The sequence below is a fragment of the Perognathus longimembris genome, chromosome 1 (genome assembly GCF_023159225.1).
Source record: "Perognathus longimembris pacificus isolate PPM17 chromosome 1, ASM2315922v1, whole genome shotgun sequence".
Taxonomy (NCBI): Eukaryota; Metazoa; Chordata; class Mammalia; order Rodentia; family Heteromyidae; genus Perognathus; species Perognathus longimembris.
The window spans coordinates 85,147,856-85,215,458 of NC_063161.1; the positions used below are offsets into that span (position 1 = coordinate 85,147,856).

Sequence of the window (67,603 nt, forward strand, 5' to 3'; positions counted from 1 at the left end):
AGGAGGGAAGGAGGGAAGGAGGGAGGGAGACAAGGAGGGAGACAGGGAGGGAGACAGGGAGGGAGGGAGACAATGTAACTGGAATGGAGTCATAGCTCAGTGTTAGAGCACTTGCCTAGTATGTGAGGAAGGAAGGAAGGAAGGAAGGAAGGAAGGAAGGAAGGAAGGAAGGAAGGAAGGAAGGAAGGAAGGAAGGAAGGAAGGAAGGAAGGAAGGCAAATGAGTTTCTCTGTGAAACAGGAAATGATAGATTCTACCTGTAAAGGCAGTTGTCTCAATGTAGACAAACTGCGCTGTGTGGTGGAAGAATTGGGATGCTGACAGCACTAGCTGGATATGCCTGGGGTGTGTCCCGGGAAAGCGTGACTCTTTCTCTCCTCTTCCTCTCTCTCAACAGTTTTTCCCAAATTGTGGGTTTTAACCAATGACCCAAATACATGCACTAGCTGTGAGACTTCCAGGAACCAAAGCATGACCATAATTTTTAAGTTTTTGAGAAACTAAACAAAAAATTAAGAAAGAAATTTGAATATGACTGCCAGCATCATAGGGTGGTCTTATTTAGTGTAAATGCAACCTAAGAGTTACTCTGATTTTTTTGTGTGCCAATACTAGAGTTTGAACTCAACCTTCAACCTCTTGCTTGCTTGACTTTCACATTCAAGATTGGCGCTCTAGCACTTGACTATACCACCATTTCTGGTTAATCTGAAGAAAAGAGTCTCAGGTACTTTTCTGCCCAGGCTGGCTTACAACCTGGATCCTCAGATCTCAGCCTCCTGAGTAGCTAGGATTATAGGAGTGAACAAATAGCACCTGGCCCTATCTTGATTTTTAAGTAACTAAATGGTGATCCTCAATGAGGCCCAGCCCAGATGTAGATAATGGTATTTAGCAGTATAGACACAATGTATGAGCATTTATTCACCACGGATGACCAACAATATTGGGCATTGGCCATCCTAAAGATTGTTTTTCAAGCATAAATAACAATGATATGCCTTGAAATTATATCCTGACAATGACACCTTCTTTTCACCAAAATAAATTGCAAACTTGAAAAAACTGATTTAAAAAACCACTTAAGGGGCTGGGGATATGGCCTAGTGGCAAGAGAGCTTGCCTCGTATACATGAGGCCCTGGGTTCGATTCCCCAGCACCACATATACAGAAAATGGCCAGAAGTGGCGCTGTGGCTCAAGTGGCAAGAAGAAGCCAGGGACAACGCTCAGGCCCTGAGTCCAAGGCCCAGGACTGGCCAAAAAAAAAACACTTAAAAGAAAATATTGGCTAGTAGTCATAACCTAAAGATGGAAATTATTTGCCATCTAAGAATGATAGAAATAACTGAAATCACAGCAGTTTCAGTGCCTAATCAAACAAAAATGTGCAATAATAGCAACAAGAAAAACTAGTAACAGTATAAAACAAAGTTGAAAGGCCCACAACTAAGAAAAACAACAGACAAGACATAAGACAAAAAGTGAGAAAATTTAATGTACACAAAGAATCTGAAGGAGAGCCTGCTGTGGGTCACACCTGTGATCCTAATATTGGGAAGGCTGAGGCAGGAGGATAGTGAGTTCAAAATCAGCCTGGACTACACAGTGAAACTAACTCAGAAAGAAAAAGAAATCAGTGGAAGGAGAGAAAGGGGAGGGATGGGATGGGTGAGACTTATCTATTTTGGGTAGGAATAACAATTGGCACCCATTTTTCCAGGTTGATCTTTTGACATTAGATCTCAAAGTGCTAAAATTTGCATTGGAATTCTAAATTTAACCTAAAAATGATTGTGGATAATCATAAAACCATAACATTCATTAAAGGGTGATTATAAGAGAGAAACAGTATTGGATAAGTCAGCCAGTGGATATATATCTAATAAAATATGTGGTGATTTCAAATTATATTGGAAAAGTGTCTGTGGAGTATTAAGTTTTAAGACTTTAAAACAACATGATTCTCTAGGTGTAAGTATTATTGTAAGGTTCACCCCGGGGAGGGCTCCATGCAGATATCCCCCACCTGTTTAAGTCTGCGCCAAGTACCTGAGTTACCTAGGTAACTGGCACACCTGGAGGCAGTTATCTCCCCCTTCTCTGAGGTCAAATCCAATCCACCTGGCCATACCTCCTGCTTTTCCCTATATAATCAGGCTCAACACAAGTTCCCTTTCTCTTTCCTTTTCGCTCTTACTCTCTCTTGCTCTCTTTCTCTCTTTCCTTTTCTAACTTTTCCTCTTCTTCCTTTCCCTCTGTCTTCCCATACCTCCAGCTTGAATGGGCTGGTAGTTTGCTCTCCCCCCAATAAACTCTTTTCTGTCAGAACCACGTGGCAAGTTTCCTTTCTGGTGAACTTTACAATTATACATCAATTAATATATATGTGTATATGAACATTTCTTAACTTAATGGGATCCCAATAAATCCATGTGGTAAGCTGAACATATCCTAAATTGAAAATGTCCTCAGTTCACCAATGTATCAACTGTGGTAACTTAGCCACCACCACAGTGTATGTCGGTTTGTTTTTTTTCCCCTTGGTACCTAAAGGGCCTGACTGCAAGTGGCAGCTCACCCAGGAAAATGTCAAAATTCAAAGTACAGCTTCTATGGTATGTACTCCTTTATCACAATCCCCAATTTTTTTTTAAAGAACTAAAAACAGTAAGACAAACCAAACTGAATCAAGGGTGTGTGAATGTGTGTGTGTGTGTGTGTGTGTGTGTGTGTGTGTGTACATATAGAATAAAATACCTACGCAAGAGTATCTGTGATGTGATTACAGATGACATTTCTTTTGTTCATTTTGCTTATCTGTGGTTTCAGGATTTTCTTTGGATGACATATCTTTTTATAACGATGATTTTTAACACTGTTTCAAATAGATTTTTTAAATAATCTTAGAGAAAAACAAACAGCCTTAAGTTTTTCCCACCAAAATAAATGGCCTTCATTTACTACTTGCAAATATCATGCTGCCTCAAGCCCCAGTTACCTGCATCCAACTCCGTGATAATTTCCTTCACATCATGAAAAAAATTATCTAAAACCCCAAGTGAGCTCATTCAATTAACTCCCTACCTCTTCTTCACTCAATATTCAATTAACATTGAATCACTTTAAGTTTTGCTATTTTAACACCTGCTCTGGATAATCCGGATAATGGTGGTGGTGGTGGTGATGATGGTTGTTTTCAAATAACCAACTCTTTGAATTTTTTTATTTATATCCTTTTTTTATTTTGTTTGTATCATATTGTTATTGTAGAGGTGAAATACAGAGGGGTTACAGTTACATTAGTCAAGTAATAAGTACAATTCTTTTTGTACCATGTCTCCTTTTCCCTTACTCCCAGGTTTTCCCTCCCATCCCTACCCACAAGATGTACAGTTCATTTTCCACATAGTGTCTAGTGAATACCACTGTTGTATTTGTTCATTTTCCATATAGTGTCTAGTGAATACCACTGTTGTATTTATTCATTTTCCATATAGTGTCTAGAGAATACCACTGTTGTATTTGTTTGCCCTTTGTTCTACCTTTTCTTTGTCCCCCCTTACCCTCCCAAATACAAACACTAAGACAAAAGGAAAAGAAAAAAAAACAGCAACTAAAAAATTTCTCTTCTTTTTCCTGGAGTTCATTTCCAAAAATATTATATTATCATATGGATATAGCTATGGAGATTTTGTCAATCACTTCTATGAATAACCTCCTTTGTCCTCAGTGAGTGGATGTCTAGAGACCTATATAATTTATCATGCCTCATACATATGTGTATAAATCTCATTTATAATTTATATATATAATTTATTTCTATCATATAATTTATATATATATCATTCAATGTGTTTGCTTATAGATTTATAGGTATATTCTAGCTACCACAAATGAGGGAAACTATGCAACCCATGGTTCTTTAGATCTGACCCACTTGATATATTTTTTTCTAAGTCTTTCCATCTCCTTACAGATAGTTCAATATCATTCTTTCTGATGGATGAGTAGAATTCTACTGTGTATATATACTGTATACCACATTGAGATTCCACCTCTCCCCTGTTCGAACGGCCATTATCAAGAAAACTAACAATAACAGATTCTGGTGAGGTTGTGGCCAAAAAGGAATGCTACTGCACTGTTAGTGAGAGTGTAAACTTGTTTGATCACATTCCTTAAGAGACTAAACATAGAGCTCCCATATGAATCAGCAATCCCACTCCTGTAGAACACAAACAAACAATGCCACACTATAGCTATCCACACAACCATTTTTCTTTGAATTTCTGAGCACTCATACCTGTCTAAATACAATAGGATGTTTATAAACAAATAACATTGTTGGTTCTCACAGAGATGCTTCGCTCGTCTTCTAGGATCCATTTGATCAAGTCTAGTAGATGTATACAGACAAACAGATGTATGGAGGCTTCCAATTTTGTTGTACCAAGATGGTGTGGCATAGGAAGCCGGGCAGGGCATGCTATGACATGAAGACACAGTCTGGTAAAAACAAATGTGCTGTGTCTAGTTAAAAAAAAATGTGCATGGCTTAGCACCAGTGGCTCATGCCTGTAATCCTAGCTACATAGGAGCCTGAGATCTAAGGACCCTGGTTCAAAGCCAGCCCAGTCCAAAAAAAAAAAAAAGACCATGAGGCTCTTATCAACCAGTAAAAAGCCAGAAGTAGAGGTGTGGTTCAGTGGTAGTGTACCAACCTTGAGCAAAAAAGCTGAGAGTGTAAGGCCTTGAGTTCAAGCCCAGGATTGAAAGAAAAAAATAAATCTTACACATAATTCTGACCCCAGTCTGCCTTAAGATCCCTAGGTGGCTACAGATACACAATTTAATTGTCCTGAGCTCCAGTTATAGAATTTTCAAAATCATGGGCATCATTTCTTTCTTTCTTTTTTTCTTAGAGGTTGAACCAGGAATCTTTATTACAAAGCCAGGGACTGTGAGAGGACTCATGTCCCAAAGAACTTGCAGCCTCAAGGCAGTTAGTACAACGTTTATAAAGGCAAAACTCACCTGATTGGTATAGGAACTAATGCTATCAAAAGTGTATTTGTCAGGGTCTGGGGATATGGCCTAGTGGCAAGAGAGCTTGCCTCGTATACATGAGGCCCTGGGTTCGATTCCCCAGCACCACATATACAGAAAATGGCCAGAAGTGGCGCTGTGGCTCAAGTGGCAGAGTGCTAGCCTTGAGCAAAAGGAAACCAGGGACAGTGCTCAGGCCCTGAGTCCAAGGCCCAGGACTGGCCAAAAAAACAAAAACAAACAAAAGTCTATTTGTCACAGGGTAAAAAAAGAAAAACAACTACAAAAGCAATACTTGCAAAACTGTTTGGTCTAAGTGAACTGAACACCTCATGGGGGGAAAGGGAAAGGGGGAGGAGGGAGGGGGGTATGAGGGACGAGGTAACAAACAGTACAAGTAATGTATCCAATGCCTAACATATGTAACTGTAACCTATCTGTACATCAGTTTGATAATAAAAATTTGGAAAAAAAAAAGTGTATTTGTTGTAGGGAGTACAGCTGACTCCATCTTGGCTAGGGAAACATGGTAGGAAATGTTGGGGGGAGTAGAGCTGACTCCATCTTGATTATTAAGTCAACCTGACCCCAAAATTCTGCTTCTGTAAATGGCTTGTTTGTTGCTTGCTCAACCCCCTGTATCAACCCCCTACATCTGTGTTACACTTTTACCTTTATAAACCCCAACTTGAGGACGGCTCAGGGTCACAGTGTCAGCGCAAGTCTGCACTGTGTCCCTGGCCAGTCAGCCCACTTTTCACCGTCACAGTTTCAGCTTCTGAGTCTGTGCTGCATCCCTGACTAGTCAGTTTGCTTTTTGCTTCCCCAATAAATCCATCTTTCTGCTTGAGACTGTCTCTGAGTGGGATGTGGAATCTCCTCCCTCAAACCCTGTAACAGTATTTATAGAAGCAAAGCAAGCTATGGGGAATAATCTAGGGCTGAAGGCAAAAATTCCCTGGAGCAAGACTTTCCCAGAGCTAAACAACACATGACATATCTGCACTTAAAAAGAATGACCTATAACACCCTTACAGTTTTTAGAACTGAGTGAAAAGTCGCCATCACCTATTAAGACACCAAGATGGTGGTGAGGGCAAGATGGCATTACTTAGACCCCAGAATCCATATTTCATTCCCCACTGGTTTTATGTACATGAAATCAAATCACTGATTCTTCAGTGAAAAGAATTGGGCCCTTAAGACCAAGAGCTTAACCTAGTTAATAGGATTTTGAACAAAACTTAAAAAACAATTGAGAAGACACAGACTTCTGGTTAGAAACAATAGAAGCAGAATTAAGAGCCCCAGGGCTGCAGATATCAGAATTATTAGCCATGGGAGCCAATTAAACAATTTTTGGAACCGGCTCTGGGAATTTGGAAACTTTTGCTTTCTTGTGTCTATGTTTTTGTCTCACCATAGAGATTCTCCTATATTAGACATGGTTCATTCACATAAAAACAACATGTTTCTCCTAAGGCTGCACAGAGTCCCCTGTTGTAGAAACAGAAGGTCCAATCCCCTTCTGATTTTGCCTGGCCTGATCCCAACTGCAGTCTGAGGAGTCTCCAGCAGTTAACGTTGGCTCAGTATGACCAATACTCATATAATAAGGAGGCTTCGAACTTAAACATAGCCAGCAGTCCTTCTCAGATCACGCTGGGTAAGGTTTAGAAATCTATGTACCACTGGAAGAGTGTCAAGCAAAGAAGGCTCTGGGGAAGGAGTTGACAGAAAGGGTAAAGGGTCAGTGTGATGCCACAGTCTTTATCAGAAGTGGCCTGTGCCTTCCATCCTGAGTCTGCGGGTCTTCCTGTCTACTTTCACCATGATGGGAATGTCAGGACGATAATGTGGGGTCCCTTCCAGGTGGGAGTGAGGTCATTTTTTTCAGATGGGAATCTCCAGGTTGGAAGGGATGGGCAAGATCCACGCTGTGCAGTGCAAGTGTCTCCCAGACCTGTTCATGCACCTGAGTTGCCTGTCTTGCATGGCAGGCTTATGGCCATCATTTCTAAACTGGTATCTAAATCAATGGTAGCTTATACCGTTCAATCCCAATAACATAATTTAAATAATAATCCCTTAATATAAGCCATAGCCCAGCTTTTACCAAAAATACATTTATTTTCATAGGTGTGTAGACTCAAAGTATTTCTATATTTCACTATATACTCCAATATTCATTACATCTAAAGAATAGTGAAAAGTTGGGTGTCAATAGCTCACACCTGTAATCCCAGCTCCTCAGGAAACTGATATCTAAAGAATCTCAGTTTGAAGCCAGAACCCTGTCAGAAAAATCCACAAGATTCCATTTCCAAAACCAGCAAAACACAAGGCTAGAGATGTGGTTTAAGTGGGAAAATGCCAGCTAAACAAGCAAGCCAAGGAAGCTCAAGGCCTTGGGTGCAAAACCTAGTACCAGAAATAAAAGAAAATATCCTGTACACAGGTATTCTTAGAAGTTTCACTTGTCAATAACCCCAAACAGGAGCCAGCTGTAATTTTTACAGTGGATGACTGATTGAACAAACCATAAAATACTACTCAGATATAAAAAGAAACAATTACTGACACACATCACTTGGATCACAAAAGATTGTGCTGACTAGGGAAAGTAAAACCATCTCAAAGGATGGAGATACAGTTCAGTGTTAGACCACTGCTTAGCATGTACAAGGCCATGAGTTCAAATCCCATAATGACACACATGAAGAAGTGTCAAGAGGTTGTATAATATGATTCTGTTTACACAGAATTATAATAGTGCGTGAGGAAGTTGTTGTGGCTGTAAAAGAATAGTACTAGGGGGCTGGGATGTACCTCAGTGGCAAAGCACTTGCCTGGCAAGTGCAACATCCTGGGTTCGATCCTCAGTACCAAAAAAGGAAAGACAAAAAAAAAATGTAGTTTTAAAAAAAATAAAGAAGAGTACTAGGGTTCCTTGCAATCCAACTGCCATTTACCCCACTGTGGTGATATGCACACAGATCTACACAGGTGATAGAACTAAACATATATATGCAAGTAAGTGTGTAAAAATCTGGTTTAAAAAATCCAAATACAGTTGTTAGATTGTATCAGGATCAATTTCCTGATGTAACATTGTGCTGTAACTGCGCAAGATTTTGAGAAAAATAAAGAGAGGGAGGAGAGGGGGAGAAAATGAGAAGAAGGAAGGGAGGAAGGGGCAGAAAGGGATTGGAAGGAGAGAGGGGCAGAAAGAGATGAGGAGATGCTAAAGCACACAAATGGACAGTTGAAGAACTAAAGAATCAACTTCAGTGTTGATTTTTTTTCTCTAAAATTACCTGACCAAATAGAAATGCAAATTTTCTCTCCTATAGTCCACACTTCCTGAAATTTCAAATTATGCCTAACTTTAGGTGGTCTATTTTGTGGTGGTTGGCATGGTGATGTTTAAAGAGGGGAGAATTGTAAAGAGCTATTCAAGGGATCCTATTTTCTCCAAGAAGCTTGAATAGTGTTTCCTTAGTGCGGCATAAACCACAGTCCCCTAGCCCTCAGGCTTCACCAACCTCAAGGGTGACTGGCAGACTGAAATGCTAGGGAGATGCCTGCTTGGGAGACCAAAAAAGCCTGTGGATAATGCTGCATATTCCTAGCCCCAGAACAAGGTCAACCTGTGGTATATTGGACATTACCATTCTAAGGAGCCAATAGGATTGAATTCCCATGGACTTCAGTCATGATTTGCTCATTATCATGCCTTTTATTGGCTTTTCCTTCTTTCCTGTCACCTTTGGTCCCACTCCACATCCAAGTAAACTAACTGGACCCAATTGCATGACTCAGGGTCTGCTCTGTTGCTCTGTGTGTGTGTGTGTGTGTGTGTGTGTGTGTGTGTGTGTGTGTGTGTGTGTGTGTACCAATCCTGGGGCTTGAACTCAGGGTCTGAGTGCTGTCCATGAGCTTCTTTTGCTCAAGGCTAGTGCCCTACCACTTGAGCCACAGTACCACTTCCAGCTTTTGCTGAGTAGTTCAGTAGAGTCTCACAGACTTTCCTGTCCAGTTTGACTTTGAACCCCAATCCTCAGATCTCAGCCTTCTGAGTAGCTAGGATTTCAGGCATGAGTTACCCACACCTGACAGAGTCTGCTTTTTGAAGGATCCGAATTAAAACTGCAAGTTCTATAGGGTACTGGTGGCTTCTGCCTGAAATCCTAGCTACCTGGGAGGGTGGTGATTCAAGGGCAGCCTGGACAGAAATAAGTTCATGAACCCCCTTCTCAACAAAGACCTGAGCCTGGTGGCCCATGCCTATTATCCTAGCTGCCACAGAGAGCCTAAAACAGGCAGCCTGTGGCCCTGGAAAGTGCTTACATAGGAAGTGAAACCCTACCATTAAAATAACTAGTGCAAAAAAGGACTGGAAACCCTGAGTTCAAACCCCAGTAAAACACAGGGTTAGGGGTGGGGGGGAAGCAGGATGTGAGAGAGGTAGAGGAAGAGAAAGAAAGAAAGAAAGAAAGAAAGAAAGAAAGAAAGAAAGAAAGAAAGAAAGAAAGAAAGAAAGAAAGAAAGAAAGAAAGAAAGAAAAAGAGAGAGAGAGAGAGAGGGAGGGAGGGAGGGAGGGAGGGAGGGAGGGAGGGAGGGAAAGGAAGGAAGGAAGGAAGGAAGGAAATGAAAGAAAGGAGGGAGGGAAGGAGAGGGAGAGAGAAAGAAAGAAAGAAAGAAAGAAAGAAAGAAAGAAAGAAAGAAAGAGAGAGAGAAAGAGAAAGAAAGAAAGAAAGAAAGAAAGAAAGAAAGAAAGAAAGAGAAGGAAGGGAGGGAGAGAGGGAGGGAGGGTGGGAAAGGAAAGAAGGAAGGAAGGAAGGAAGGAAAAAAGAAAGGAAAGAAATGAAAGAAAGGAGGGAGGGAGAGGGAGAGAGAAAGAAAAAAGAAAGAGAGAGAGAAAGAAAGAAAGAAAGAAAGAAAGAAAGAAAGAAAGAAAGAAAGAAAGAGAAGGAAGAGAGGGAGAGAGGGAGGGAGGGAGGGAAGGTGGGAAAGGAAGGAAGGAAGGAAGGAAGGAAGGAAGGAAATGAAAGAAAGGAGGGAGGGAGAAGGAGAGAGAAAGAAAAAAGAAAGAAAGAAAGAGAGAGAGAGAAAGAAAGAAAGAAAGAAAGAAAGAAAGAAAGAAAGAAAGAAGGGAGGGAGGGAGGGAAGGAAAGAATAATGAAAGGAGGGAGGGAGGGAGAGAGAGGAAAGAAAGAAAGAAGGAAAGAAAGAGGAAGGGAGGGAGGGAGGGAGGGGACGGAGGGAAGGGAGGGAGGGAGGGGAGAGGAAGGAAGGGAAGGGAAGGGAAAAGAAAAAAGAAAAGAAAAGAAAAGAAGGGATTTCACAAACCAATAACAAGCTCAAAGCAATTGCTTCACACCTCATGGAGATTTAACAAAATCCAATTTGCTTATTTTAGGCTGGTGTTTGATAACTCCTCTATGACCACGAAGCTGTTTGTTTAGCAGCTGGCTCTCCAGGCCTTTTCCAGCAGGCCTCATTCATGGGAACAACACTCCACTCAATGCTCGCTCCCTAGAAAAGAGATGTGAGGCTATGCATGCACCATGTTTCAGGCATCTGTGCAGTAGGTGTGCAGCAGGGGTCCTGTGAGACTGGAAGGGAATCTCACTGTGATCTCACCATGCGTCACATGATTCTCCTGTTCATGAGATTTGGGTGTCAACAAACCTACTGTACTTGTCCCCCACAGAAAAGTATTGCATAAGAAATTATTTGTACATAATGCATGGCAATGACAATAAACAGTTGTTAATGATATATATATATATATATATCATATTCTGTGCTTTTGACCATCATTTGAAAGTGTACACTGTCTCCTTATTTTCTTGAAGTGTAGTATAAAACGTTTCATTGCATTAGATGGCAATGGTGGCAGCATCATGCATTTCGTGTTCGTGACATCTTTGGGTTATATCTAAAAGCCATGCCAAGTGGTTGACTTCAACCACATGAGTTTGTGTATGTACAGTCCAGGATGTCCAATCAGGAAAATCACCTAACAACATATCCCAGAATATACCCTCGTCATTCAATGACACGTGACTGATTTTGTGTTCTAGTTTCAAAAATGCTGTTTCACAATGCTGTGCCCATTGAATGTGTGAAAGCATTGGCTTATTTCTAAGACACCAGGTAAGTGACTCAGAAAGTCAATCTAAAGTAAATTCTTTTCAGAACCATGAAGAAACAGACAGGGATCCTGAAAACTTCAAAGTGCCATCTACCTAGACTATTAACCAGTCTGAGTCCCATATATTAATACTTTGAGGTATTCACTCTTCCTGGATTTCCCTAGTGCCAATATTGCCCTCCACTGCCACAATTTTCAATAGTCCTGCTCTAAATGTGTATGTCTAAATAAATAAGTGAAGATAAAAAGGTATTTTTATAAGCATGAGAGGTGGAGTAGCTAAAAGGAACATACTCCAAATGTCTGAATATTTAGATCCCAGCTCTGCCTGTACCTGAGAAGTGGGAGTGAAAGGCAATTTTTATCAAGTTCCTCAGGCTTCCTGAATGTTTGTTTACTTATCAGCAAAATGAAGACTCTGAGTTAAATGATAAAACAAAGGCAAACTCTGTTCTAGCTTGACAAGTCTGTGATATATATCCACACCTACCTCCACTTTCCAGCTTTTTTTTATGATTGGTGTTCCTTTTTTTCTTTTCTTTATTGTCAAAGAGAAGCACAGAGGGTTACAGCTCTATATGTAAGGCAGTGAGTACATTTCTTACCCAACTTGTTACCTCCTCCCTCACTTTTCCCCTGCCTCTCCCCTCCCCCTTCCCCTCCCCCCATGAGTTGTACAGTTGTTTACACCAAATGGTTTTGTAAGTGATGATTTGGAATGGTTTACCTTTTTTCCTTTGTCTCTTGATTTTGGTATTCCCTTTCCCTTCCCTAGTTCTAATACACACATATACAGTATCCAGGGTCATAAGATCAGATACAGTGATAGCATGAGTAAAACCACAGGAAGGGAATATGAAAGGGGAAAAAGGGTACTGTTTCACATGGCATATTGAAAATAATAACAACACCTGTTATAATAACAGGTAACAATAACACCTGTTTCTACAACGTGGAGTTTATTTCACTTAGCATCACCTTATGTATTCATACAGGTATAGTTATTGAGTTATTGTGATCTTCTGCTATGACTGACCTAAGCATGACTAACTATTCCCTATGAGGGAAACCATAGTGTCCATGTTTCTTTGGGTCTGGCTCACTTAGTATGATTTTTTTTCCAAGTCCTTACATTCCCTTAAGAATGGGGCCATGTTGTTCTTTCTGATAGAGGCATAGAATTCCACTGTGTATATGTACCACATATTCCTGATCCACTCATCTACTGAGGGGCATCTGGGTTGGTTCCATATTTTAGCAATGACAAATTGTGCTGTGATGAACATAGTGTGCTGGTGGCTTTAGTGTGGTCTTGCTTGCAGTCTTTTGGGTAGATGCCCAAATGTGGGGCTGCTGGGTCATAGGGGAGCTCTATGTTTAGCCTTATTAGGAACCTCCATACTGCTTTCCAGAGTGGTTGAACAAGTTTGCATTCCCACCAACAATGTAGTGGGGTTCCCTTTTGGCCACATCTCCTCCAGCATTTGTTATTATTAGTTTTCCTGATAATGGACATTCTTGTTGGGGTGAGGTAGAATCTCAAAGTTGTTTTGATTTGCATTTCTTTTATGGCCAGTGATGTAGAACACGTCTTCATGTGTCCCTTGGCCATTCTCATTTCCTCTTCAGAGAAATTTCTTTATAGGTCTTTAGCCCACTTGTTTAGGGGGCTGTTGGTTCTTTGAGGTTTTGTTTTTGAGGAATTTAATTTATTTAGTTCTGCATATATTTTAGATATGAGTCCTTTGTCCATTGTATGGCCAGTAAAGTTCTCCCAATCTGTGGGCTTTCTATTTATCTTGAAAGCTATGTCCTTTGCCTTACAGAAGCTCTGCAGTTTGATACAGTTCCAGTTGTCCAGCCTTTCTTTGATTTGTTGCATTTCTGGGCCTTTGTTGAGGAAGTTCCATCCTGTGCCAAGGAGCCCAAGTGTTTCTCCTACTCCTTCTTGTAGTGTTTTCAGGGTATCTGTTTTGATTTTGAGGTCTTTGATCCATTTGGAATTGATTTTGGTTCAGGGTGATAAATAGGGGTCTAGTTTTAGTTTGTTACAGGTGTTGAACCAGTTTTGCCAGCACCATTTGTTGAAGAAGCTGTCTTTGTTCCATCTTATTGTTTTAGCTCCTTTATCAAAGATTAAGTAGCCATAGGTCTGCAGGTTCATCTCTGGGTCTGCACTTCTGTTCTATTGGTCCTCAGGCCTGTTCTTGTGCCAATACCAAGCTGTTTTTATTACTATAGCTTTGTAGTACAGCTTGAAGTTTGGTATTGAAATTCCTCCTGCACTGTTCTTTCTACTGAGGATTGTTTTTGCTATTCAAGGTCTTTTATTGTTCCATATGAATTTCTGAATTGCTTCCTCTATTTCATTAAAGAATGATATTGGGATATTGATGGGTATTGCATTGAATTTGTAGCTAGCGTTTGGCAATATTGCCATTTTCACAATGTTAATCCTCACAATCCAGGAGCATAGGAGGTTTTTCCGTTTCCTAAGTTCTGCCTAAACTTCCTTTTTCAGGTTTTTAGAGTTCTCATGATATAGTTCTTTCACTTCTTTGGTTAAGGTTATTCATAGGTATTTTATGTTTTTTGAGGCTACTGCAAAAGGAGTTGCTTTCCTGACTTCGGCCTCGCTCTTGGGGTTGTTGGGCTATATAAAAGCCACTGATTTTTGAGGATTTATTTTATATCCTTCTACTTTGCCAAAGTTTTGGATCAGCTCAAGTTACTTGAGAGTAGAGTCTATGGGATTTTTAAAGACAGGATCATGTCATCTGCAAAGAGAGAGAGAGTTTAACTTCATCTTTTCCAATTTGGATCCTCTTTATGGCTACCTCTTACTTTATTGCTCTGCCTAGGAATTCTAGTACTATGTTGAAGAGGAGTGGAGAGAGCAGACAACCTAGTCTTGCTCCTGATTTTAGAGGAAATGGCTTTAACTTTTCACCATTAAATATAATTCTCACTGTGGGTTTGTCATAAACAGCCTTTATTATACTCAGGAATGTTCCCTGGAATCCTAGTTTCTCCAAAGCTTTTATCATAAATGGGTGCTGGATTTTATCCAATGCTTTCTCTGCATCTAGCAAAATAATCATGTAATTCTTGACCTTGTTCCGGTTGCCAGTTAATTATAGATAGAAGTCTTAGGGACTCTTCTACCTGAGCTTGCTTCGAATTGGGATTCTCAGATCTCAGCCTCCTGATTAGCTTGGATCTATTATTTTAGTAACATTTTTGTTTACGGGAAATGGTATATTGACCGCTGTACTGATTGTGTTGACATAACTTGGGCATCTTCTATGTAGCGTGTGTGACTCAAGATATACCAAAATGTCACCATGCTTGGCAGGACTGTCCCAGCCTCTGCCACTGCACTAATTCTCTCCACTTTTACCTTCATCTTGGCTTCATTTGCTCCAGTAGCCAGTGTCCAGGACACCAAATTTAGATGCATTCCTGTTTCTATCCCCTATTAAATTCATGGTATCAGACAGCAGGGGGCGCTATCACCAGGAATTTCCCATCCACCAAGATGATGCAAGATCCTGAATTGCTCCAAAAGGGACAATCAAAGTACTCCAAGAAGAGGGGACCCAACATGAGGCAGACAAAAGGCAACCCATGTCACCCCTGTCTGCCTTCCTAACCCTCTGGCACACAGGGCATAGATGGGATTTCTGTATTTGTACTTTGGAGAAAGAGAAGAAATTGAACTGCATAGAGCTCTCCTGCCTGAGGCAGAGAATTGGGCAAAGGAGTTGTACCTGTACTTACAGGAGGAGAAACTCCTTCCCTTTGAACATCTTTGGTTTGGTAGCTAAAACAAAGCCAAAATCACAGAGTCACTCCTCTAGGGGACCCAGAGTAAATTTTGCTAATTCCAATGTCATCATAATGGTCCATTGTCTGCTTCCAGGGAATGTTACTGCCCGTCTTTTTTTTTTTTTTTAATAAATCCATCACATATGAAGAAGCATCATCTCTAACCAAATATGCTCACAACTTTCCAGTACAACTGTATGACTCTTCCCGATGAAAATCCCATTACTTCCTGTGTCCCAGGAGACACTTTGGGAAGTATCCTCATGTTCTCCTTGAACTAGCAAGTGCTAGCACTTCCCTCTTCACTCTCTCAGTGCCTGATTGTATTTATTGGCCTGCACTCAGCAAGGGACAAGCCCATTGTGTTTAGTGATCGGTAGGTCCTATTGGTCTCTCAACTCAACCTAATAGAAAGATGTTTATGACTTCATTTTTCATAATTTTCTTGCAGGAAACCTAGCCTTCAAGAAGCTACTCAAGAATGTGGGAGTGAAGATTAGGGGTTCCTTACCTGGTTCTATCTGACTCTCTGCGTACTGCCATAGCACATTTTCAAAGAAGTCAGCACAGCTCAGCTTATAGCTATGATCCTAGGTACTCAGGAGGCTGAAGTTTGAGGATCATGACCCAAAGCCAGCCCAGACAGAAAAGTCTATGAGACTCTTATCTCCAATTAATCACTAGAGTCTGAAGTAAAGCTGTGGCTCAAGTGGTACAACAGTAGGCTTGACCACAAAAGTTCAGGAACAGCACCTAGGCCCTGAGTTCAAATCCCAGGATAGAAACAAAGTTTTTTTTTTAAAGAAATAAAAAGAAATCATCTTTGAAAATGTTTTGTGCACTATTCAGGACAAAGTGCTCCTCAGAGCCTGCGTCACCAGCCACATGCTAGCTTCCTGATGTTTTATAGATGAACACCATTGGCTGGGTTGGCCCAAGCAGGCCGCAGATTTGGCCATACTCTTATTAGCCAAAAGCTAATGACTCTAGGCAGTTCTGGACAAGTCCTCTTACCTATTTAAGTGTTAGCAGTCTTTCTGCTTCTACCATGCCTTGCTCCATCTCTTCTCTTACTAGTTACTTTAATTAAAAGACCAATTAATATTAACTCAACTCCAAAGCAATTAAACCCACCATTCATGTGGGAATACAAAGGACCTGTAATTGTCAAAATAAATTTGAAGGGGAGCAAGTTGAAAAAGTAACACTACTTGATTTCTACACATTTTAGAGCCATAGACTTCAAGATAGTATGTTATTGGGCATATGTGTGTATACATATATATATATATAGAGAGAGAGAGAGGGTGGGAGAGATTAAGGGAATAGAATAGAAGGACAAGTGATTTTTCAGGCAAGTCACAAAGTAGGAAGTTCTTTCAATATTTTGTGCTATAACTAATGAGCTACTACAGCTTACACCTAGAATCCTAGCTAGTCAGTAGGCAGATATTCAGAAATTAAAATTTGAAGCCAGTCCAGGCAGAAAAGTTTGAAAGATTCCATCTCCCAAATAACCAGCAAAAGAGGAGAACAGAAGTCATGGCTCACATGGTAGAGTGCTAGCCTAGCAAGCAAGCTGAGCAAGAACTCAAGGCCCTAAGTTTAAAACACAACACTACAAAGAAAGAAAGCTATTGAGTATAACAAAACAAAATACAAACCTTAACTTAATAGTAATAAAAACAGCTTGGTATTGGCACCGGAACAGACCTGAAGACCAATGGAACAGAACTGAAGACCCAGAAATGAACCCACAGAACTATGCCTACTTAATCTTTGATAAAGGAGCTAAAAAAAAATTGGATGGAAGAAAGACAGCCTCTTTAACAAATGGTGCTGGCAAAACTGGTTCAACATATGCAACAAACTAAAACTAGATCCTTATATATCACCCAGCACCAAAATCAATTCCAAATGGATCAAAGACCTCAAAATCAAAACAGATACCCTGAAAACACTACAAGAAGGAGTAGGATAAATACTTGGGCTCCTTGGCACAGGACAGAACTTCCTTAACAAAGACCCAGAAATGCGACAAATCAAAGAAAGGATGGACAAATGGGACTGCATCAAATTTCAGAGCTTCTGCAGGGCAAAGGACATAGCTCACAAGATAAACAGAAAGCCCACAGATTGGGAAAAGATCTTTACTGGCCATACAACAGACAAAGGCCTCATATCTAAAATATATGCAGAACTAAAAAAATTACATTCCTCCAAATTAAAATTGCAAAGAATCAATAGCCCCATCAAAAAGTGGGCTAAAGACTTAAAAAGAGACTTCTCTGATGAGGAAATGAGAATGGCCAAGAGACATATGAAAAAGTGCTCTACATCACTGGCCATAAAAGAAATGCAAATCAAAACAACATTAAGATTCCATCTCACCCCAGTAAGAATGTCCTATATCAAGAAAACTAACAATGACAAATGTTGGAGGGGATGTGGCCAAAAGGGAACCCTACTTCATTGTTGGTGGGAATGTAAACTGGTTCAGCCACTCTGGCAAGCAGTATGGAGAGTCCTCAGAAGGCTAAACATAGAGCTCCCCTATGACCCAGAAGCCCCACTTTTGGGCATCTACCCAAAAGACCACAAACAAGAACACACTAAAGCCACCAGCACAACTATGTTCATCGCAGCACAATTTGTCATAGTTAGAATTTGGAACCAACCCAGATGCCCCTCAGTAGACAAATGGATCAGGAAAATGTGGTACATATACACAGTGGAATTCTATGCCTCTATCAGAAAGAATGACATTGCCCCATTTGTAAGGAAATGGAAGGACTTGGAAAAAATTATACTAAGTGAAGTGAGCCAGACCCAAAGAAACATGGACTCTATGGTCTCCCTTATAGGGAATAATTAGCACAGGTTTAGGCTAGTCACAGCAGAGGATCACAAGAGCCCAATAATTATACCCTTATGAACACAAAAGATGATGCTAAGTGAAATGAACTCCATGTTATGGAAACAACTGTTATATCACTGTTGTAATTACTTTCAACATGGCATGTGAAATCGTAGCTTCTATTATTGATGATCTTCTTTTTTTTTTTAAGATTTTATTTATTTTTATTTATTTATTTACCAGTTCTGGTGCTTGGACTCAGGGCCTGAGCACTGTCCCTGCCACTTGAGCCACAGCGCCTCTTCTGGCCTTTTCTATGTACCTGGTGCTGAGGAATCGAACCCAGGGCGTCATGTATACGAGGCAAGTGCTCTTGCCACTAGGCCATATTCCTAGTCCCTGATGATCTTCTTGTATCACCTTCCCGTGGTCATACCTTCACTATCTCTGTATCTTATTTGAGTACATTGGAAACCGTGTATACAGGTATTAGAACTAGGAAACTGTAAGGGAATACCAAAATCAAGAGACAGAGGATAAAAAAGACAAACAATTACAAAAGCAATACTTGCAAAACTGTTTAGTGTAAATCTACTGAACAACTCATGCGGGGAAAGGAAAAGGGGGAGGGGGTGGGGGGAATGAGAGAGGAGGTAACAAACAGTACAAGAAATGTATCCAATGCCTAAAGTATGAAACTGTACCGCTCTGTGTATCAGTTTGACAATAAAAAAAAGAAGAAAAAAAAACCCTTAACTTAAAATGGGTCATAGATCTGTATTTAAAACTATAAACCATCTAAGAGAAAATCTTTTCTGAGCTTGATTTAAGGAAAAATTTTGTAGGTAAGATTTCTAAAACCAAAGAAAAAGATGATAAGTTAGATATCATGATAATTTAAAAACATTCTTTGGAAAACACTGTTATGAGAATGAAAACATTGGGAGAAAATATTTGTGTATCACAGTATGTGAAATTCCTGACTATAGAAAGAAGTCTCCAAAGTCAATAATTATCTTAAAAATAGAAACTTTACGCACTGAGTGAAAAGTTGAACATATGGTTCATCAAAGAAGATAAACAAAAAGATGCCAACATCAATAGTTTAGGAATATTCAAGTCAAAAACCATAGTTAAACACTATTACATACTTATTATGATATAGCTAAGAGTCAAAAAGTTATAACTGGCCGTATTCCGCCGGTGAAGGCCAAGGCCTCGGGGCGGGCATGAGACGCACTCCCGGTGGAGGCAGACAGCCTTGCTGAGCCATGGCCATTACAGTGGTAGCAGTTGGGCTGACCATTGCTGCTGCAGGATTTGCAGGCCGTTATGTTTTACAAACCATGAAGCATATGGAGCCTCAAGTAAAACAACTTTTTCAAACTACCAAAATCTGCCTTCAGCTGTGGCTATTACAGAGGTGGATTTGAACCCAAAATGACAAAACGGAAAGCAGCATTAATACTAGGTGTAAGCCCTACTGCCAATAAAGGAAAGATAAGAGATGCTCATCGACGAATTATGCTCTTAAACCACCCAGACAAAGGAGGATCTCCTTACATAGCAGCCAAAATCAATGAAGCTAAAGATTTACTAGATGGTCAAGCTAAAAAAAAATGAAGTAAATGTATGATAAATTTTAAGTTCATATTAATTTTTGAGTATCAACTTTTTGTAATAAAATGCCTCAAATACAAAGTTTTTAAAAATGATTTAGCACAGGGCTGGGAATATGGCCTAGTGGCAAGAGTGCTTGCCTTGTACACATGAAGCCCCGGGTTCTATTTCTCAGCACCACATATATAGAAAACGGAAGTGGCACTGTAGCTCAAGTGGCAGAGTGCTAGCCTTAAGCAAAAAGAAGCCAGGGACAGTGCTCAGGCACTGAGTTCAAGCCCCAGGACTGGCAAAAAAAAAATTATTTAGCACAAACAAGCTAAATCAAACCTTTGGTATATTTTATTTAACCTGAGAACATTAAAAATATTATAGTATTTAGGGCTAGTTTCCAGTAATGACAGATGCGCACCACTTGAATAGAAACACACTTAGTTAGCAAATAATTTGGTGTCTGTGTGCTATTTAATGCAAAGCCCCTATTCTAAAAGAGCCCTATACCAGTCAGGTGTAGACATTAATATTACGGAATTCACACACTGTTGAGCTGCTCACTTACCTACTTAAAATGTTGTGGTTAGATGCATTTAGCCACAACAGTGATTTTAAGAAATTACCTAGATATGTATCAGTAACAATTCATGTTTCATACATTAAAACCTACATATTGATAGCATAGTTCCAGTAAATCAAAGGTAAATCCATATGTATTCAGCCTCTTAAAAGGTACAGGTCACTTATAAATTATCCTTTTATATGTTTTTTAATGTAGCTCAGAATTTACAATTATAGACAAGACTAAACAGTATTGGTGATACTAAAATTTGTTACCAAAGTATTGCTTAGTCTGTACTGTTAAGAACTTACATACTAATAAACTTACATGGCATGAAGGCAAGTGACAGTCTAACAAAACTTATCTAAGGATATTTAACAGAGGACCTATGTAAAACGAGGCAAACTACTTGTTCAGTAAATCCCAATTTTTGTTATGTGAAGCTGATAAATCATGATAGCAACCATCTGAAAAAAAAAGTTATAATCATTCCAAGTATTGAGAAAATGAGGGAGAACCAGAATGCTTATACAATACTGTTGGAAACTTTAAAATGTTATGATCCTTTTGGGGAAAGTTAGAAAAGTCCTTAGAAAGTTAAACACAGAATTCAGTTATTCCATTGCAAGATGTTTACCCAGGAGAAAGGAAAAAAGGACCATGCACAGCCTTGAATATCAGTATGCATAAAATCTTCTATTTGCAAAAGCTACAAACTAAAAGTTCATCAGTGAGCAAATGGATAAGCTAATTGTGCTTTATCCACCCAATGGAATACTATGTGACTATAAAAAGGAATGGGTTATGGGCATGTGCTATTACATGAGTGATTCTTTGAAAGTATGTTGTAGAATAAATGAAACCAAATGAGGGGGGAAAAAAGTAAATGGATGTTGTATGCTGCCATTTATATACAAACCCTGAAAATGCTAATGTCTCCCTAATGGCAGAAGCTAGATCTGCCATGTTCTTGGTACCATTGGAGAGGGAGTAGGTATCAAGGAGAAGCAAAAGGAGAGATTACTAAAATTAGAAGTAAATTGGTGTGGTTTTCTGTACAATATCTTGATATGCCAAAACTGACTAAATGAGTTGTACCCTTTAAATATGTGCAGCTTCTTCTATTTCAGTCTATCTCAATAAGAGTTTATTTTAATCAAGAGTGGAAAACTCTGAATATCATGAACATTCCAAGCATAGGATATAGCCTGGCACAGGGCCAGACAGGAGATGGTTTATGAGAATAAGCGAAGTCCCTCCCTGAGGCAAGCACTGTGGCAATGAGGCAAAACTGTGTTTTGTGTTTTGTGCTGAACATTCCTTGACTGTATTGTAAAAAATACCTTTCCCAACATGTAGCTTCATTCTCTTAGATTGTGACCACTGGGTTGCTGGGGGTTTGGTTTGGTTTTTTTGTTTTGGGATTTTTTGGGGGGGAGGGGGGGATAGTGTGTGTCGTGTGTGTGTGTGTGTGTGTGTGTGTGTGTGTGTGTGTGTGTGTGTGTTGATCCTAGGGCTTGAACTCATGGCCAGGTGCTGTGCCTGAGCTTTTCTGCTCAAGGCTAGCACTCTACCTTCCACTTCTGCCTTTTTTGATAGTTAATTGCAGATAAGAGACTCATGGCCATTCTTGCCTGAGCTGGCTTCAAACCAAGACCCTTACATCTCAGCCTCTTGAGTAGCTAGAATTATAGGTGTGAGCCTCTGGCTCACCAGCTAAAATTGTGATATGTGTATATGCATGTACATAAACACATGTATGCTTGTATGTACATGTATGGGTATATATGCAAATATACATATATATGAATGTGTGCATATGTGTGACATACATATGACGTGTATGTGTCTGTCTGTGTGATATTCAGCATGTTCTTGGACTTGCATTTCTAGTCCTGCACCTTTGTTAGGACTGTGCCTGTCTTCAGCCTCCTTTAAATTCCCTGGTGGCAGGCAGTAAGGGGCGCTATCTCCAGGATTTGCTCATGGGTACCAATCTATGCAGAAGCAGCAGTTTATTCGCTCTCCTTACTGTATAGCACCCCAAAAACATTGTTACTCTTTCTATTCTGTTTATACTGCCTCCAGTGTTTAACTGTTTCAAGCATTATAATTGTGAGTGCCTGTATAAGAATATTTCCTGGGTATGTATTTACTGATAAAATTGCTCTATCTCAGCATGTATAGGTATTCATTTTTTTACTAAATAAATAATGCAAAATGATTTTCCAAGGACATACATGCATCTTGAAGTAACATTTTGTTTTTTGATTCATTTTGTTTTTTGTATGGGTGTGCCAATTGTAGGGCTTGAATTCAGGGCCTGATCACAGTCTGTAACCTTTTCTTGCTTGAGGCTTGTGTTCTACCACTTGAGCCACAGCTTCATTCCTGGCTTTTTTGGTGTTTGATTGGAGGTAAGAATTTCATGGACTTTCTTGCCCAGGATGGCTTTAAACCACAATCCTCAGATCTCAGCTACCTGAGTAGCTAGGATTATAGGCATGAACCACCAATACTCATCTTACAAACAATGTTTTAAAGATGGACCACATGTACATGTAACAAGTGGTGCTGTCCCATTATATGGCCTAGAGACAAAAATTATGCAGCAAAGTAATGGCAACAGCAGAGGATCCCTGTGGTTAAGTGACACATAACTGCATTTGCCTCCGTTTGCTGTCACCAGCAGTAGACACGAAATCAGGTTGCTATGCATCCTCAACAATACTTAATATGTTAAGAGTTTTTAAATCTGACAGCTCTGGCCAGTGCAAAAGAACATCCCGAGATTGTTTTGAATTTGCATTCCCAAAGATTTCCTCTTTGCATGTTAGTTCTTCTGACCAGATGTTCCATTTGTGAAGGGCAGGAATCAAGAATAATTCAGCTTTGTGTCTCCAACAGACATTACCAATTAATGCTAGTGGAAGAGCACGTGATGTTCATTCATAGGACAACTGACCCACAGCACTCAGTAGGAAACAGAATAGGAAGCCAACATGCAAAGGAGCAAAGGGCTATGGAATGTTGGACAATCACATTTCTCATGAGTTAGTTCTCACAGGCCACTGGGGGAGAAAACGAGAAGACAGAAGCACCAAGATTGGAATCCTGCCTTATTTCCCTCAGGATTCGCTTCTCCATCATACACACTGAGATCTCACTTTAGAACACAAGTGAAGTGAAGAGTTGAGGAGGGAATGATCCCAAAACATGTCCATCACAGTCTGATTCAGTCGTGTGTACCAAGACCTGAAGTGAGGATTTCTTTACTAGCTGAAGCAAGTTCCTCCACACAGGGCAATTCATTAGATCTCTGCCTCTAGTCACACACCAAGTCCAAAGATTGGCCTTCTGCAGAGGCCAATCACTTCTGCAGAGTGAGAGAGGTGGAAGACAAGTCCATGGAGAGTCCAAGACCCACACAGGGATGCTGGATGGCCTGCCATCAGGATCAGCTGGGCCATTAGACACCTTCTTCCCTCATCTGCTTGTGGTTCCTTCCTCCTCCCCAGCCGCCAGTGTTCCTGGCAGCTGCCTCTTTACAAAAATCTGCACTGAAATTAAACCCATCAAACTGTCAGCTGCAATGTCGGCCTGCTCTCATGTCAGCTCATGTCCTGACAACAGATGATAGAAATGCTGCTAGTCGGCTTCGTGACAGCATCTGTTTCCCTTTATAAATCACTTTTAGAAGAAGAAAAGAAGAAGAAGAAGAAGAAGAAGAAAAAGAAGAAGAAGAAGAAGAAGAAGAAGAAGAAGAAGAAGAAGAAGAAGAAGAGAAGAAGAAGAAGAAGAAGAAGAAGAAGAAGACCAAGTAAAGATGCCTGCTGGGCAGCTGAAGTATGTAGATTGTTATCCTTTTTTTTTTTTTTTCAATGCCAGTCCTGGGGTTTGAACTCAGGGCCTGGGCATTGCCCCTGAGCTTTTCATGCTCAAGGCTTGCACTCTACCATTTCCAGAATTTTTGGTGGTTGATTCGAGATAAGAATCTCACAGGTTCTCCTGTCTGGGCTGGCTTTGAACTGCAATTCTCAGACCTCAGCCTCCTGGCTAGCTAGCATAACAGAAGTGAGCCACCATTTTGTGTGTGTGTGTGTGTGTGTGTGTGTGTGTGTGTGTGTGTGTGTGTGTGTGTGTGCCTGTGCAGTAGTGCAGGTGACAGACACCTCCTCTAGATTTTGTGGAATCAGAAGCATCAGGAAACCAGCAATAGAGCTGAAAGAGTGTTGCCAAAAGAACTAGCATGGTGGGGAATGAGAAAGAAGGGCAAAGATCAGCAAACAGGAAGCCTTCCACTTCCTGGGGTTCTTAAACAGCACCAGCATATTTTTTTAAGGCTCCATTCTTGTACTGAGTTAAAAGTCACAGTCACTTTCTCAGGGGACTAGAGGAGTAGAGATCAACCAGAGGGTCTCTGTACCAAAGCAGCTCCAGAGTTTCTAAAATATTAAAAACTCCAAGTATGTTGGTGTTTGCAGCCTGAAAAGAGTGGGCAGATCGGAAGCTGAAACATTTCCTACCGCAAACACAAACAGCCTCCTCTTCCACCGGCAGGTGACTCAAGATTGCTCAGCAACACAGAACCTGGGAGAATGAAAAACCACAGCACTAACTGCATTCCTGCTTGCTTCTCCATCCTCCAGCTACCCTAGCCCATGCATAGGAGAACACATATGTCTAATTGTGATAACTAGCCTGAGACTCCTTGAGCATCTAAAGGTGGAAGGAATCTTAATAGCCGTCTCTCCCTTTCCCCTAAGAGATGAGGAAACCTCAGTCTAGGGAAGCCTAGTAACTTTTCCCAGGCTGCACAGCTTGACAGTAACAAAGGAAAAGACTGCTAAACTCTTTCTCCTGCATGGGGGATAGAGGGCTGGATTTGACTAACCAGCAGCAAGAAAGAAAAATAACAAATTGGGAATTCTTTCTCTGGAAAGACACAGAGGTTGGAACATTGCAGAGAATAGCCTCAGAGGCAATGATTTATGTGAGATGATGATAGAAATGAGAAAAGATCAGAGCACTCACTGTAAAACCCCATGGAAGACTTTATACTGTGTACTTTTTTCTTTCTGCAAACATGATTAGAGGGAATGGTTGAGGGAACTTCACACAACAGGCAATGTCAAGTAGAGATAAGACCTCAGTTTTCAATGATGCAGAAGCTTACTAATGTGGGGGAGGGGCAGACAGATGACCTTCCCCAGGAGAAGACTGCCTTGGCCAAGCAAGGGTTTGTCAACAGCAAGAGTCTCTACCAGCTCCACACACGCACACATACATACAAATATGACCTCTTAGTGCCTCTGGCTTCTCATCTGTGACTAGGAAGAAGTTTAGTGTTGCTGTGAAGGTTAAATATGTCAGCCACATAAGGTCTTAGAACATGATATTTAGCTCAGTAAGTGAAAGCTACTATTATTGACTTTATTATTCACATACTGTTTCTTCTCTTCAGAGTCTTAGATCTACAGAGACTCATGGAGCTGGTAGAGACTCTTGCTGTTGACAGACCTTTGCTTTTTCCCTCAAGGTTGGCACTCTACCTCTTAAGCCATACCTCCAGTTCTGACTTTTTGGTGATTAATTGGAGAGAAGAATTTCACAGAGGGCCAGGAATATGGCCTAGTGGTAGAGTGCTTGCCTTGCATGCAGCCCTGGGTTCCATTCCTAGGTACCATATACACAGAAAAGGCCAGAAGTGGTGCTGTGGCTCAAGTGGTAGAGTGCTAACCTTGAGCCAAAGAAGCGTAGGGACAATGCCCAGGCTCTGAGTTCAAGCCCCATGACTCACTAAAAAAAAAAAAAAAAAACCTCACAGATTTTCCTACAGGAGCTGGCTTCAAGCGATGATTCTCAGATCACAGCCTTATGAGTAGCTAGGATTATAAGCATAAGCCCCTGGTGCCTGGTGAGGCTATCTAACTTTTTAAAGTCATGCAGCAGTTTAAGATTTGAATTCAGGAGTATAAATCATGTTTGTGACAACATGCCTAATATAAACAACTCAGGACGGAAGGATTCATTTTGGTTCATGGTTTCAGAGATTTCAGTCTTTTGAGGAAGGAGAACTTGGTGGAGCAGGTCACATCATGGTCAACAGGAAGTAGAGAAAGGGAGACAGGACCTACTTCCTCCACTATGCCTACCTCCTAAAGTTTTCAGAACCTCTGGTTAAAGCTTCCCTATTAGGCTTTAACTAAGGAGAATAGAAGGGACATTTTATACTCAAAACAATAACAGTAGTCTTCACCCCACCATGAATGGTGGAACCTGGACAGTGTCGAATCCATGCAGAGAAAGCATGGAGAAAGCCATGTTCTAAAGATGGCAGAACACAGAGCTGGAAGGATTGTGGCTTTCTGGGAATTCTGAGAAGTCACCTACCAGCTCAGAAGTGTCTCCTCCCCATTCCTTCTCCATGGTAAACAAATCATATCCATCTGTTCAAGGCACTATTACTTCAGATTTTCTGACCTACACAGCTGAGCCTTTCTGAACCAACACAGACTGTGTCACCCACCTAATGAGAGATGTAGCAGGGCTCCCAGTCAGAGCCCATCTCTTGCGTGTATGAGAAGGCAATGATGATTCATTTAAAAGCACTCTGTTCAGAATACTATCTTCTCCTATTTCCTACAAATCAAATTAGCAAGAGAACAATTGGATTTTTCAAGTTCCTCAAAATGTTCTTTTTAGATGTTCTTGGTATTAAATAGGAACTGAATTTAAATGGCATCAACAAAACACACAAGCGTGCTGTGGTGACAAATGACATATGTCCATGAGGGAGTGAACCTCCCAATGGAGCCCAGTGGCTGAGGCAGAGATGGGAAAAGAGCATAAAACATAGTTGCATAGACTCGCTTCTGGCTTGGAACTACTGTCTCCCAAGAAAACACCTACTCAGAGTCAAGGGCACCTTCCCTGCTCTCAGGAAGAGTGAAATTCAAACAGTTGGTGGCATTAAACTGAGGTGGGGAACTACCTCAGGATCCTCATCTCCCACACCCCTCACAGACCTTGAGCTCCTTGAATTCAGAAGTGGAAGCTAGGTCTCATTCCTGGCTTCCCTCCTGGGACTGAGGACAGTACCCACACAACACGGAAGGGCCCACATCAGGAAGCTACCCACCAAGACATGACACCCAGACCTATTACTGCCCTGTTTTTTATTAACCACTTATAGAACCACTAATATGTATCAGACATTGGGCCAAACACCACTGCCTTTGCAACAGGCCTATGGAGTATTATGATTACTGCTCTCATTTTACAAGTGCATTAAATGAGCCATAAAGAAGTTAAATCTCTTGCCCTGAGTCCCTCAGCTACCAAGAGGCAGAAGAATTTGAACTGGGCACTTCAGACTCCAGAGTCCATGTCCTTAGCCCTAATATAAGATCGCTTGGAAGGTATTACTTGAATGGTGTCATTACTGCTAATATTACCACTATTGTCATTTTGTTGCTGTTGTTGTTGTTGTTGTTACTAACTTGAAACTTGGCTTGTTGAAACTAACTTAAAAGGACAGAGGGGGAAGCCTACCTCAGGACTATGTCTGATGGTATATACCTACTCCTAATCGTATGAAAGCTCAAGAAACTGACTAAATTTGCAAAGAGTGCACAGCTCTAAATGTGGTGTCTGGATTTCATCCTACATCTCCCTGACTTCAAGTCCCATGCCCTTTTTGATTCTTGGGCCTCCTCCGCCTACCAACAGTGATACAATGACTCTTCACCACAACAGCTTACATCAGCCCTTTCTGAAGATTCCATACTAGAGTCCTAAGGCAAATGTTGTTGATGAGGAAAACTTTTTAGATAGACTTATTGACATTCAAACCCATAAACATATTCATATTAGATAGACAGACAACAGATAGTTTGTAGAGCTAGCTTGTTAGACAATAGATAACTGAGAGGTAATAGATAATAGAGATAGTTTATAGAAGTAGGTTGATAGATAATAAATAACAGAGATCTGAGAGATAAAACAGAAAGAGACATATTGAGAGATAATAGAAGATAGATAGATAGATAGATAGATAGATAGATAGATAGATAGATAGATAGATAGATTTGAGGCAACAAAAAGAAACCGTATATAAGGTTAAGAAAATATTCATTTAAAAGGGGAGCAAGATGCTGCTAAATAACAAGATACTAATAACATCTCTGGTCTTGTCATCACTAAGAAGTGATGAGACCCATAAGACACAAACTCAGCACTGCATTATTCTCACCTTACCTTAGCACTGCATTGTTCTCACCTTTCCACTGGGAACACAGCAGGTCTTTTCAGTTCAGCAAGAAGATGGTAGCACAGCTCCTCTCATCCAGCCACCCACAGATGACATACCCAACTGCCATCATAGCAGTCCAAGATATGAGGGGACCACCTGAGCACAGTGGCTCAGGGTACCATGTTTTTTCCACTAACTTGTCATAAATACTCTCTCTAAAAGCCCAGGGTCTGCATGCCAACACATGGCTCCCCAGCTCAGCAGAGTTTCCCAAGTCAGAGACTTCACAGACAGGGCATCCCTTGTTTGTCTGAAGTCTGCAGTCTCTGCAGAACAGTAATGTGAGAAGACTGCTCTGAGGTCACCCAGGTACCATGTCAACCCTTTGGCTTTGGGGCACAGCTCTAAGAAACAAGAGCATTCAAGAAGCCATGTTGGATAGTGTACATTCTACCTCCATAAAAACTCTATAGCCAAAGAAACAAAAAACACTTTTTAACCTCAGAACCAACAAGTTGCTTACATAACACATAAACAACAACCACCACTTGCTTAAACACAGAGGACTTGTTTTTCACACAGAAGAAGGCCAGGAATTCAGTCTGGGGAAATATGTTTCTAAATCCAAAATGGTTAATGATAGCTGCACAGGCTCTTCGATACAGACATAGTTCTGATAGTAAAGCAGCTTGAAAGCACCAGAATCTTGCCGGTATGCTGTTTTTGTAAGAGCAGTTCCATACTGAGCTAGTGCAGCTGTAGACTTTTACCCATGCTTGTTTCCTGTGGTTGCCACAGAGATGCAGCCTCAGGGCCCTATAACCACATGACAGGCAGGAGGGAGGGGGAAGGAATGGAAAAGGTGCCCGGTGGGGGAAGGAGTAGGCAGACCCTGTCACAGAAATGCAAAAGCATCCTCAAAATTTCCAGCAGACATGTGAGAGATCACATCATCCACCTTAGCTATCTCACAGGGCCGCCACTAACTTCAACAAAATAGAGAAAGTTGGTGTTCTTAGACTGGAGCAGAGTTGTTCCAAATAGAATGGAATTCTGTTTGTAAGAAAGAGGGGAGATTAGATACAGGTAATTGGGTAGCTTCCATCCTATCTAGCAATCTGTTCTCTCCCAGTGAGAAGATCCCTGCCCCTGGCCTCTGGCCTCATAAAGGAGGCTAAACAAACACAAGTTTGTGTCCTCAATGTACATTCCCTCCCTCCTCTGCTAGTCACCAGCCTTATCGGGAAACCACCAAAGAATTTCTATCCCAATCCCATTTTTAGAACTTCGGTGGAGGCTTCATTTTTACAACTGGAATCTGGAAAGAATACTGAAGAGCACAGTTTTTCTCCGACAGAATAGGAGCCACCATTGGGGGTGGGGGGAGGATTAATTTGCAAACCAGTGGCTAGCCCCTAGATCATGCTTTAAAACTCAAGTGGTTATCATGACCTAGATAGTTCTTCAAACAAACTGAAGTTACTTTAAGAGACATGTGGAGATACTTCAAGGCAGTCTCTGTTAATCTAGTATGCTGAAAATCCCTCAGTAGAAAGTGAGCTCCCTGACATGGAGAACGGCCAAGCAGTGGGGGGAAGGGAGAGCTGTCATCTCTTAAGGACAACAGTTCCCTGATTCAGAGAAAGGTTGAACTGTTCTTCTGGCTCCAAGAATCAGTAATTTAGGTCTTTGTGGTCTGCTTTGGTTTCCCTCAAAACAACATCAAAGTTCTTTGTGGGGTTCCCAACAGAGGAAATATGGAAATATGAGTCATGGAATCTGAAGCTTGTATTTAGGGAAGATTGATGGTAAACTCATTTTGGAGTCAGCTGGGATGAAATTCTAGATGGTTCTTCTGCACACCGATTTAGAAGTTTGAAAATTCAGCCTCCTAAGAGGTGCCTCAAGGCCATCTCATGGGGAAGAGATGGTGATATCTGGGGGCTGCCAGCGCAGATTTCAGAAGTGATGGATTGGTCAGGAAAATATAGTATCTATTGTTACTTGTAAAACTGACAAAAGTCAAATTAACTTGTCCTTACTTTCTGGTATGGGGATCTGGGAACTGGGAGAGGAAATATTGTTGAAGATAATCCTAGGGTAAAGTTTAAAACAAAATTAACCCAACAGTTTTAGTATCTAAAAGTTCACTTAAAAAAATAAACACAGAGGAACTCAGGCACCATTATGCAATGCCACGTGTCTCCGGGTTCGTGTCCTGTGTCCTGTCTCCTGGCTGTTCTCCAGTCACCATGGCATCCCACTTGAGCTCTCCATTGGAGCTAAATTGTTTTGTTGGTATTGTTTTTGTTCTATCTTTCCACTCTGGCCTGTTTCCTAACAGTGTTAAAGGTATTTGCAGGCTGCAAGCCTTTGTAACAACTGATTGCTTGCAGACAGCTAATTCTCTAATAAAGACTCCAAGATTCAATTCTTCAAAAGAATAACTAAATAAATAAACACAAAAGATTCTAATGTGCTTGTTACACATCAAATTAAAATTCTACATAGGTGGGTCTTAAGATTAAAATGACTATTTGGGAAAATATTAATAGGCAAAGTTCTCTTATTTAGCTACCAGGGTAACATCTTTGAAATAACAACCTATATGCAGTAGTTTGATTATAAAAATGATCTAGTTCACCATACCCTGTATTCACACCCTATCTTGCATTTTTTGTAACATTTCCTAGCAAGAAATGGAATCTATTTCCATATCCTTGAATCTGGGCTGGGTGTCTAGCCAAGAGAATGTGATGGAAGTGAAGAGTGTCAAATCCAACACCTTAAGAGACCTTGCTGATTTCTACTCTCAGGAAAGCCACCCCTGTCATAAGCAAGGCTGTGCTAGCCTACAAGAGGATGAGCAAGCTAGTGGGCAAAAGTGTATTTGCCCCAGCCGAGATCACTCAACATTCAGCCAGCCAACTTCTGCAGAGCTGCCCACTTGCCGCACAGTGGGCATCAAGGAGTTCGGTTAGACAAGATCTGCAAATTCATTCCTCAAGGGCCAGAGAGTAAGTACTGTGGATTTCATAGCCATCTGGGGTCTCTATTGCATATTCTTTTGTTTTTAAACATTGTAAAGATGTAAAACTATTCTTATGCCTCCTACAAAAACCTGCTATGGGACTTAGTTGCCAACCTCTGTTTTCACCAACTGAGCTTTGGAATGGCATACAGTACATGGTATTTGCTTATTTTTACCTCAGTCGGGGAGGGGGGTTGTGATGGTTCTGGGCCTTGAACTCAGGGCCTGGGCACTGTCCCTTAGCTTTTTTCTCTCTCTCTTTCTCTCACTTTCTAAATGCTAGTTCTCTATCACTTGAGCCACAGCTCCACTTCCAGATTTTTGATGGTTCATTGAAGATAGGAGTCTCATTAACTTTCCTGAATGGTCTGGTTCAAATCAGTCCTCAGATCTCAACCTCTTGAGTAGCTAGGATTTCAGACATGAGCCACCAGCGCCCACCTTGCTTATTCTACATTTTTGTTCCCTTGAAGATACAGATTAAAGCAGGAGACTAAACCCCACCAAGCACAGGAAGTTGACTGCTATCAGAAATACCAATACCATTGGTCAACTTGGTGTCTCAAAGTTGACTTTCTGCATTCCTGTAATAAAATCATACCCTGAACGTTAGTCTTTGGGATGAGGACAAAATTTCTAAACTTTTATTAACAATCAAGATTCTGAGATTCCAAAGAAAGGGTCTGGTGTATAATCCTCCTCTGAAAAAGAAAAGTCCAGAGGGATCAGTCTTTCTTCTGTGAAAAATGCAGAAGCAAACTGGAGCTATCAAAAGACCAGCAGGGATGCTGAAACAGTGAGTCAGCCCCTTCCTCTGTGACCAAGAACTCAGATCATTCCACCCCACCCCCTACACCTCTAGCCATCATTTTGTGGTGATAGAAGGAAAAGAAGGAGGAAATAAAAGAGCATGAGCAGTGATCTGAGTCATCCCTACAGAGAATGAATAGACTAAATTATTAGATTGGACGGAATTTCTCCACTGGACTAAATTGAGTTTTTCCTTGCTACTCAGTGAGTTGGAAACTTAAAAATAAAGATAGACAGGCTATAAGAAATGGTGAAAAGTGGTCCTGCCAGAGATATGAGAAGTTATTTGCAAATAAGAACTGCATCAATGTAACTGAAGGAAGATGAGGTTGATGTGGGTCCTCATCAATATGATGGCCAGATGCCCATGACCCATGCCTGTCAACCTAGCTACTCAAGAGGCTGAGATCTGAGGATTGTAATTTGAAGCCAACCCAGGCAGGAATCTTATCTCCAAATAACCACCAAAAAGCCAGAAGGGAAACTGTGGTTCAAGTTATAGAGTACTAGCCTTGAACAAAAGGAGCTCAGGGACAGTGCCCAGGCCCCAAGTTCAAGCCCCGGGATTGGTACAAAAGAAGTGGGACAGGGAAATGGGACAGATACACACACGCAGAGAAGAAACCACATATGAGTATGGGAGATGAGAGTTGATGCAGCTATAACTGAAGAAATGACAAAATTCCCAGCAGATACACAAAGCTACAAGAAAAACATGAGAGTCTCTCCCAGCACCATCCAGAGGACACAGTCCTGCCAATACCTTGACTTAAGATGTCTGTCCACCATAACTGCACAACGATTAGTTTATGTTGTTTCAATGACCCCAGATTATGGTTCTTGGTTACAGCAACAGCAGCCACGAGAAACAGGTCCATTGCATAAGAAACAAAAATGAAACTAATTACATCTCCTAGTTTTTATTAATGATTAGTTCAACACTGATGCTCTTAAGTCTCACTTCTGAAATTCAAAGTCTTCAAGAATTTCTTGAACACTCACAGAGAGAGGAAACTTACTGTTCCCCAAGGAAAGGGTAGAAGATATCAGAGACCATGTTCAGGTTACTCTGAAGACTTCCCGCTGGGTTGTGGATTGGTCTTTGAGGAGAAAGGTGGTCAACAGTGTTTCACACAAACAGTCCTATCTTTTCAGGGACTTAATTGAGTGGAGGTAGTTGCATTGACATCACCTAGAGAATGGGCCTATACACTTCTGAACCCCAATTGTTCGAGATTCTTATTCACTTCATCTAGAAGACGAAAATCAAGAATCTCTAGGTGAAAGAGTGTAGCTTAGTGGTGCACTGCTTGCCCAGCACACACAAGCCCTGGAACCCATCCCCAGTAAGTAGAAAGGTAGGGGAACCTGTATCTTTAACCAGCATCCTTTAGTGTGTCCTACAAAGCAGATTTTTTAAAAATAAAATCCCTATCTTCATAGAAGAAGCAATGGAGAGATCCCAAACTCAAAATGGAAGGGCTCCAAGCCTATGAGGCCCTGAAGTAATCCTTCCTGGTCTTTCTCACTGCCCAAATAAGGACCCTAGGAAGTGGTGCTGTGGCTCATAGTGGTGGAGCGCTAACCTTGAGCCAAAGAGCTCAGGGACAGAGACCTGAGTTCAAGCCCCACTACCGATTAAAAAAAAATAAAAAAGGATTGACATACCAAATAAGGCCCCTAGGGCAAGACTCTATGAGAATGGTGCCCTCTAGTGGCTATGCTTAGTTTTCCAAGTACCTAGCTAGTGGCTCAGAGCCAGTTGCTCAACACTCCCCACAAAAAAATGGAGCACTAAGTCAGTAAGGAGGGGCAAATAGGGCAACTTACTGAGATCTTGATGCACTCAGCAATAAATGTGAAATCAGTACACAGAAGCGAAACATCCACAGGAAATGGCAACTGCATTTTGTGGGACTTAAATTTCAAGCCAGAGGAGAAAATCACTACTAAGCTCTGAAAAGCTGAAGCCAGGTTCTTTTTTATTTCTCCCCAAATCCATTTCAGGACAAAGCAAGACAGAAGGGTAGACAGAGTTGTGTGGAGAAGTCAGGGAAATTCGAGCCATTTTAAAAAGCTTTTTGGAAAGAAAATCCCTGGGTAGATTTAAGCAGGAAAAAAAATGGTGCAATGTAAATTTTTATTTTAAAATGCATTTGATTTTTTTAAAGCAGCCAATATCTATTACAAATAAATTGTTTTCTCCTTCCTTTCCCCATTCCACTGATTAAGTTACAAATGGAAAATAATAAACCTCTGAATTCAGATTATATCTAATTAATTCCTATTGTTTGTAAGTGTCCGTGTGTTTGTGATAAAAACAATTTTATGATTGTGGCAGCCCCTTCCCCTATATTGTCCCAAATGATATGAACATCCTGCAAGGTAGACTATTATTGTCAGTCACACTTTCCAGGAAAAACTTCCTAATTTTAGTGATTTGGGATTAGGGCTAAGACTTTCCAAAGTCAGACTCAATAATAAACTTCTCTGAAGAATTTGGAACATGTCTTAAACTTTTATTTTCTATATGCCTCTATCAGAAAGAATGACATTGCCCCATTTGTAAAGAAATGGAAGGACTTGGAAAAAATTATACTAAGTGAAGTGAGCCAGACCCAAAGAAACATGGACTCTATGGTCTCCCTTATTGGGAATAATTAGTACAGGTTTAGGCAAGTCACAGCAGAGGATCACAAGAGCCCAATAGCTATACCCTTATGATCACATAAGATGATGCTAAGTGAAATGAACTCCATGTTATGGAAACGATTGTTATATCACAGTTGTAACTACTTTCAACATCCCATGTGTATCTGTAGCTTCTACTATTGATGATGTTCTTGTATCACCTTCTTGTGATTGTATCTACACTATCTCTGTAATCTTATCTGAGTATATTGGAAACCGTGCATACTGGTATTAGAACTAGGAAATTGAAAGGAAATACCAAAATTGAGAGACAAAGGGTAAAAAAAGAGAAACAACAACAAAAGCAATACTTGCAAAACTGTTTGGTGTAAGTGAACTGAAAACCTCAGGGGGGGAAAGGGTAAGGGGGAGAGGGGAGGGGGAAGGGGGGGTATGAGGGACGAGGTAACAAACAGTACAAGAAATGTATCCAATGCCTAACTATGAAACTGTAACCTCTCTGTACATCAGGTTCATAATAAAAACTTAAAAAAAAACTTTTATTTTCTACAACGAAGATAGTGCTGGGATTTAGAATTGCCATCATATGAATGATCTCTCTGGATTAATGGAAATATTCTACTGGATGAGGTGATGGTTGTAAAATTCAGTAAAGTTACTAAAAAATACCCAATTGTACACTTAAAATGCATAATGTTTGTGACATACAAATCATACTTCAATATAGCAAATAATAAAAGTACAATGTGATAAAAGGAATAAGTTCTCTGTGTGTGCATGGGCACACACTGATACTAGGGCCTCACACTCCTGCTTAGCTTTTTTTAAATTAATTTTATCTTTATTGAAAAAGTAATGAGCAGGGGGGAGTTACAGTTACATAAGTAAGGTAATTATTACATTTGTTTTTAAACAATGTTACCCCATCCAACTTAATATCAAGTGAGAATCAGTGTTGCATTAGTTCATCCTTTGACCTGCAGTTTCTGTGACTCCCTTTTCCTTTCCCTGGTCAAATAATCTTGTATATAAGACACAAGGTACAAAAAATTAAGAGAGATGAAAGAAAAAAAACTAAAAATAAATAAATAACTATGTATAAGACATAATAAGAATCTCTTGTTTCCATGTCCTGGAGTTCATGTTGGCACACTTCATTCATCTTAGCTTTTTCACTCAAAGCCCGTGCTCTGCCATTTGAGCCACAACCTCCACTTCTGGCATTTGGCTTATTCACTGGGGATAAAAGTTTCTTGGATTTGTATGTCCAGAGTGGCTTTCAACAAGAGCACTGAGGTCTCAGCCTCCTGATTAGCTAGGATGACAGGAGCAAGCTTCTAACACCAAGTAAAAAACAAGGAGCAATCTATTGAAGCAAAGAATAATAATGCAAGTTATGAGATGTAAGAGTCTAAAGTTGATTCTGATGTAGAAATAACAGACCAGGACCAGGGTTTTATCACAAAGATGGACTTTGGAGCTTTCAAGATGCTGCTGCGGCTGAATCTCTCCCCAACAAGTTACTGCCCCATCACCATTTATAAAAGCTCTATATTTCTCACTTCAACTATTTGAAGACATTTTATCTATATTTAAATGTAAATGGTTCATAATTAAACAGTATTTAAATGAATCATAAAATTTTGAAACCAAAATTGTTCTCTTAAAGCCCAGATTAAACATTACACCTTGATGGTCAAGTCACTTCAAAATCAACAAACAAAATCTAAAGGCATTAGTGACGCACACCTGTAATCCTAGCTAATCAGTAGGCTGAGCTCTGAGGATTACAGCTTGAAGCCAGCCTGAGCAGGAAAGTCTATGAGACTCTTATCTCCAATTCACCACTAAAAAGCTGAAGTAAACCTGTGTCTCAGCGCTAAAGTGCTAGCCTTGAGTAAAAGAATTAAATGATAGAACCCTGGCCCCGAGTTCAAACTCCAGTATAGAACACACACACACGCACACGCACACACACACACACACACACACACACCCATTCTCACTATAACCCCTATTGCCCTACTATCCAAATTGTCTCTCATTTTCACATCCCTAACTGTGCTTGCCACTCATCTACTTCTGCCCTATGTGCTATCATTGGTCTCAGTTCATACATAAAGTCTCCTAACTTCAAGTATTTTGGAGAAATTCTGTCCTCCATGTTATCACAGAGCATCTACCATTTTTATCTTCTTCCCTGCTCTTCTGCACTATGTTGTGTACACTCCACTCATAAGTACCGTTTGGAGACATAGGCACCATTTCACCATGGACCACCATTCTTTCTGTGTGCTGCTCCTTTGCAGACTTCATTACAAAAGTCTCCTGATAGACACCTCACTGCTAGACATGGCCACCCACCCCAGGGCTCTGTAGACATATGGAAGGGGAAACTTTGGTGGCCAGGCCATGGCATGGACACAAGCTATATGGGGTGGTATGGAAAAGTAGGAAAATGTACTACACTGACAGGATGATGCCAACACCACTCCTTGCCAAGAAGGAAATTTCCACCGAAGGAAATCCAGGAAGTTATCAGAACAAGAGCTGGTCCCCAGAAGTACATAACAAATTGCCTTTTTGTAATAAGTGGAAATAGAGCCAAAGAATCATTTTTGATTTTGATGGACTAAGCACTTTGCTGTATGTTACTCAGAGCAAAATTACACTGGAGTCAGCTTATAGCTCAACCTGCAATGACCTGTCCCACTCCAGTGAAGCTTTAAATTACTCCAGCTGCCAGAGGCCAGAAAATCAACCCAACATTGCTCTAGCTGTCTTGAGTATGAAGTAAGTGCCAGAACAGGCGAAATTTGCAGAATATTACAAAGCCCCTTGTTAGTCAGATGTTGTTTAAGAAATCCCATAAGCCAGCTTCAAAGGTACAATTAACAGGCAAGTGTGGTAATTTTTAAAAACCAGTGGATGAGCATCTGGAAGCCATATTCCTTGATGATCTGGTTGGATTTCTGCGTTTTTGCCTTTTGCTTTTTTCCTCCTCTGATTTCAATCTCCTGGGCAACCCTCACGCAGCGTGGTTGCTCTGCAATAGATTATTCTCCAGCAGCACTTTAAAAATCATTTTCCCCTCAGTCAAAAGAAGCAACAAAATCTGTTGGTTTCATTTTATTTCCCAGGATTCTAAAGAGTTTAAAAATACAGGAGGAGAGCCCTACCTCCCAGCCTACTGCCAAATTTACAATTTCTTGTAGGCACTGACTTCCCTCTTTGCAAGCACTAGCCAGATGCAAATTGGCATGCCAGGGTAGCCATGCCCCATCCTATCCAATTGTTCCTCCTGTTTTGTCAGGGTTTGCAATGTGTTTTCATAAACATCTTGTATACTGTTGTTTTGTTTTGTGCCATATTAGGCCTTGAACTCAGAGCCTGGGTGCTGTGCCTTAGATTTTTCCGCTCAAAGCTGCCACTCTACCACTTGAGCCATAGCTCCAATTCTGGCTCCTGGCTAATTGGAAATAAGAGGCTGTCTTCAAACTGTAATCCTCAGATCTTAGCCTTCTGAGTAGCTAGCATTACAGGTGTGAGCCACCTGTACCTCAACTTGCTTTCATTAATGATCGCTACTTTGAGGAGAAAACTAAATGAGGTATTTGGAATTACCCACCAGATTTTAAGACAAAAATTAGTATAGTAGTTTCATATGTGCACACACACACACACACACACACACACACACACACACACCCCACACCTTTCCTTTTCTGAGGTTAGTTACCTGAGGTCAAGCATGATGCAAAAATATTAACATCCATCTTGACTGTGGAGAGAGAAACCATACTCACATAAGTTTTGTTGCAGTATATTGTTGCAATTGTACTATTTTTATTATTCATTACTGTTGTTCACCTTTTTTTGTGTCTAATTGATACATTAGACATCATTTATAGGAAAAAGAAGTGTGTGTGTGTGTGTGTGTGTGTGTGTGTGTGTGTGTGTTCAGAACTGTTTCTGGTTCAAACTCTCACAGGGGTTCCTAGAATGTATCCCCCATAAATAAGGCAAGACTGATGTACTATATCCATATATTATATTTCACCAAAACTCCACCCACCAAGACACCTGGAGAAGATATATAAACACATGTCCCTGAGAAGCCCAGCAACCCATGTGAGCTGAGGCCCCGCAATCCCACTGCTCAGCAGAGTCTCTGAGCAGCAGGTACAATGCTCCCAGCTCTGCATGAGTCACCCACAGAAGAACACCTTGACACAGTCGCTGTCCTTGCAGAAGGTTCAGCAAAGCTAAGGAAATGAAAGCAATAGATGTGAAACTCTTCCAAAAACTGTGCTGTGGGCAGAGGCGGAGGGCTGAATCCTAGAAAAGTCAGAGTCTAGAGAAAAGAAAGTGGCTCAGGAGATAAGATTTAAGCTAGGCCTTCTATGTGTAGGATCAAAAATGCTGAAGGAAGAGTGATCAGCTGGTGAGAGAGATGGAGAGAGAGAGAGAGAGAGAAAGAGAGAGAGAGAGAGAGAGTCTGCCAGGGTCTAGGAGAGAGAAAAAGACATTTGCTCCAACCCTGAGAACAGGGCTAAAGGAGAGCACCACAGAGGGGCACCAGTGGCTCACATCTGTAGTCCTAGCTACTCAGGAGATGGAGATCTAAAATTCATGATTCAAAGCCCACCTAGACAGGAAAGACCATGAGATCTGTACATCCAATTAACTAGAAAAGGGGTAGAAATCACACTGTGGCTGAAGTGATAGATTGCTAGCCTTGAGTGAAAAGCTAAGAGAGTGTAAAGAGAGTGTACCAGGCCTTGAGATCAGAGAAAGAAAGAAAGAAAGAAAGAAAGAAAGAAAGAAAGAAAGAAAGAAAGAAAGAAAGAAAGAAAGAAAGAAAGAAAGAAAGGAGGGAGAGGGAGGGAAGGAAGAGAAAGTACGAAAGAGAGAAAGAGAAAAAGAGAGAACGAAAGAGAGAAAGAGAGAAAGAAGAAAGAAAGAAAGAAAGAAAGAAAGAAAGAAGAAAGAAAGAAAAGAAAGAAAGATGAAGAAAGGGAGGGGATGAGAAAGAAGAAAGAAAGAAAGAAAGAAAGAAAGAAAGAAAGAAAGAAAGAAAGAAAGAAAGAAAGAAAGAAAGAAAGAAAGAAAAAAAGAGAGAGAGAAAGAAAGGAAGAAAGGAAGGAAGGAAGGAAGGAAGGAAGGAAGGAGAAAATGGGGGGGTACATCTGCAAAGGTGATGGCAGGTGCAACATGGGCTAGCAACAGTGTGGAGCTTGTGATCAGCCTGAAACTCAGAGGGACCATGGGAGAGAGACTGAGTCACAGAACTCAGAGAGGACAGCTCTCCACAGAGAGCCATGGAAGCTCCCCCTAGGGATGACACTTCTTCCTTGAGTGCCTGGGGCCTGCTGAGACCAAGAAGACCCCAGGAAACCCCTTGATGCCTCTGAAGACTGGAGGCAGAGTCCTGGAGAGAGAAGGACAGAAAAGTGGACCTGGAGGGGCTAAGGGACATCTAGCACTCGTCTGGTTAACTAGACCCAGGGCACATTGCAAATCCCACAGCAATCATGGCTGCAGGTGACAGACATTTGCTGGATAGATCCATGACAAGCACTCTCAGACTTCAGAAGGAACTTCCAACCTCTCAAACGCAGGGAAACTTATCAAGCCTGTGCCTTTCTCCCTGGACACTCCTGGGGAAGGCACGCTGCCCTCTCTGTCCAAAAGCAAAATTTCTGAACAATTTCCGTCTTGGGTCCTCTTGAAATTCTAGATGATTCTTCTGGGGATGAGAACAACACGCACAGACCCAAGTCACCAAGTGCGTTCCATCCACATTCAGTCAGGTAAAGGACAAGAGGCTCACAGGCTCCCCCCCCCCCCAAAACCATAGCTAAAGTGACCCCAAAGTGACCGTCCGTCCAAAGAGATTTCTCTGAGCCTTAGAGAGCAGGAAAAAGCCACAAATGTGACGAACACGTTGCTTCCCAAGTCCCCTGTGCAGCCGAACCCACGCAGGTCATGGGAAACCACAGGCCTTTACGGCCAGAGAGTCCCCAACACCCCCACTTCCGGAGGGGTGGTGGGGGAGGAAGATCTGTTCTGACATCAAACAGTCCGTCAGCACCCTGGTTCCAGAACACTGCCAGCGTGGTGACAAGTGTGCCCGCACAAAGGTAGCGGGGTTCCGATTAGCTCATCTCTAATTATATGGGATTTACGATTAGGCAGCAAGTTTATTTTGGAACTCAGCAATAACAAGACGCCAGCAGTGGCGAGGACGAGGGGGCGGAGTTCTAGCTTTGGCCTTTAGAATATAATAGCTTGTCGTTGCCATGGAAACCAGCTCCCCGGGAGTTCGCATGCACCTTATTCTATAATTATAAGAGATCTGATAAAGGGGGTGGGGGGAGATGGGGATGGTGGAGTATTTTTTCCTCTCCTTTATAAATTGTATTCCGTGGCTGAAAATAGAAGAACCTGGAGAACAAAGCCTATTATTAACCACCATCTGCTAAGAGGCGGCTGCTTTTCAGCTGCCTAAAGGGCCTATTCCAGAAAGTTCCTACAGATGTGCTCAGAATGCCCGGGGTCACACAGAATGGCAAGCCAAGGAGTCATCTCATGGTGACAGTGTGGCTTCGGCCTCACCTGGGGCCTGAATGGCCAACCGGGATCCTTGTCCTAGGCAGGGTGTTAAGGCCTCTCTTCAGGGAAATTGACTTAACAAGATCTCCTTTCTTCCTTTCCTCGCCTCATGTCTAAATTCCAAGTCCAGACAGTATCCCAGCTACAGGGATTGAGACAAATATGAGGATGGAATAAAATAAGATGAAGGAAATGTGTCTGGCACACTGCAGAGTTTGCCACACACAGCTGGACCGTTTCCGAACTCGAGCCAAACTTGCTGTGAGAGAAAAACCACACTTCGTTTAACAATCAATCCACTTGTCTTCAGGCTGAATTATTGTATCAGCAATCCCACAGCACACACTAAAGAGAAGAGAAATGCCCTGTTGTTAGTAATGATATGAATAATATCTTTCATTTGTGAACTTTTATAGTTGAGAAGGTTTTGATCACATTTCATTTGAGGCTGAACGTTGTATGGAGGGAGCCAGCTCTTTTCTGGGTGGGTTCGTTTACAATAAGGAATGTCCTGACCATTCTGAAAGCTTTTTTTTTTCTTTCTAAACAGCCTTCCCTTTTCAAAATGGATCATGATCACTAAAAACGGAAGCAAGCAGTATCTAGTACGCCTGTGTACATAAAGGCCACTGCATCAATAAGACTACCCAAAGCTATTTTCTAGAGCTACTCAAACCCTGTGTCTAAAGAGTACATCCAGAAGCAGGAAGCAATCAGAGCATTCTCAAGACCAGCAATGTCTGCTGTCTGGAGTTCATAGTCTGTAAAAGACAGAAATACTTGGGGTGGGGGGGAATCCCACAGATACACTGCTGCTTCTGCTCAGTCCTGTGGTTCACCCATCACTTCCAGAAGCAGAAAGAAGGTGCTCACTGCCCCATGTCAGCTCTCAGATTATTAGAGAATTCCTCCCTCTTCCACAAAAAAAAAAAAAAGCAAATGTATCAAAATCTATCTGGAAAGACAGCACAGGGCTGATAGGGAGATACTACCCAATGAGTCCTCAGGGACCCAGCTCAACACCCTGCCTCCTCCCACCCCCCACATGCCTTGCCCTCATCCTCATAGCCCACCATGTCAGATGGAGTACTGGCCCTCACAACTGCATTCAGAGAGTAGCATGGAAGAAGAACAAAAACCCCAGGGAGGGAGGGATTAGAAGGAGGAGTTTAAGCTTCTTGCCCGTGTGTGTGTGTGTGTGTGTGTGTGTGTGTGTGTGTGTGTGTGTGTGTGTCAGTCCTAGGGCTTGTATTCAGGGCCTGGGTGCTGTCCCTGAGCCTTTCTGTTCAAGATTAGCACTCTACTTTCCATTTTTGCCCTTTTTTCGTAGTTAATTGGAGATAAGAGTCTTATGGACTTTCTTGCCTGGACCGGCTCTGAACTGTGATCCTCAGATCTCAGCCTCCTGAGTAGCTAGGGTTACAGACACACGCCACCAAGCACCCAGCAGCTTCTTGCCTTTTAAAGAATGTTTCTGGGAGCTTTCATACAATTCTTCTCTCTCTCTCATGGGCCACAGCTTAGCTACATGGCCACATTAGCAACCAGAGAAGTTAGCTAGAGAAAGGCTTGGCAACTATGTTCCTAGTTTAAAGTCAAGGGTGGTAGGTGAAAGTGAAGTGTGTGTTAGGGAACAGCCAGCAGTTTTCTACCTTGATCTTTTCACAGTTTGGCTGTTTGCATATCAACTTTAGCCAAGTCACTCACTTGAGACTAACATCAAGTCCAGGATCAACTGCAGGGAACCAGGAAGTCTCAATACAGCCCTAATCTCCCCAGAATCCTTTGTGCTATGGTGTCCAACAAGTACCTTCTCATTCCCCATGTTATAGAAATGAAAGAGTACTAAGCTCCCCACCCTCACCCTTGCCCTCAAAGAGCTTACCTCCTCCTACAGGTCAACTCATTATTTGTGTGCCAGTACAGGGGCTTGAACTCAGGGTGTGGCTGGATATCCCTTAATTTTTTTTCTCAAGGTTATAGCACTCAACTACTTTTAAGCCACAGCTCCACTTTCACATTTTTTGGTTGTTTCATGCTAGGCATCAGTGGCTCATGCTATAATTCTAACAACTCAGAAGTCTGAGATCTGAGGATCATGATTTGAAGCCAGCCTGAGCGGGAAGACTCTCATCTCCAATAAATTACCAAAAAGTGGAACCCTGGCTCAATTGGAAGAGTGCTCTCCGTGACCAAAAAAGCTCAGAAACAGCATCCATACCCTGAATTCAAATCCCAGAACAAGCACCAAAACATAAACAAATACAAAACAGAAGTCTTACAGACTTTTCTGCCCAGGCTGACTTCAAACCACAAGCCTCAGATCTCAGCCTCCTGAATTACTAGTATTACAAGCATGGGCTACTGGTACCCAGTTACAGATCTCCTCTTAACTTCTCATGAGATGATACCACCTCAAAGTTCAGGGATGGCAGCATCCAGAAACCCAACAACAAACAAAAACTGGAGATTCATGAGAAAGATGGTGATTTATATCAGAGGCATAAAAAAAACTATGCCTAGGGCTGGGATTGTGTCTTAGCAGTAGAGTGCTTGCCTAGCATGCATGAAGCCCTGGGTTTGATTCCTCAGCACCTCATAAACAGAAAAAGTTGAAAGTGGCACTGTGGCTCCAGTGGTAGAGTGCTAGCCTTGAGCAAAAGGAAGCCAGGGACAATGCTCAGGCCCTGAGTTCAAGGCCCAGGACTGGCAAAAAAAAAAAAAAAACACATGTCTAAAGCAGATGAAGCAGCCAAAATGTGCTCTCTCTCCCCCCACACACTCTGCTTTTTTCCATATAAGTGACAATGTAGCTGCTGATAGTTTCTGAGCTTTCCCATTCACAGCTTCTGACACTTTAGGGACCTGGGCAGGCAGGTATTCTCTGGTATGAAGACAGGAATCACCAGGAAGAGATCTATCCATCCCACATGGTCAGGAATAAATAAATGTGTCCAGAAATAAATATATGTGTCCAGGTGGGTTAGGCAGCTGAATCCAATGGATAGAGTAGGAGAAAGGAGAGTCCCTACAAAGAGGTAGCCTTTGGAAGCTTCTGAAAACCATAGGTCTCTATGGCGACAGTCACTCTCCAAGCTCCAGTGATTGATTTTTTACAATGGGTTGAAATATTCTGGGAAACAGCCACACACCGCTGCCACCTAGCTGTCACTCTTGTGGCTCTGCTTGCTCCTTTCCTGTGCCACCTCTCTACCTGAAGAAGAGCGTCTCTGCCTACAGCTCTAGAAAGCAGAGATGCATGCCCTATCCAGGAAAATACTAGCTTTGCCCTGGGAAGAAGAGATCATTGTGAAAGCAACACAAGATTAGAGCACAAGAGAAGGCTGAGACTGGATTGTGGGTAGATGGAGCAAAGTGCATGAGATGGACCAGAACATGATATCCTAGTTATTATCCTTGTTATTGGCTCTTCTGCATGATACCCAGAGGGACCTTAGAGTTTACTGGGCAGGCTGGCTATGCACTGTGTTCTCAGTGCAGAAGTAACAGGGGTCCAAACCCCGGTCCTGGGGCTTTAGAAGAAGCAGCCACATCCTCTTTATATCTGTGGAAAGATTGACTGGTTGGAGCTTTAGCCTTGGACTTAACCAATTCTCATCCTTCTGAGATTCTGTGAGCTCTCCAGAATCCTTTTGTATGAACTTCTTTGCTTAAATCAGCCAGTGATGACTCTCACACCCAATGTTATCCTAAAGAATCTGGGTGACCTTCATCTGTGATTATTCCATGGGTCAGCCAGGGAACAGAAGGCAATTAACTTGAGTCAACAGTTATTCACTACAAAGAAAATGCCTTAGGATACTCAAAAAACATATTGGCCATCTAAAGCATTAATATGGGGGGAGGGGCACCAGAAAAAGAAGATACTGTCGTGGGAAATATCCAGACAGCATTCAGTTGAGAGATTGTGAGTGCGGATGATGAAAGAAGCCATGTGAAAATCTAATACACACTGAGTCATTATTATGTTTGCATTTAGAAAACAAAGTCCTCAATGTCAGCATCTTTGAAATTATTCCTAATTGAAATGAAAGCTCTTCATGAGCCAGCCAGAGCATGGGGGCCCAGGAGCAGAAACCATTGCACTTCAGTTTCATGACATACACACCATAGAACTAACATTTAAATTATTATTTTTTGACAGTTTATCTGGCCTTCTCAATGGTCACTACATTGAAAGTCTCAGAAGCAGTCCTTCAAGTTCCTTCTGTTTTCATATTTACTTTCCCAGGCTACTTTGTCCAGGATGGTCAGCTAGTGAGGGCCAGCCCTTACCTTATTCTTCCAATAGAACTTCCTGGGAATTCGGAGAACTGCAGAACCCAAATGGCCCATCTCCCTGCCCCCCATTAATGCTGTTTCTTGGTTCTCTGGTGTCAAGAAATAACAATGAGTAAAAATGACTAAGGAGCCAGGCACTGGTGGCTCACACTTGTAATTTTAGCTACTCAGGAGGTGGAGATCTGAGGATCTCTGGACTTTTCTGCCAGCCCGCAGAAAAGTCTCAGTGAAACTCTCCAATTAACCACTCAAAAACTGAAAGTTGTGCTGTGGCTCAATGGTACAACACTAGCCTTGAGCACACAGGGCTCAGGGACAGTGCCTAGGCCCTGAGTTCAAGCCCCACAACTAAAAAAAAAAAAATGACCAAAGAAATCAAGAAAATTGTAAGGAAGGCACTAACTGCCATCTTCTTGTCATCTCAGCCCTGGATCATGCCCAGTGACTTTTTTTTCTTCTTGGGTAAAGCTGGCTTTTCTGAGATTCTAAAATCTTGCCTACTGTGGTGGAATGAATCGTTTCTGAGCTCTATGCCCTCATGAACACATAAGATGGTGCTAAGTGAAATGAACTCCACGTATGGAAACAAGTGTTATATCATTGTTGTAATTATTTTCAACATGCCATGTGAAGCTGTACCTTTTCTTTTTTTCTCTTTTTTTTGTTTCTCTCATATTCCCTTCCTGTGGTTTTGCCCCTGCTATCACTGTATCTCATCTGAGTACCCTGGCTACTGTATATATGTGTATTAGAACTAGGGAAGGGAAAGGGAATATCAAAATGGAGATATAAAGGATAAAAAGACAAATGAATCCAAAAGCAATATATATAAAACCACTTGGTGTAATCCAACTGTATAACTCATGGAGGGGGGGAAGGGAGGGGGAGGGGAAGAAATGAGGGAGAAGGTTAACAAGTTGAACAAGAAATGTACTCACTGCCTTACATATGAAACTGTAACCCCTGTTACAAGTAACAGGGGTAACTGTAACCCCTGTACTTGACTTTGACAATAAAGAGAAAAAATGGGGAAAAAAAGAAGTTAAAAAACCCACTTATAGATTATCAGGCAGAATAGAAGTTTAGGAAAGAGATAGAAACCCAAGAATTGGGTTTGGGCTATTTTGTCCATCCTTTTTCCTGAAAATTTGTAAATAGATATGAAAAAGATGCCTCTTGAAAACTGGGATGAAATCCATTCATAGCTACTGAGGAGAAAATGGCATCTAGACACCCATATGTTTCACAAAGAACAGACCCCTGAAGTTGCACCAAAAATCCTCTGCCTCCCCACCTCCCGATTCTATGAGCAAGAATTGGGAAGTCAGGTCAAATCTTCCCCCCATGAAAATTAACAAATGAATTTTCTGCCAGGAAAGATCAAACCTTTAATGACAGTCTCAACTACACCTCATTAGGAGGACCACTGAGGTCACTCTGCCAGATTCTTTTTAGATCTGTTCTCAATATCATCTGTGCACACAGGATCACATCTCTCATCATTCCCCCTCATTCCTCACAAACAAGAGAAGCAAAGTCCCCATGCTTGAGTTCAGTCACATAAGTGTTCATTGTGGCATAAGCCATGTTTCTCAACCATTCCAGGCCATCTGTGTTTTTCCATAAGTGACTCCCTTTAGAAAAAAATCAGCAAAATGTTTTGTAATTCCTTATATCACAAGACAGCAGCTCCAGATTTGCTAGTTTACTTTAATGACAGAACACCAGGGGGAAAAGCAGAGCTTACCAATGAGGGACTCACTGTAAACCACAGAGTTCTGCACTGAAAGACTCACTAGGCAGAGTTTTGTGCTATTTAGGGAACGGAGTAAAAGTCCTGTACTAGTCACTCGTTTAGCACTATAACAAGTACATGAAACCATTCGCTTATAAATAAAAAAGGTTTACTTTTACCTCACAATTTTGGAGGTTCCAATCCATGATCCATTGGCCTGACTGCTTTGTGCTTGTGGCAAAGCAGCACAATATGGTAGACGCCATGGTTACCAGGAAACTAATAAGAGCAAGGAGGGAGAACAGGGTCCCACATTCTCCTGCAAGGACACACCCCAGTAACCTAAAGCCTTCCCACTAGGCCCTACCCATTAAAGGTTCCACCATCTCTCAAAAGCACCTTCCCAACGACCATGCCTTCAACACATGAACCTTTGGGGGAGCATTGAGAATCCAAACTATAGCAGGGCCATCCCTCTCAAGAGCATGGCATGGTTTATAATATGGCAATAATATGAACTTGAAGTAAAATCTTGATATCCAAGCCACAACTCCATTACTTTCTTGAACACCCAAAGCTATGTAATCTTCCTCATCCTCAAATAAGATAATACCCACCTCAAAAAACCTAGATGTCAGGCTGGGAATATGGCCTAGTGGCAAGAGTGCTTGCCTCCTGCACATGAAGCTCTCGGTTCGATTCCCCAGCAGCATATATATGGAAAACGGCCAGAAGAGGCGCTGTGGCTCAGGTGGCAGAGTGCTTGCCTTGAGCCTGAAGAAGCCAGGGACTGGGCTCAAGCCCTGAGTCCAAGGCCCAGGACTGGCAAAAAAAAAAAAAAACTAGATGTCTATACAATCATGCATTGCTTTGCGACTGACAGTGATAGCATTCAAAGGCAATTCAACAGATGATTTCATCATTATCAGTGTCATCAAAGTGTGGTTGCACAAACCAAGACAGCTATGTCATCCTAAGACAATAAAATTTTATAGGAAACTATAGTATTTGTTATCCACCATTGACTGAAATGCCCTTCTTCCTTGTAGGACTGTACATGAGTGTGGTTTGAGTCTAACCACACTGAACTCACTTGATGTCATCTGAAAACATTCTGAAACTATAGTTAGGGACATATAAAATAAGTGTAGGGCTGGGGATATAGCCTAGTGGCAAGAGTGCCTGCCTCGGATACATGAGGCCCTAGGTTCGATTCCCCAGCACCACATATACAGAAAACGGCCAGAAGCGGCGCTGTGGCTCAAGTGGCGGAGTGCTAGCCTTGAGCGGGAAGAAGCCAGGGACAGTGCTCAGGCCCTGAGTCCAAGGCCCAGGACTGGCCAAAAAAAAAAAAAATAAGTGTGACATACAAAACTTCAAATAAATATGGAAAATATAAAAATTCTTTTTCATTCTACAGCTCTTCTTACTCTTAATGTATAAATTTTCCAGACAAAACCCACCTGCTGTACTTAAGCTTTGTTTTTGTTGTTGTTGTTGTTTGGTTGGTTGGTTTTTAGTAGTACTGGGGTTTAAACTCAGGGCTTTGCACTTGCTAAGCAGATGCTCCACCACTTGAGCCACACTCTCAGTCTTTTTGCTTTGTTATGTATTATCTTACTTTTCCCCTGGGCTGGGCTAGACCACAATCCTTCTATTTATAGTTCTGTGCAGTTGAGATGACAGGCACATGCCACACCACCCAGCCTTTTTATTGGTTGAGATGAAGTTTCAAACTTTTTTGCCTAATTGGGCCTCAAACTGGGAAACTCCTGCTCTCTGCATCCCAAGTAGTAGGATTTGTAGGTCTGAGAAAGTGCACCAGTCAGCTCTATTTCAGGGGTTTTTTTAAATAAATTTAATTATTTATTTAGGTGTTTAAGGTCTTGCACTAAATTTTTACAAGCTGGTGAACACTGACAAATTGTTTCTCCCACAGAACTATAACCACACATTCCCAGACAGTAAAATATAGTTGAACTAAAAATACACATCACTACTTTATCAATTATATAAGACAAATTATCAAATATCCAAATATTAAGTTACACAGATCAAAAGGCTTATAAAATATTAGATATCTGCTCAATTTCACTAGCAGAAACCCACTTTTCCTTTTTCTTTTTCTTTTTTTTTGCAAGAGAGGCTTGGAAGTGAAAGGGGGAAAAATCACATTTCAAACAAAAAATAAGCTGGTAAACAACTTCTAAGTATGAAAAATAATACAGTATCAGAAATTTTATGATTAAGAATCTTAGCTAAAAACAAAGCATTATACTTTAAAAAATATTTACTAAATTAAAGAGCATACTCTACATGTTCTGCACAAGACAAAGACAACATTTTACTAAAAATATTCAATAGCTCCCTCTCATCCTTTTTTCAGGCCTTCCCTATTAAACTGCACCTCAGAGTGCAAACATTAAATTAACTGTAAGCCTTTTTTGTCTGGAGACATTATTAAAGACATGTGCTTCTGTAACAATGAAGACTTTCAAAATGGTCGTTTCCCATAACAGCATAAAGATATATAGAAAAACATTACAATCACCTTAAGACTTGGTTAAAAAAAAAGTATCAGTGGTTACACAACCTGATGTATGAATGTGGGAGATGTAAACATAAAATGAATAGGCAAAAAGCCACAGAGGCCCTACAATGTTTGAAATGACTGAAGCAATGAATAAACCATACAGGTCTAGAGTCTGAAATTTTGGTTCTGAATGGTATTAAAAATATACAAGTATTGTGCTAGATATTTTGGCACCTAATCCTTCTAAATTTCTTATATATTGATAAAGATTCTGGCATGGGAATAGATTTAAAAATGTAACTCAATGATTTTTAGGAAAGGCCAATTGATACAATGCTGAACAGCAAGAATTTTTTTCTAAGTGTCCAAATAGGTAGATCAAAACCCAAACAGCAATTGTGTCAAGCTTCTAGCCTGATAAACTGCTTTGCTATATTCCTATGGAAGTTTCACTAAACTTATTCACCAAACCAATATTTTTGGCTAAGTGTATGACAAATTAGGTTCCATCTCAGGTTCCATTTCTGAGGCAATGGCACCAGGCACCTGGTTTTACTGAGTGCAACAGTTGTTTGTGTGACCACTGGCGTCTTTAAAGCGTAGCCGCATTTTAGGTCGGTGCTTTTCCAAATACAGAAGCTGCTTGCTGTTAAATGCTCCACGCCGCTTTTGCCTTATGAACTGTACTGCATCTTCATATTTCATTCCACCTTCAATTAGTGCCAGGGCAACAAGCACTGGAGCTCTCCCAAGGCCTGCAACACAATGCACTGCAATACAGCAACCAGGATCTTCACAAAAGTTTATTTTTACAAGACTTAACCAGTCATCAGCAATCTGGTTAGAGGGTGGTGCGCCATCATCAAAAGGCCAATCAAGAACATGGATGCCTTCTTTCTCCACCAGAGTAGTGCCATAACATACTCTTACAATTGTGGTAACTCCATACTTCTTTTTTTTTTTTCTTCATTTCTTTTTTTTTTTTTTTTTGGCCAGTCCTGGGCCTTGGACTCAGGGCCTGAGCACTGTCCCTGGCTTCTTCCCGCTCAAGGCTAGCACTCTGCCACTTGAGCCACAGCGCCGCTTCTGGCCGTTTTCTGTATATGTGGTGCTGGGGAATCGAACCTAGGGCCTCGTGTATCCGAGGCAGGCACTCTTGCCACTAGGCTATATTCCCAGCCCTCCATACTTCTTAAGTTCCTCAATAAACTTGTTTAAGTCGCATTGGTTGGATTGTGTGTAATAAGGAATCTCATGTTCTTGTATGTGACTTCCACAGGAGCAGGGTGGTTCATTCGAGCCATGTTAACTTACTTAAACATTCAATAGGGTTCTGAAAGAATTTAAAAAAAATCTAATACAGGAATGATGCAAAGAAACTGAAGTCTACTTCAATATACACCACTTAAAATTCTCAATGCTTTATGAAACTGGGAGTAATGATAAATGAAATGAACCTCTTATTGGGAAGTAGCAACTCTTCAATCCAGTAATAGTGAAGCAATAGAAAGCAAGTGCACTGTTTACCCCATCCAGGTCAGAACTCTTGGAAAATGCTCTGCAGATTGCAATTCAACACGTCTGTGTCCAGGTTAACCACTCTTGCAGGGGCTTCTTGGTGGAATAGTAATGGATTTCTACAGTTCACTTGTCTGCACAGAGGTCGTGCTGTGCCTGGCAGTACTCTCCACTGCCTTTCAGAAACTCCATAAATGTGTGACCAAGAACACCACAGAACTGAGGAATATGTCTACTCATTAAAGATTGTGGCCTAATCATACAGCCGGTCCTGAGGCAGCAGTGACACAGGCGGCAGCGGCGGCTGCAGGGCAGGGGGCAGTGATGGTCATCACGGGGCAGTGGCCTCTATTTCCGTTTTTAAGTCTGTTTTATCTGTCTCATTACTAGCCTTTGACGACAACCTGAGAACGCTCATTGAGCCCCAAATGCACAAACTAGCTCTGACACCCCATTCTGGACTTGTCTGCTCTGTCCTTTTACTTCTCCAAAATCTCTTCTTCACCTTTAGTGATTTCCTTTTTCTTCAATCCTAACTTCACTCCTGCCTCTAGACTTTGAGACTTGGTTTACTCAGAGAACATGGGATTGAGTGTTTGCTGAATTCTGAGTACTGCTCATTCACAATGGAGCCACTGACAACACCTGTGGCCTGGAGGACCTGGCCTTAGTGATGATCTGATATAATAGAACCCTGGCTTTCTCTGTTGGGTTCTGATTTGTCTGAATCTGCCATGGCTTAGCACATTAGACCTTAATTATAAATCTCATTCGAGAACAATTTGAATATAAATGTCAGGTAGAACTTTCTAGATATTAGGTTCAATAAAACAAGTAAACTAAGGCCTTCAAATTCCAAAACCAGAGGCATTTCAGTTCTCACTGCTTCCTTCCATGGGTTCTCATTGCTCTCAAAAAATGGCCAAAGTGGCTGGGAATGTGACCTAGTGGTAGAGTACTTGCCTAGCATGCATGAAGCCCTGGGGTTGATTACTCAGCACCACATAAACAGAAAAAGCCAGAAGTGGCGTGGCTCAAGTGGTAGAGTGTCAGCCTTGAGGAAAAAGAAGCCAGGAACAGTGCTCAGGCCCTGAGTTCAAGCCCCAGGACTGGCAAAAAAAAAGGCCAAAGTGACATCAGCAACTTTACATCCCTCCTTAGACCACACTAATGAGCAGCCTAATGGGCCCCTTTCCCTTGGAAATTCTTCTGGATATGTCTACGTAGCTGAAAAACCAAATGTGTTTCCTAGCAAATTTCATGTTTTACTTCTATACCTTAATAGTAATTTGGGATCATTTTTAAAATAAGAAAATAGCTTCATTTGTGAGACCACTTTGAAACTTAGCTACTAAATGGCACATTTTGTTAGTATGCTTTTTCAGATTCTTTAAAATATATTTTAGTTCATTATAATGCACAGATTTTTTTAACGTACTAGATCATGCATATTGAGTAGGGAATGAGCTGTGGATCTAAAGGCTACAACCAGTACATTAAATACTTAAGAAAGTAAAAAGATGCCGAAATTGCAGGAAACCATAAATAGAAGAAATTAATAATTCAGATATTCTCTTCTAGTATTCTTCTTCCAAAGCAATGAAACCCTAGAAGAGAAGTACAAAATTAGAACTTAGAAGAATGTATGCACCTGTCACATCCTGCAAAGTTTTCCATAAATAACCAGGTAGTAACTGTTTTAGGCTTTCTGGACCTTAGGATATTTATTTAGGAACACAACAGAAGCAGTCACAGACCATACACAGATGAATGTGCATAGCCATGTTTTAATAAAACTTTATTTACGAAATGGAGAAGACAACTTGACCTATGGGACCAACAATGAAGAGGAAACAAAATGGACTTTGCAATGATTTCCTTCATCTTCAGCTTACATAGTATTTATTAGTCTGAAAAATCTCTCTATAACTACATTCAATACAGTAATCAAAGCATGAGAATAAAATAATTTCAGCAGTTTTAGAGCATCTATTAATTAAGTATAACTGCACTGGCCCCAGTGGGAAAGAAATGCTACAAAGTAAGAAGTTCATCAGAAAGAAAATTAAAGAGGTGCTTCTGCTCATTAAATCTTTTTTATTTCATCCATGATTGGGTTTTTAACACAAGAAATGCAACACACATTTCTGACACAATACTGTAATATACAAAAATTATTCAAATGAAATGTATTCTTAGGTTCTTCCATAAATATTGCTTTTTTGTGCAAAAAAATTTCAACCAAATATCCTAGAAAGCAATTGTTTGTATGATGCAATGTAACCCTTTCTTTAAAAACAATGATTTTTTAATCAGTGTTTAATGTTTCTCATTAAAAAAGACCTGATTTATTTTTTGCCACTATGAAAGTAAGTGAAAAATTGAGAGACAGTGTTCAGGATTTGCTAGCTATTGTATTGGATGTGTTTTTAATTCAGTATCATCTCGTTTTCCTTTACCCCTCATCAAGAGTTTAGTTCCCCCACTCAACTGATGCCAAGCATTGGGCACAACCCAGGTGGCTTTGGCCAGTGGAACATAGAAGTAGAACTGTGCTATTTCATTGTGCCTTTTTATGTGTGTGCCAGTCCTGGGACTTGCCTTTTGGCCTGGAAGCTGTCTTTGAGCTTTTGTCTCAAAGCTACTGCTCTCCCACTTTAGCCACAGCTCCACTTCTGGCTTTTTGGTAGTTAAATGGAGATGAGTCTCATGAGCTTTCCTGCCCAGCCTGGCTTCAAACTAGGATCATCAAATCTCAGCCTCCTGAGTAGCTAGCAGGAGCCACTAGCCCCTGGCCAATGGACCTTTAATGACCTCTGAAGATCATTAAAAAGAACTCAATTCTGCACCTAAAGCCAAACCATTTCAACCATTCCAAAGATCTGAGGATGTGGAAAATTAATGTTGGTTTTTCATTCATGATGCCTGGAGTTGTTATGCAGTACAGAGATAGCCGTCAGTTACCATTTGTTCTTACTTAGCAGAAAATGTTTTCCACATTGCTATATGAAAAAATCATGACTTGTAAATAAAAAATGATGAATCCAGCAACAAATGTTTCCACCACTTTAATAAACTGAATCATCAAGTGTAACTTCCAGTTTCATAGAAACCATTTCTGTAAAACATCTCCACTTTCCTAGTTTTTAAATTTATAGCAGGGTAATAGTTTGAAGAATTAATGGATGATTTCCCAACAATTTCCTAGAGTTCATTGAACTGTTTACTTTAGGGAGTTTTTCTTACCGGGGACTAGAAATGAGATAACTGTTTATTTAGGGAGGACTCTTTCAACTATACATTATAAGACTTTTCTTGAATCTCGAGCCAATTAAGAAGAAGGAGGAGGAGAAGGAGGGAGGAGGAGATGGATGGATAGATAGATGATAGATAGAATTTAGCTTTTGTGCTCAATGCTTACTTGGAAATGAGAGTCTCATAGACATTCCTACTGGGGCTGGCTTCAAATCCAGCCCCTTAGATCAAATCCAGCAATCTTTAGATTTCAGCTGCCTGAGTAGCTAGCATTACAAGCATGAGCCACTGGTGCCTGACTCTACTAATATATTTCAAATGAAAAACAGAAACTATTAGAGTATATCAGACATAAAACAGTAAACATTATTTTATTAAAAATGTGATTTAAAAAAGAGACTTAATTATGATGATAAAAAAAATCTCAAAATGAAAAATGAGGCTATGCATGACCTTAAAGGAACTTAGTTTTAGGGGAATCAATAGCATCCAACTGGCTGTTTTTAACATAGAATCTTCTCCAAAGTAGAGTTAGAAGAAGTATTCACTGGAGCCCAAGAGTAAACGCAGCTCAAGCATTCATTAATAGATGAATGGATTTTAAAATGTTGTACCTACAGACAATGCAATAGCACCCCATACTTCATAAGGAATACAGCTCTAACACATGCTAGCACCAACACGGATGAACCTTGGAAAGAGACAGTACATTAAGTAACAGAAGTCAGACAGTGAGTGGCAAATACTGTGTGATTCTACATATGGAAGCACCAAAAATAGTCAGTCATATAGATAGAAGTTGAATAGGGATTATTCGGGGCCTGGGGAGTTGGCAGTTAATGGGTACACAGATCTTAGGTGCTCATGACAAGTACTTGGACCTAGTTCTTAGAATTTATCTTAAAAATTATTAGAGACGTGGACAAGTTGTGTGTGTATATCATCTAAAATAAACATGTTTGACCTTTGTAATTTTTAGGAAGATTTAATGTATTTAAATTACCATTAGTCAGAGGAAAACTACTCACAACAAAACAAAATTTTAATTTTAAAAGGAAACCCAGTCAGACACATGCTGGTGGCTCACACTTGTAACCCTAGCTGTGTAGGAGGCAAGATCTGAGAATTATGGTTCAAAGACAGCCCAGACAGGAAAGTCCATGAGATTCTTATCTCCAATTAACCACTAAAAAGCTGGATGTGCAGCTGTAGCACAAGTAGTAGAGTACCAGCCTCGGGTGAGAAAGCTAAGGGCCAGTGCCCAGTCCCTGAGTTCAAGCCCCAGGACAGGCACCAAAAAAGAAGAAGAAGAACCCCACCCTGAGTGTCCAGCCTTGCCCCACAGCCTATATTCACCACAGTGGAAGATGGTTGGTTCACAGAAAAAAAAAGATGAGTCCTTTTGAATGCTCACCTGTTATATCTCACGATGGAGCTTCCTTTCCCCAAATCAATGGCAAGTTCTCATGGACACAAGAGGAGAAAGCAGTTCAAGAGATGCAATAGGCAATAGAAAAGCAGGAAAAAAATAATGTCACGCATTAGAATAATCCAAAGTCTTCATATGGCAGAGTCTAGAAGCTCTGAAGACAATTTGACTTTCACCTTCAAAACTGTGCAGGCACTTAAAACGTTCACATATAGCACTGCTACAATAAAAACTCTCAAGTTAGGCCTGGAGTCATAGTTCAGTGGCAGAGCACTTGTCCAGTATGTGTAAGTCTTGGTTTTCATCTGCAGCAAAGAAGAAAGTTAGATCAAAGAGTTGTCTAGTTCTTTCAATCACACAGACATTTGTTTTTATGTATTTATGTTGTACTACCTGTATATGGAGGAACATATACAAAACGATAAAATTCAGAGCAGTACTAAGGTTTATACTTATGCTAGGCAGATGTTATACCATTTGGGCCTATGCCTTTGGTCCTTCATGCTCTGCTTATATTTTCTTCCAGATAGCCTGGACCACAATTCTTCAATATTATGTTTTCTTCTATGACTGAAATGACAGGTATATGCTACCATACCTAGTTTTTTCTGTTGAGATGAAATTTCAGAAAGTTTCAGCCTAGGCTGACCTCCAGTTATGGTGTCCCCAGTCTTGACCTCTTCTTAAGTAGCTAGGATTACAGGAGTAAGCCACTATGCTTGGCTCCAAAAATGTAATGTTTAAATAATCAAAAATTATAACTAACATTGTTTGCTGAAAATGAAACATCTCCTATATGGGGTTTGCTCCAGCAAGTTAATGTGTACAGTTTTCTTTTTTCTGCATATTTTAACTGATAATTTTGTTATTTAAAAATGAGAAATAGCAGAAAGCAATGATGAAAACAGCCTGGGCAGCACTTTATCAACACAAGACGAATGCCTTGCTAGTCACATAAGGTAGATTCTACAATTCCCAGATACCAGAATCTAAGATGCTCACATATTTTTATATAGCCTTTGTTTATGTTGGTATCAATTATGAAACATTGACATATAGCATTGACCTATAACCTGCATACTTTGGTTTCTGAAAGTGTCACCCTATATTGCCTAGGCTGATCCCAAACTCCTGGGAACACTGGATCCTCTTGCTTCAGCCCCTGAAGTTCCTGGGACCACTAACAGTGCCACTAAGCATAGCTGTTCCTCCCATATATTGTAAACTATGGATAGTTTAGAAGCCCTGGTACAATGTAAATGCATGTAAGTAGAGGCTGGACTGTATTTTTAGGGAATAATGACAATCTCTAAGAGAGGACTGACTGTATCCCGGCTGAACACTATGAATATTATGTTTTGATACATAATGAAGCAACCCTTTACCTGTCAGGCTCCCTTATCTCAGGGAGCAGGTAATCTTTTTTTATTATTAATTAAATTTTGTTGACAAGGTGTTGTGCAAAAGGGGTACAATTACATAATAGGGCAGTGAGTAAATTTCTTGTGATATCTTACACCTTCGTTTTTCTTTCCCTTCCCTAGATTAGGTAGGCATATATACAATACCCAGTGTACCAAAATCATATACAGTAGCCACGTGGTGTACACCAAAGGAAATTCACCTAGAACTTTAAATAAACATCAACAATAGAGTTTGCTTATCCTTGTCTTATATGTTCATATATACATAGCTGTTGAGCTATTGTGATCCACTGAGAGGTCTATTTTAGACCATTTTATGTTTAGTAGTTGTTTGGTTTTAGATACATAATGTAAGGTTGCTGACCCAAACCTGTGGAAATACCATCTGACAAGAAGTTTTTTGTCGGGCTGGGGATATAGCCTAGTGGCAAGAGTGCCTGCCTCATATACACGAGGCCCTAGGTTCGATTCCCCAGCACCACATATACAGAAAACGGCCAGAAGCGGCGCTGTGGCTCAAGTGGCAGAGTGCTAGCCTTGAGCGGGAAGAAGCCAGGGACAGTGCTTAGGCCCTGAGTCCAAGGCCCAGGACTGGCCAAAAAAAAAAAAGAAAAAAAAAAAAGAAGTTTTTTGTTTCACAGACCTGGTCTCTACTGCCACCCCCCCTCCACCCTAACAGTCATATATCAAGGAGACCATGTCCCTTTGTTCTGTGTGTTCTAGGCTTGTCTCGCTCAACATTATTTGTTCAAGTTCTGACCATTTCCCTGTGAATATCAATATTTTATCATTTCTAATTGCTATGTAGTATTCCATTGTGTATAGGTACCACATTTTTTTGATCCATTCATCTGTGGAGGGGCATCTGGGTTGTTTCCATATTTTGGCTATTGTGAATTGTGCAGCGATAAACATGGATGTGCAGATGTCTTTTTGATATCCTGAGACCTGTTGTTCAGGATAGATGCCTAGTAGTGGTATGACTGGGTCATAGGGTAGGTCTATGTTGAGCTTTTTGAGGAACCTCTATACTGTTCTCCAAAGTGGTTGTACTAATTTGCACTCCCACCAACAGTGGAGAAGGGTTCCTCTTTCCCCGCACCCCCTCCAGCATTTGTTGTTGCCTGAGTTCAGAGTATAGGCCATTCTAACTGGAGTGAGGTGGTATCTCAGGGTTGTTTTTATTTGCATTTCCTTTACTGCCAGGGATGTTGAACATTTCCTCATACATTTCTTTGCCATTTTTATCTCTTCTCCTGTGAAGTCTCTTTTTAGCTCCTTTGCCCATTGAATAATTGGTTTACTGGGCTTGGAGGGGGTTAGTTTTTTGAGTTCTCTGTAGATTATGGACATTAGGCCTTTGTCTATTGCTGTGCTGGTGAAGATCCTTTCCCATATGGTTGGCTGTCTTTCTAGTTTCTATGTCTTTAGCTGTGCAGAAACTTTTTTATTTTGCTATAGTCCCATTTGTCAAGACTCTCCCCTATCTGTTGTGCCCCTGGGACTCTATTCAGGAAGTTCCTTCCTGTGCCTATAAGTTCTAGCATCTTTCCTACTCTGTCCTTCAGTAGTTTCAAAGATTCAGGTCTGGGGCTGGGGATATAGCCTAGTGGCAAGAGTGCCTGCCTCGGATACACGAGGCCCTAGGTTCGATTCCCCAGCACCACATATGCAGAAAACGGCCAGAAGCGGCGCTGTGGCTCAAGTGGCAGAGTGCTAGCCTTGAGCGGGAAGAAGCCAGGGACAGTGCTCAGGCCCTGAGTCCAAGGCCCAGGACTGGCCAAAAAAAAAAAAAAGATTCAGGTCTGATGTTGAGGTCCTTGATCCATTTTGAGTTGATCTTGGTGCATGGTGATAGGCGAGGGTCTACTTTGAGTTTTCTACATATGGCTGCCCAGTGTTCCCAGCACCAGTAGTTGAAGAGGCTATGTTTTTTCCATTGTATGTCTTTAGCTCCTTTGTCGAATATCAGCTGACTGTAAGAGTGCAGTTTGATTTCTGGGTCTTCTATTCTATTCCATTGGTCTTCAGGTCTGTTTTTATACCAATACCAGGCTGTTTTTGTTATGATGGCTCTATAATACAGATTAAAATCTGGTATTGTGATACCTCCTCAGAGCAGGTAATCTTTATACTATCCACCCAGACACACTTCTGGGAGCTCTTTTCCTGTGTCCATTCTATTCCCCAAAGTCACAAGTTTTTCTCACCATATCTAGATTGGAGACAAAGAAGAGTAATTTTGTGAGAAAAAAATACATATGGCAAGTGATGCTAATATGACTTCACATTCTATAGTAAGTACAGAGTTCAAAGGAATGAGCATAAACGGGGCAAGAATTCCACCATTAGCTGATGATAGTGTCTTACCTGGTAGAGGATGGTGTGGAGAAATTTTGGGGAGGAAGAAATCTTTTTGGTTAAGAGCTTACCTGGGTAAAGTATCTTACATAAGTGGCTGAATAACTAATGACTACCCTTTACTAACATTTGTACACAGTTTTATATCTTAAGCATACTGTTTGAGTGTGAGCCATCTTTATTACAAAGCAGTTGGGCAATTTTACAAACTTCTACATTCTCTTCTTTTTTCTTTGCATTCTTGCTTAGTTTTTTTGCTGATGCTCTACCACTTAAACTAAACCTCCACTCTGTTTATCTTGCTGGTATAATTGGGGATAAAGTCTCTGGGATTTATCTGTGTAGGCTGGTTTCAAACTGCCATCCTCAGATCTCAGTCTCCTGAGTAGCTAGAACTATAGGCCTGAGCCATCAACACCCAGATTTGCATCACCTTCTTCAAGACTAAAATATATTTAACAAATCAAAGTCTCTGAGATGCCCTTGTCTAAGTAGAATTTTCCAAATGTATTTGACTTTAAAATCCATTTTTTAAATAATTCTTTTCTATCCACCTGCACAAAAATTGGAAAGGAAATGAGGGAGTATTTTATTTGGACTGTCGCTAAACTTTCTCCTTCTTAAAAAAAATTGAATTATGAACTTCTATTCCAAGAAGGAAATATACAAGATAAGTTGAAATTTTACTTTATGTGCCAAACCCAAATTTGTTAAGGTGTACAATAATTAAGAACTATAAGCCCTTGCTGGGCACTGGTGGCTCATGCCTATAATCCTAGCTACTCAGAAGGCTGAGATCTGAGGATCATGGCTCAAAGTCAGTCAAAGCAGGAAAGTCCATGAGACTCTGATCTCCAGTTAACCATCAGAAACCCAGAAGTGGAGCTATGCCTTGAGCAAAAGAGCTCAGGGCCATAGCCTAGGCCCTGGGTCCAAGCCCCACAACTTACAAAAAGGAAGGAAGGAAGGAAGGAAGGAAGGAAGGAAGGAAGGAAGGAAGGAAGGAAGGAAGGAAGGAAGGAAGGAAGGAAGGAAGGAAGGAAGGAAGGAGGGAAGGGAGGGAAGGGAGGGAGGGAGGGAGGGAGGGAGGGAGGGAGGGAGGGAGGGAGGGAGGAAGAAGGGGGGAGGAAAGAAGAAGGGGGAGGGAGAGAGAGAGGAAGAAGAAGGAGGAGGAGGAGGAGGAGGAGGAGGAGGAAGAGGAAGGAAGGAAGGAAGGAAGGAAGGAAGGAAGGAAGGAAGGAAGGAAGGAAGGAAGGAAGGAAGGAAGGGAGGGAGGGAGGGAGGGAGGGAGGGAAGGAGGGAGGGAGGAAGGAAGAAGGGGGAGGGAGAGAGAGAGAGGAAGGAGGAGGAGGAGGAGGAGGAGGAGGAGGAGGAGGAGGAGGAGGAGGAGGAAGAGGGAAGGAAGGAAAGAAAGAAAGAGAAAGAAAGATAAGCGCAATTGCTATTCATTGCTATGGTATTTTCATATACTTACCAAACTGCTTAAATAATACTAATACCTTTGTATTTCTTCTTTGAAATAAGTAGAAATGTCTTTCTAATAGAAAAACTACTTTAAACACCACCAAAAGTCATTCAGAATTCTGTGCCCTAGTTACCTCAGCTCATTTCCCACTTGCCAAAGTTGGCAAGTGGGAAAAATGAAGCCTCAGCTGGGTGCTAATGGCTTATGCCTAAATCTTAATGGCTCAAGAGGCTGAGATCTGAGGATCACAGTTGAAAACCAACCTGGGAAGAAAAATTTGTGAGACTCCTAGCTCCAGCTAGCCAGTCAGAAGCTGAAAACTAAGCTATGGCTCATACCATGGAGCACCATCCTTAAGCAAAAAACCTAAGGGACAGCACCTAGGCCCTGCAATCAAGCCCCAGTACTGGCACACACAAAGAAATGGAGCCTCCAATCAGCACAAGGGTGAGGATTTTGGCTTCGGAGCCAGTCTGCCTCTGTTTCAATCCTGCCTCTCTCTTCTCACTGCTGGACCTTGGAAAGTCACTAGACCTCTCTCCGTGCCTCAGTATCCTTCTCTGTAAAATGGTTTAGTAGTCCTGGAACAGAAGCTTCCAGGATTAAGTAAGTTTCAACAAATGTAGCTTCTTCTCATCTTTTAGTAAATGTCACAAACCCATTGGGGGCTCATTCTCTCTTGCATTAATAACCAGATCCCTCCATTCTCTGAGTTCATTGGTCTATAACAGCTTTCAGTCCAATTTCAAAGGTGACCCTTAACCTTCTTGAATCAGACCACCAGACAAGCCACCTACTCAGCACTAGATGCCTGTGCAGCAGGTTTGAGGCCTCATTTCCACCTGCTGGGCCACTGCTGGACCCCACCCACTGTGTCCTCCAACACCACCGGAGGCCAGATTGCTTCACTTCCCTCCAAGGCCTGCAAAGATGGAGATCAACGGGGGCACATGCTAGGAAACATGCCAACTCCAAAGCCAATATTTCTAGCAAGAAAGGATGGAGAAGCTTGTTAACAAGCTAAACTTGTGTTGACTCTATTTGTGAAGGTGATAAAAGAGAAAACAGCAGAGCCCCAGCAAAGCCTGGTGCAGCCGTGGAGAAAATTCCCTTCAGCTGAGCAAATATTGATTGAGAGTTTCCTTGTTCAGGCTCTGCTGATGGAAAGAAAGGGTGGACTAGAATTTTAAGAAGTTTGTAGTTGGGCTGCATGCTGGTGGCTCATTCCTGTAATCCAAGCTACTCAGGAGGCAGAGATCTGAAAATCACTGCCTCGGCAGCAGAGTCTGTGAGACTCTTCTCTCCAATTCACCAGCAAAAAGTGGAGTTGTAGCTCAAATGGAAGAGTGCCAGCCTTGAGTGAAAAAGCCAAGTGAGAGCACAAGGCTTTGACCTCAAGTTCCAAAAGGGGCCCTACTCTCCCCTCCAAAACAAAAGGGAAAAAATCAGTTAGATTTCCCATTAAATATGGCAGGTTACTGGGATGAGGTGTAGCTCAATAGTAGAGCACTTGCCTGGCATGAGGAAGGCTCTGGATTCCAACTCCACCACCACCACATACACGCATGCGCGCACGCGCGCGCACACACACACACACACACACACACACACACACACACACACCCCTTCCCTCCCTGAATCTCCAAAAATAACTATAAAAGAAATTTTTAGGACTGAAGATATGATTAGATAGATAGAATGCCTGCTTAGCAGGCCAATACAGCAACAACAACAACAACAAAATTCTTTTCGGCCAAATATGGTGACTCAAACCTGGAATCCCAGCTAGTCAGGAAGTAGAGTTAGGAGAAACACCTTCTGAGAAAGAATGGGAAAAATACAAGACCCTATCTGAAAAACAAACTAAAAGCAAAAAGGTCTAGAGTATGGCTCAAGTGGTAGAACCCTTGCCAAACAATCATGAGGTCCTGAGTTCAGTCCTCTTTGCTTCTCACTCCTGTGTCAGTCTCTTTCACAGATGTCCTCCTCCCCACTCCTCCATCCTGAGCTTCCTCCCTCCTTCGTTCACTTTTGGGGTTGTCATCCAGTCCTGCAGCTCTGGATGCCATCCCCAGGTTCAGAATTTCTGCATTTCTCTCTCACCATCCTAGATGGCTCCACTGGACTCCAAACCCAGGCCAACTAGCTGATACATGGGCATCATCAGGTAGACATCCCAACTGTAATGCCTGGCTCTCCCAAAGTCCCATGGTCGCCTCAGCTGACAACACCATCCTTCTAGTTGCTGAGGTGAAAAACATAAACATCTCCTTTTCTCTGGCACTCAGAGCCAATCGCTCAGGAAATCTCAGCATGCTATCTCCAGCACGGGCATGGGCTCTGTCCACGAATCGGCAGCCAGCGTTCCACTGAGGTACAGTTATTTGGAGACCTTAGGCAGCTCCTAAATGCTCTCCTTGTTTCCACCCCTGCTCCATTCAGCAGCCAGGGGCCCCAACCCAACTCACGTTCCATCCACCTAAGCTCAGGAAACATCCAGATTCCCCCACTCCTCACAATCAAAGCCCTTTGATGGCCTAGATGGCTCTCTCCCACTTGGCAGGCCTTGTTCCCCTTGTCTTCTTTCTCCTCTCCCCTCACCCACTCCTCTCCAGTCCCACTAACCTCTTCATGGTGCCTAGATGGGCCCTCATCCACCTCAGAGACTTTGTACTGGCCATTCTGTCCATCTTAATTGCTTTCCTTTGCCTTCTTCAAGTGCTGCTAAGATTCACCATCATAAAAACTGTCACTCAGACTGCTCTATGACAACTGGACATCTCCAGCATTTCTATTATATGCTATTCTGTTTTCTTCTTATCCTATCTTCTAATATGCAATGTTCTTTCTCTCTCTCTTGCATATATATATGTATATATATATATACATATATATATATATACAAAAAAAACATAGCACATCAGGTACCCCCAAACTACTTGGTGCTTACATAGAAGCCACTAGATCAGCCCCCCAGCAGTCTGGGGACAACACTTCCACACAACAGGAGCTTCATCTCTGGGGAGAAAGAAGAATGAGAGCGCTGGGAACCCAGAGGGATAGGGCCTAAGTCTGTTCTCATCAAGTCCCACAGAAAACATAAGTAGAGGGACCCCAACCCCAAAAAGGGGATTAAAGGGTTCTTCTCTGAAAAAATGAGGGAGGGTATAACAAATAAGACAAGAAATGCACTCACTACCTTATTATGTAACTGTACCCCCTCTGTACATCATCTTGTCAATAAAATTTAATTAAAATTAAAATAAAGTTAAAAGTGAAAAAAAAAGGTTCTTTCTGGAACTACTTCTGAATTGAAAGGACCCATCAAATATTCACCAAAAAATGAATTTAGAATGTTCAGATTCTTAGTGATGAGTGGACTTAAAGGTTATTAGAAGTGAGAGTGGAAGCCATGAGTGCCATATTGAAACTAGAGTTCTAGGCCCCAGGCCCAAACTCCTGGCATTCCACATTCCAGGCACAGCCACACTACCCTCATATGCCAGACAAAGAGACATGGGAAAGGACAAAGGGAAGACACTGATTACATGGCCCAGCACATGCTACAGGAAGACATTCAGTACATATTCAGCCATCATCAGGGTACTCACCTTAGGTTAAGTAGGGAGAACTGGGGCTGCGTGTTTAGAATACATATCTAAACACAAAGGTAGCTAGACATGTTACCAAAGATGGCCTGATAGCCCTTTCCTGCCTCCCTGGGTGTGCAGCTAAACTATATGGGTCAGCTACACAGCAAATGGGTTGCCTTCTTGCGATTAAGATGAATGCGTAAGATAATGCTAAATGAAATGAATTCCATGTTATGGAAATGAGTGTTATATCACTGTTGTAATTACTTTCAACATGCCATGTGAAACTGTAGCCTCTATTGTTGATGATCCCCTTGTATCCCCTTCCTGTGGTTGTACCTGCACTATCACTGTATCTTATTTGAGTACATTGGAAACTGTATATACTGGTATTAAAACTAGGAAACTGAAAGGGAAATACCAAAATTGAGAGACACAGGATAAAAAGACAAACAACTACAAAAGCAATACTTGCAAAAGTGTTTGGTATAGACCAACTGAACAACTCATGGGGAGAGAGGGAAAGGGGGAGGGGAGAGAGGGGAATGAGGGAGGAGGTAACGAACAGTACAAGAAATGTATCCAATGCCTAACATATGAAACTGTAACCTCTCTGTACATCACTATGACAATAAATAAGAGGGGAAAAAAAGATGTGAACAACGGAATACACACAAAAGTAATTATGTGCCACCCATAACATGTCTCACATTTTAGCTTGTGTTCTCTTTTCCTTTTCCAAGGAAGATATGGAGGCCATATGTTGAAGATGCTAGCATTTGGAATGAAATGAAGGATTGTCGGTCTTCAAATGTATGGAGAAGAACCTCTTCTTATGTTAAACTACCATTATATGAAGCTTGTTTGTTACAGCAGTTAGCATTATTTACTCTGACTACTGACTAATACACTAAACCACTTACTTCAAGAAGACAAAAAAAAATTTTAAATGGACAAATCAAAAGTAGGCACTGAAACAACTTTTTATAATATGAATAGATGAATATATGGATAGAGATATGTAGGTAGGAAGGTAGAAAGATACATAGACAGATAAAGATAGATGGCAGATAATCAACAGAAAGAAAGAAAGAAAGAAAGAAAGAAAGAAAGAAAGAAAGAAAGAAAGAAAGAAAGAAAGAAAGAAAGAAAGAAAGAGGAGGAGGAGGGAGGGAGAGAGGGAAGGAAGGAAGGAAGGATGGATGATAGGTAGGTAGATGATAAATAGTAGATAGATGGCAGGTAATTGACAGGTAGATAGATGATAGATAGGTAGATAGTAGATAGGTAGGTAGATAGATGGCAAATGATAGATTATAGATGATAAAGAAAGAGATAGATAACTATAAAAACTGGCAAAAGTTGAAAGTGAACAGGGTAGAATGGGGTAGATGACTGGTGTTTTTCACTATAAACCTAAGAGCAGGGCTGCGAATATAGCTTAGTGGTAGAGAGCTTGCCTTGCATGCATGAAGCCGTGGGTTCAATTCCTCAGCACCACATAAACAGAAAAAGCCAGAAGTGGCACTGTGGCTCAAGTAGTAGAGTGCTAGCATTGAGCAAAAAAGAAGCCAGGAACAGTGCTCAGACCCTGAGTCCAAGCCCCAGGACTGGCAAAAAAAAAAAAAAAAAAGCTGTTTAAAAATAAATAATTAAAACCTAAGAGCAATGCTTAACTTTCAACAATACATATGAATAATTTAAATAAAATATAAACTGGTTTAAAAGAGGCTTATAGTCTATAGGAAAGGCAGACATAAACATAGATCATTACTGAACACATACTGTAAATACCCAAAGTGAGACCTGATGTTGTGCTGTAAGTGAACCATAGACAAAGCTCTTAAAACAGATTAGCATATTTGAATATGATCAAAATTATGTGTAGTTTGGTTGGTTGGTTTGGTTACAAATTTGGGTATGGTGGCTCATGAAGGATAGAAAACTTGAGGAAATCTTTTAATCTTGCTTCCTCTCTTTTTGAGCTATGAGAGGAAGAAATTTTAAACAGTGAAATGGAAAAAGAGCAAAAACCAGAGCTGTGCCAGCTCATGCTGCTCCTCTCTGCAGATGTTTCTGAGCCTGCCTGTCTCCAGAATTATCTTGAACATACTTATCCTGGTGGAATGAGATGCTTTGCTGACATCTGGTGGATAAGTGTCATAATAAATATTAAATTGCAAATACCTATACCTGCAAAAGGATGTTCCCTCCTTTGCTGCACAATTTTTTCCGCACACCACCTGTACAACTCATATGTGGAAGATCATCAGGCCACTGCCTTGTAGATCACAGCCTCTCCGTTGATTCTGTCAGTTGTTATGCCTTTTCCTCCTTTCCTTTCTGTCTAGCCTTCCTGTTTAAAAACATGCCTCTCCTTGGAAAAGCTCTCTTCCTGTTTGGAGAAGCAAAAGCCTCAGTTTCAGCAGACACCTACATCCTTAAAGCTTTACCTTCTACCCAGAGCTAAGTTTAGAGACCAGTGTTAACACAATACTCTACCTTTCATCTCAATATAGAGTCAGGCCACAATGCAGTGTGACCTGAATCACAGGT

At 41.2% G+C, this 67,603-nt stretch overlaps 2 pseudogenes; one reads left to right on the top strand and one right to left on the bottom strand.

The window, feature by feature from the left end:
- The first annotated feature begins 19,165 nt into the window (after positions 1-19,165).
- Positions 19,166-19,601, top strand: LOC125355293 (annotated as a pseudogene).
- A 30,953-nt stretch (positions 19,602-50,554) lies between these two features.
- Positions 50,555-51,306, bottom strand: LOC125355298 (annotated as a pseudogene).
- Positions 51,307-67,603: the final 16,297 nt, after the last annotated feature.